This window comes from Punica granatum, chromosome 2, assembly GCF_007655135.1.
Source record: "Punica granatum isolate Tunisia-2019 chromosome 2, ASM765513v2, whole genome shotgun sequence".
NCBI lineage: Eukaryota > Viridiplantae > Streptophyta > Magnoliopsida > Myrtales > Lythraceae > Punica > Punica granatum.
The window spans coordinates 41,998,876-42,069,093 of NC_045128.1; the positions used below are offsets into that span (position 1 = coordinate 41,998,876).

At 39.3% G+C, this 70,218-nt stretch overlaps 7 protein-coding genes and 1 long non-coding RNA gene across 13 annotated transcripts; 3 read left to right on the forward strand and 5 right to left on the reverse strand.

Moving 5' to 3' along the window:
• Positions 1-833: 833 nt before the first annotated feature.
• LOC116194513 (S-type anion channel SLAH1-like) lies at positions 834-3,366 on the forward strand. The gene is made up of 2 exons (XM_031523327.1): positions 834-1,851; positions 2,717-3,366. Exons 1-2 carry the CDS (start codon positions 946-948, stop codon positions 3,065-3,067), a joined length of 1,257 nt encoding a protein of 418 aa, XP_031379187.1. The 5' UTR covers positions 834-945; the 3' UTR covers positions 3,068-3,366.
• Positions 3,367-5,581: 2,215 nt separating this feature from the next.
• On the reverse strand, positions 5,582-6,971 carry LOC116194514 (mitogen-activated protein kinase kinase kinase 18-like). Its single transcript, XM_031523328.1, has one exon. It carries the CDS (start codon positions 6,874-6,876, stop codon positions 5,734-5,736), a length of 1,143 nt encoding a protein of 380 aa, XP_031379188.1. The 5' UTR covers positions 6,877-6,971; the 3' UTR covers positions 5,582-5,733.
• A 5,041-nt stretch (positions 6,972-12,012) lies between these two features.
• Positions 12,013-16,655, reverse strand: LOC116194515 (aspartic proteinase A1-like). Of its 2 annotated transcripts, none has more exons than XM_031523329.1 (14): positions 16,506-16,655; positions 15,304-15,667; positions 15,136-15,196; positions 14,610-14,704; positions 14,406-14,518; positions 14,057-14,225; positions 13,928-13,967; positions 13,783-13,847; positions 13,302-13,415; positions 13,123-13,187; positions 12,871-13,027; positions 12,671-12,790; positions 12,489-12,577; positions 12,013-12,360 (listed from the first exon to the last, which is right to left on the reverse strand). In XM_031523329.1, exons 2-14 carry the CDS (start codon positions 15,658-15,660, stop codon positions 12,276-12,278), a joined length of 1,530 nt encoding a protein of 509 aa, XP_031379189.1. In that variant the 5' UTR covers positions 15,661-15,667; positions 16,506-16,655; the 3' UTR covers positions 12,013-12,275. The 2 variants fall into 2 exon arrangements, with proteins under 2 accessions (XP_031379189.1, XP_031379190.1); XM_031523330.1 differs by lacking the exon at positions 16,506-16,655 and adding an exon at positions 16,330-16,418.
• A 1,654-nt stretch (positions 16,656-18,309) lies between these two features.
• On the reverse strand, positions 18,310-21,525 carry LOC116194516 (probable WRKY transcription factor 31). Its single transcript, XM_031523331.1, has 5 exons — positions 20,955-21,525; positions 20,642-20,740; positions 19,858-20,403; positions 19,639-19,752; positions 18,310-19,309 (listed from the first exon to the last, which is right to left on the reverse strand). The coding sequence occupies exons 1-5, from the start codon at positions 21,441-21,443 to the stop codon at positions 18,650-18,652; spliced, it is 1,908 nt and encodes a 635-aa protein (XP_031379191.1). The 5' UTR covers positions 21,444-21,525; the 3' UTR covers positions 18,310-18,649.
• Positions 21,526-28,776: 7,251 nt separating this feature from the next.
• On the reverse strand, positions 28,777-41,773 carry LOC116194518 (protein usf). Its single transcript, XM_031523334.1, has 5 exons — positions 41,442-41,773; positions 40,728-40,870; positions 40,503-40,632; positions 29,950-30,141; positions 28,777-29,200 (listed from the first exon to the last, which is right to left on the reverse strand). The coding sequence occupies exons 1-5, from the start codon at positions 41,637-41,639 to the stop codon at positions 28,991-28,993; spliced, it is 873 nt and encodes a 290-aa protein (XP_031379194.1). The 5' UTR covers positions 41,640-41,773; the 3' UTR covers positions 28,777-28,990.
• LOC116194517 (putative pentatricopeptide repeat-containing protein At1g10330) lies at positions 41,520-43,449 on the forward strand. Its single transcript, XM_031523333.1, has 2 exons — positions 41,520-41,660; positions 41,760-43,449. Exon 2 carries the CDS (start codon positions 41,796-41,798, stop codon positions 43,197-43,199), a length of 1,404 nt encoding a protein of 467 aa, XP_031379193.1. The 5' UTR covers positions 41,520-41,660; positions 41,760-41,795; the 3' UTR covers positions 43,200-43,449.
• Positions 43,450-49,693: 6,244 nt separating this feature from the next.
• Positions 49,694-52,399, reverse strand: LOC116194382. 3 transcript variants are annotated; one of them, XR_004154420.1, is made up of 3 exons: positions 51,994-52,399; positions 50,447-50,645; positions 49,694-50,003 (listed from the first exon to the last, which is right to left on the reverse strand). It is a non-coding gene; the product is annotated as an uncharacterized LOC116194382 (long non-coding RNA). The 3 variants fall into 3 exon arrangements; XR_004154418.1 differs by lacking the exon at positions 50,447-50,645 and having other exon boundaries at positions 51,994-52,318; XR_004154419.1 differs by lacking the exon at positions 51,994-52,399 and having other exon boundaries at positions 50,447-51,986.
• Positions 52,400-53,885: 1,486 nt separating this feature from the next.
• Positions 53,886-59,314, forward strand: LOC116196167 (cellulose synthase-like protein H1). Of its 3 annotated transcripts, none has more exons than XM_031525757.1 (9): positions 53,886-54,277; positions 54,370-54,715; positions 55,559-55,687; positions 56,755-56,871; positions 56,999-57,211; positions 57,485-57,620; positions 57,714-57,877; positions 58,081-58,431; positions 58,561-59,314. In XM_031525757.1, the coding sequence occupies exons 1-9, from the start codon at positions 53,976-53,978 to the stop codon at positions 58,762-58,764; spliced, it is 1,962 nt and encodes a 653-aa protein (XP_031381617.1). In that variant the 5' UTR covers positions 53,886-53,975; the 3' UTR covers positions 58,765-59,314. The 3 variants fall into 3 exon arrangements, with proteins under 3 accessions (XP_031381617.1, XP_031381616.1, XP_031381615.1); XM_031525756.1 differs by having other exon boundaries at positions 53,890-54,277; positions 57,497-57,620; positions 58,571-59,314; XM_031525755.1 differs by having other exon boundaries at positions 53,891-54,277; positions 58,571-59,314.
• The last annotated feature ends 10,904 nt before the right edge of the window (positions 59,315-70,218 follow it).

Consider the following 70,218-nt stretch of genomic DNA (forward strand, 5'->3'; position numbering starts at 1 on the left):
TGGTGCAGCATATTCATGCATATTTGTCTCAAGATATCACATGGAAAGCACGGTTGAAATTCTCTATGGAAAAAAAAATGTCTCAGCAGGCTTGAGTCTATGCATGCACGCATTCAGATTATGTACATGCATTAATTTAAAACTCATACATGCCGAAGGTAGTTTGACGGAACACTCAGAACCTTATGACATGACTACCTTGTATGTGATTATGGAACATCCCAATTGGTCAACATATATTTGCTGGATTTGTCTTTCTTTTTTTTTTTTCTTTTTCTTTGGGCTGGACAAATTTGTATATACGTACTCATATACAACACAAATTAAATTACTAGAAAAACAGGGGCATTCACTGGGACCCCCGACGCACCGTTCCAAGTTGTAAAGAGTTGAAAACAATTCATATTACATAGCGACATTGCTATATAGTCCAAAATGGCTACTCCCTCGAAATCAGCCGCCCCCTAATCCATTTAGATCTAACCCCACACGTTCACTTTTAACTTCCACGATAAAACAAAATTCCTAATTAAATCACCAAGGTGGATTTTTTTTTTTCAAATGTGGTTCGACATATGTTCAAAGTATTGGATTTGAATATTGTGAATGAAGAAAATTTATGATTATGAGAGTTTTACTGTTTGATGGATTGACGTCACAACTTGAATTTGGATTAGTTAGAACCCATCATATGCTTTCAAATATCAAGTGAAACGCACTAAATAAAAATCCTAATTAATTCACCTACTAGAACGAGAGATGTTGACAACCTTTTTCTCGCCACATGACATCGCCCTCCTCTCTACATAAGTTCCACCCCATGCAAATCCCATTTGTGACACTTCTATATATATCCCCCTTATATTGCACATTTCCTCGACCACTCTATTGAACTAATACGAAGGGTATTAGCATCTCTATTGATCGTATTCGTTTCATTCAAAAATGATGTCTGCCAAAGAGGGCAAGTTGGGGTCTCAGCAAGCTCACATTGAGCTCGTAATCGAGGTTGTATCACCCAATATTGGTGCTACTCATGATGGGCTGCAACATTCTAATAATAATGCATTTCTACACTTCATGAAGCAGACTCTAACCCCAACCTTAACAAAGTTCCATGCGGGCTACTTCAGAATAAGCCTCTCCCTTTGCAGTCAAGCCTTGCTATGGAAAACCCTGGGGGAGCCGGCCGATGGGAACCACTTGTTCCGCCGGGTCTTCAGGCTCATGCCCTCCACTGCCTTCAAGATCCTGTGGTCCTTGGCCCTACTCACGCTCGTGGCGCTCTCCGTGGTCTACCTACTCCGCTGCCTGTTCCACTTCGACAAGGTCAAGTCCGAGTTCCTGCACCACATTGGGGTGAACTACCTCTTTGCTCCATGGATCTCGTGGCTCCTCCTGCTCCAGTCCTCGCCATTCATTGGCTCCGGGACGGATTGCTATACTGCCTTGTGGTGGATCTTCATGGTGCCAGTGATGGTCCTTGACGTAAAGATCTATGGTCAGTGGTTCACCAAGGGGAAGAGGTTCCTCTCTACCGTCGCCAATCCTAGCAGCCAGTTGTCAGTGATCGGGAACCTGGTGGGAGCCCAGGCAGCTGCCCTGATGGGGTGGAGGGAAAGCGCAATATGCATGTTCTCTCTTGGCATGACGCATTACCTCGTGATATTCGTCACGCTGTACCAGAGGATCTCGGGATGCCAGTGCCTGCCAGTGATGCTACGTCCGGTTTTCTTTCTCTTCATTGCAGCCCCAAGCATGGCAAGTCTGGCTTGGGACTCGATCTCGGGAAGCTTCGACAGCTCGTCGAAAATGCTGTTCTATCTGTCCACGTTCCTTTTCATGTCATTGGTAAGCTTTCCACTTCTCCTGTTCCGGCCAGTATAAAGGCTAGAATCTTTCCCAATATATATGCTGTATTCATTTCTTAGTGCCTCACACCTCCCCCAAACCACCCCCCCCCCCCCAAAAAAAAAAAACAACAGAGAGAAAACCACCCGACCCCGTCAAATCGTTGACGGTGCTGAGTTTATTCTCGTGGTATTCAGTCGCACAAAGTCAAAATTCATGCATGCTTCAGAATAGGGACCTGGCCGGGACCAATGCTTCGCTTTTTCTCCGAAGCAGAAAAAAATATGATATATGCATGCCTAACATTATAAAATTAAGCAATATATATATATATATATATATATAACTGTTTGTACAAAAAGTCACGCAAAGATGTGATGCATGCTTGCTTGAACTCTGTTGGACCAAAACGTCTTGGGTTGACAGACCTTCGAGACAGCCAATCTCCAATATATATCAATTAATATCTTTCATAATTATTTTTCGTCAATATTTGTGTCCGATTGCATTTGGGAGAATAAGAAAGTCGTTGTCATTTATTTTGAACCATATAAATCTCATATTGGTATGAACAATATTGACAGTAGGTACAGTTTCATTATTACCAATTCAAGTTGCACCGATTAATCTGCGCTGAAGAAATTAAAAGAGATTGGTAAGCATATATAGATTAAATGAAATGCCCCTGAATCAAACCCCACACATTTATCTTAATCTTTCTGCATTAATTAATCGATCGCCTCTCCTCGAATATAATTTATTAGTGTGCTGCCGAACCCTACCTCTATGCATATTTCTATTCTGATGTATACCAATACGTATATATGACATTCAATTTCTTCGCGTTGGAAAAAAAAAAAAGCAGGTATCGAGACCGAATTTATTCAAGAAGTCAATGAGAAAGTTTGACGTGGCATGGTGGGCTTACTCATTCCCGTTGACCGCCCTGGCTTTGGCTTCGGTGGAGTACGCCCAAGAGGTGAAGGGAGGTGTGGCCCACGTGCTCATGGTCTTCTTCTCCACCCTATCAGTCCTCGTCTCCTTCCTCCTCATGGTCTCCACAGCTCTCCACAGCAGTGCCATGTTCGCTATACCCTCAGCACAACAACAAGCTACTGATAATAATAATAATAATAATAATAATAATAATGATGATGAGGAGGAGGAGGATATTAATGGAAGAAGATCAGAACCAGCAGATGGAATCATCAGCTAGCTAGCACGCATGACCCTTTGATTGTAACTCACATGTGCAGCAGTTCCGTTACATTGATTTGATTATAGCTCGCCCGGATGTTCTCCGTATGTGCGGTCGTGCTAACACTAACCTATAAATATTGAACCTATATGCATATATTAGATATATGTATATATGGCATTGTATACAATGATGCAAATGATGGGGCTTGGCCATGGCCGGTAGCTTGTATTCTATTTCTTGCATGTCCTATGAACCCCAGTTTATATCGAAATTTTCCAGGCAGAGAGTGATCGGAATGGATCATTGTCATGTTCCAAGCCTTTTCCTGAGGGAATGGGTCCAACCAAATAATGAACATGACAAGGGAGGTCCGTGGGCTCAGTATAATGAAATAAAAATTCTAATATCTAATCAAAGGGCATGAATAGTACCACTTTATATCGAACATGAAATCTCTTGATTATCAGACGAGAGCGTGCACCACTGCCCTGCATTTTTTTTTTTAACATTATGATCTTTTAGAATCATGATTTTGATTTTAACTCTACTCACTACACAACAAAAATACACGTTTCCCAAGTCAAATTTATAATACCATCTCATTTGTCATTTTTCACAATCAAAATCAAAATCAAAATCAAAGTTACTTTAACTTTGAAACCAAACGGGCCCTTAGGTTTAGTTGATATTAGATCATGTGATTCAATTCATGGGCTTTCTTTGGGTCAATTCATGGGCTTTTAAGCCCATACAAGATTGACCCTGGACCGATCTGAGAAGCAATTAGGCTAGACTTTATGTCAAAAATATACAGTCTCGGCCATTTATCCTTCTTTCTTCAGCTTGTCTCTATCAAAATCTGAGCCCAATTCATGGTTTACCGAATTGGCCACTTGTCTCCGGGGTGGGTTGTTGGCTCCTATGGTCTTGGAGGAACGAGGATATTTTTGACCCGAGCTTTAGTCGGCCTGCTGAGGAGTAGGCCGAATTAGCAAGTTGGCCGAGAGCTTCAAGTTGGCATCGGAGTCCATTGCACGTTTTCTGCGTAAACGACCAAGGCAATGGCAATGGATCCGGTCAAACAAACCTCCTAATGGTTGGGTGAAGCTGAATATGGATGGTGCTTCCTGAGGTAATCCAGGACCGGCGGGTGCACGTAGACCATCAGAGATGAAGACGGCCGATGGTTAGGAGGTTTTGCTCATAACATCGGTCATGCATGCTTCAGCAGCTGTTCCTGAGCTTTGGGGATTCAAGTCGGGGATGGACCTTGCATGGGCTTTGGGTTCATTTCGTTCACATTTTTCGGGAGGGCATGTTCCGACTAATTTCCTCGATAATCTCTTGATCTTTAATAGGATCTTTATGTATTTCATTTTCTTCCGGAGGGTATCCAAACCCTCCTCATTGATGATATTTCCAGAGCTTACATACCCCGCCTTTGTGTAATTAACTTTTCTTTGTTTCTTCGGGCTCTTCTTTACTACCTAAAAACATAAAGAAAACATCTAAAAGGGCAAAGAAAAAAGAAAAAAGAAAAAGGAATGGGATCTTCTTTGATGCTCTTAAGATATTCTGATAGTTCAAGAAGAACATGTAGAAGGAGATTTCCACGGGAGGCGGCAGGTGGCTATCTTTTATTCTCTCAATTCGCCGAAATCTAATCAGATAGCTACAGCTCAAGGTAGCACCAGCTGTTGCGACTTCACATCCATCTAACCACACGAGCCACCACTCTCGACCTAGTTCCGAAATTCAGAACTACATATTATAAGATTTCTCGATATTTGTCGAGTGAAATCGACACGCGAGTAACTGCTTCGGAGAGTAAAGAGAAAACTTTTTAGGTTAGGCTCTTAAGAAATATACTAGTCTTGATATATTTATCGAGTGAAATGGACATGGGAGTAAATGTCTAGCATAGTAAAAAGCAAACTTTTGTGGTAGCTGCCTAAGAAGATTGACTAGTCCTTGATTGAGAAGTGCACACGCTCATTACCTGAACCTGATTGCCGAGTGGCCCGTAAACAGAAAGTCCTGGAAATTTTCGACACAATCTGCATCATCATTTCTAATTTTTCTTCTTTGATCGATCTACCCGTACCCGTCCGTCCGTCCTTTGATGGACATTCTGCCAAGTGTTGAAGTGATTTTTTTTAAAAAAAAAAGCCATAAGACCCTCGACGTGGCACTAAACCAGTCTGGTACTGATTAAAAAGTCTCACTTCAAAATTCAAACACAAAAAAAAAAAATGAGCTTCATCAGTTCTTTCCCAGCCACATGTCCATATGCCATTGATCCTTTCCCCGTCGCTGTCACCATCTGCTAACCTACAATTTTTGCTTAGTTGGCCGGCCAGCCAGGCCCCCCTTCGAGCGAGTGATTTGAGCATTTGATCCAGAGCATGTAATAAGTCAACTGACTACATATATGTCCGCTAATTTGGTCGTTACGTCTCTCCCCCTCCATTTTTACGGTTCGCGGCGCAGTTTTACGTCCAAGTTCTTATAGAGTAATCGACACAAATATAGCATATGATGGAATATCGAGTTATATTTAACGATTTACATCAAAATTGAGGGATTTACAGCAGTGACCCAACTTTCGGCGGAACCTGACCTAAGCTTAAGCTAAAGCTCCTCTCGGCTTGTTCTTGAGCTAAGGATACTCCCACCTAACATTATCTAACTTCTTGTTCTTTGCTACCGACAGGACCAATTCCCACCTCTTCGACTTCGACCGAACCCGCATTTCCATGTTTTTCATCATTATCACCCCCATCACGATCTCCTCCTCCACCGAAATTTCCCCTCACCGTGACCCAATCCACGTCATTGCCGGCCCAACCGGGCCACCGCCCCGAGGGGCCCGCCAGCTGCCCGATCCTGTTGGCAGCCGATGGTGATACTTCCTCTTCACATGACTGCGTGAACTGGCTAGAACTTTTGGTGATCTCCGATTCCGTCTCGACCGAGTTCCAAAATCCTAGATCGAGTATGCTAGTCGGAGAGCTCGAACTCGAGTCCGAGGCTCGGTTCGGGCTCGAACAAGTGGTCGGGTCCACCAGAAATGGATGATTGAGCAATTGACTAGTGGTCCACCTGTCTTCTGGGTTTCTTCTCAGGCACTTCTCCAAGAAATCCTTTGCTTCTTCGGAGAGACTTCCCGGGATCTCCGCCGACGCGTCGGAGAACCCAATTCTGTACAAAACCGAGAGCGGATCGCCGCCGTCACCGCCCCACAGCGACCTCCCAGTGGCCATCTCGATGACGGTGCACCCGAAGGCCCAGATGTCGGCGGGCTTGCCCTGCTCTTCTCCACGCGCCACCTCGGGCGCCATGAATGCCGGCGTGCCACAACATGATCCCACCTCGTCTGCCGACTTCGCGCACCCGAAGTCGGCTATCTTAGCTCCATCCTCCCCGATTAGAATGTTCCGGCCCTTGATGTCGCAATGCACTAATCCTCGGGAGTGCAAGTAATCGATGCCTCGCGCAATCTGGCGGCTGTAGCGCGTGATCCTCGGCTCGTCGAGCTTGCCTCCGCGCTTCCGGATTTCGTCGGTGAGCGTGCCCCGGGGTAGATACTCCATGAAGAGATTGTACACGCGCTTGCCGCTTTCACTAGTAATGTCATAGCCCTTATAGGTGACTATGTGAGGGCAGTCAAGGGATGATAGGATCCTCTGCTCATGTTGCAAGGGCTCGGCCCGACGAAGGTCGGCCGACTTAACGGCCAAGATATCGCAGGACTTGTGGAAGGCTGCGACCGACACGGCGGCAGAGGAGCCGTGGCCAATTCTTGGGCCTCTAGTCCACTCCATCTGTGGGGGAGAGATGAAGTGGGAGGCGTATTTTTTTTTTTTTTTTTTTTTTCTTGGTTTGGTGGGTTATTGTAATTTGGGGAAGTAAGTGAAGCTATTGCCTTTATATAAGGTGGGGAGTTTTTGAAAGCTCGAGTTATTAAAATTAATTGAGTTTGCTTGGGTGGGTTGACAAAATTCCTCTAAAGGGAAGAGACCGAGGGGGGGGGGGGGGGGGGGGGAGTCCACACGTGTCAAAGTTTTGGGTGGATTAGATGGATTCCAACACTTGGAGGAGGGCGTTGGTTCGAGAGAGCGACTCGTGCACCGGTCGAGGTCGGATTATCAGAGTATCTAGAACGAAAAGAATTATAAAATAATGTTTCAATTCTCGATATAAATTTCATAAAATTTTGTGAGACGACTGAGCTGGATAATATCAACATTATCATTATGGAGACGGATAAAATTATACTCGGGACGGAAGGCGAAGAGTGTGTGAACTGATCGAAGTTCGGGTTTGGTGTGGACGGGGGAGGTTGCCAAAGGGTGGTTTGAATGGACAATCCTTCACCAACAAGAGGGTTGGATTCTTTGGGTTGTTTGTGAGTGGACTTTGAAGGATAAAGAGGAATTGGAGTGGGTCGAACAAACCGAAAATGGTTGAGTTTTGGTATAATTTTGTTTTTGGGGGGTTGAATTCGGTTCAGAGTCGAAGTCTTTTGGGTGTATAAGGGGAAAGAAAAACCAATGTGAAACTCTTGAAGGATAGGCTTTTTGCCAAGAGTCAAAAAACAACATTTGGAACATTTTTATTTTGCATTTCTTTTCTTTTCTTCTTCTTCTTCTTTTTTTTTTTTGGGTTTTATAGTTGTTGCATTTGGAGAAATTAATATGAGCTACCCAACAAAACAAACATTGGAAAAATAATATTTTTCTCGACGTCAAATGTTCAAATTAGAGAAAAACCAGGGCACCTGATCAATGAGAAAGGAAAATGTGTTTCCTATTAGGAATTTCAAAAACACATGGCTGTTATAAAAATCTCACCACATGGCACACGCTTATATTTTAGCAAAAACCGAGGAAATTCGCCGCATGGTCATTCTTTTATCTTATTTTTATTTTTTTTAAATTTGGGTGATCGCGATAATATGAATCGTTTTAGGGTAGTAATCTGTTACCGTAAAATTGTCAGCTCTATTGGTCAAAGCACAGGCAGATTGGTTTACGTCCACACCAAACGAAAGATCTCCGTGGATTATGTTTGCAATTGGAGGAAGGTATCCAAACTCGTACCAAATTAATTCAAAAGATACCGTGAAGAAAGCAATAAATTGAAATACTCTATTATTTTCGAATACGGCGGATCAAACCCCCCCGAGTATCAAATAAAAATTATGAAGGGCAGAGGTCGGGGGAAAGAGAACCCTCCAACATCTCCGAGTAACAAAGTGGCTAGGATGAAAGGACAATGGCTGCGCCCATGAACACGACAAAACGAATGGTTCACCGCACGATAATAGACGTGTTAAACATGGACCTCTCTCGATCTCACTATATGAACTAATTATATATTAATAGATCGTTGTTCGATGACAGGCAGTTCAGTTCTTACTGTTAGCACATTTAGTAATAGTTCAGATCGTTGTACGTGTGAACGTGCTTAAAAGGTTGGGAGAGGACCCGCCTAAATGTAGGAGATTGAGCATTTTTGGTATGATGGAAAAAAAAGAGAGAGAGAGAGAGAAAAGGGGGAGCCAGGTCAGGTGCAGTGTAGCCTCTATTCTCTTACTTGCTACGTCTCAATTGCTTGATAACATTCGCTTTGGATACTGAGAGTAAAGCTAACGTTATTCCTTGCCCTTTTTTCCCCGGTATGACGGCTCTCGACGCTACTATATACTTTATCGTGTATTCATAATTAGAAATCATGATGTATTGTAAATTAACACATATGGACAGATCGATTCCACAAACATATATAAAGCTCTTATATCCCACTTATAAATGGAAAAAATCGTGATTGGATTCCCAACACTCGATTTATTAAGAGCGCGCTCAATAAGAAGGCAAAATATGATTATCCACATTCGTTTTTCATTTGCAGCCACTCTTTAATTATATTCTTACATTGGCAAATGTAATACAATATGATATTAATTAATTTGATGATGTGGAGGGGATCGAATTTGGTGGAAGAAGCTTCGAAAGAAAAGAAGAAAAGGGAACATTTGGTTTGGGGGCGAAGTTAAAGAGGGGAATCATTTGGCTAAATAGGGTTAAGGAAAGTGCTAAGTTGCGCAATTATATTTTTTGAACGACTAACTACACCTTAAAACAAGAGAGCAAAGGTAGAGGGTTTAGTTTTGATTTTGAAGTAAAGTCCCCTCCAACCGCCCCTCCTTTGATTTGATTTCCTTTTTCCTTTTTATGATCAAACAGCTAACCTAGCAATCGCCTGGAAGAACAAGTACCTAATCAACGTGGAATGATTCGAGTGCGTCTGCGCTTAATTGGCTGATCTGAATCAACCCGAATTAGTTTAGGCTTATTATATTTTTGGATATCAGAGCGCACATCGGAAAAAAAAAAGAGAGTAAAAGTATCCACATGCAAAATCGTAAAAATTTGATCCGTCATGGATATTCTTTCACGGGCTGAAGTATATTATGGAACTGAAAAATGATGACAAGCTGTAGTATGATAACATGCATGTTATTCTCCTCTCACATTCACACCAAATATGCATTAACAGTAGGATTCACGAGGCTAGGCCTGTTCATGGTGGTCGGTACGCAAAGTTCTGGGGTCTCTCTCACGTCATATGTACTAAGAAGGTGATGAGATGCTAATGATGCATTATTAGTTTTGTTTGGGGAGTTAGTTGGGCTAAGCTAACGGAGTAGACTAATGGCTGTCAATGCCCAATGAGGGATTAGATGAGAGACATTGCGATCCGATGCGTGAATTAGAAGGCGACAAATGATTAAGGCTTCTGTGAAACGCAACTCACGTGGAGCCTCCGTCGTCGTTTTCCCCCCCTTTCATTTCCCCGTTGCGTATATGAGCAAGAAAGTTCGCTGCCACGTGGAACAACCACCACCTGCCTAATTTTAAACCGTCGAAAATTGCACGTTTATGATGTGCTTTTTTTTTTTCCCCTCCACTTTCGTTTGTTGTCTTTTCTTTTTTCACTATTTGTTGTTTTTCGAGAATTTCTAGGTGGCCTGTCCAGACATTAATAGAACCATTTATGGCTCCCTTATTATTAGGCATAGATATATACTTTAGCCAAATTAATATTTAATTAGGCAGTAATTTAGAAGATTGACAAAAAATACTTTTGTAATCGTCCTTTCTTTCCTTTATATGATGCAGAGCTTATATTTCATTACACTACATGATAGCTTCGCGTCGGCGTTTCTGAACTTACCTTGCACGTGATTGGTGCAACATTTTATTGAGTTTTTCTGATAATGCAAAAGGGCGATAACTACAGCGGCCACATCGAACGCCCGTTAATCGATCGTACCCAAAGAAATGTACTTCGAGCTCAGGGCATTTGAGAAATACCAATTCTGCCATAATTTTAAGCTTTTGAATCTGGATAACACTGTACAGAATGTGATAAATTGACCTATTTTAACTAAATTATCCGTCTTGTATTGTTGTTATCCAAATATTTGAAATTGTGATCATGCTAGAAGAAAATTTGATAATCAGGCCAATTTCAACTAAGTTACCACTTCTTATACTGGTATTAATGAAAACAATCGATTTTCGATAACTCCAGTACAAAATGTGATAAGTTCACCATTTTATACTAGTGTTATTAGAAAACTTTAGAGTTTCGAAATTTCAACTCAAAAAATGATAAGTTGACCAATTTGAAGTAATTTACTTCTTCTTGTACTTTTGTTATCGAAAAACTTTCGGTTCTGCAAAAGAACGAGTATAAATTGTGATAAGTTCACCAATTTTAATAAGTTACCGTATCTTGTACTGGTGTTATCGCAAATTTTTAATGTTATAGTAACCGCTGCTCGACATGTGATAACCACTCAATTTCGATATCGCAAAATGTAAAACATATTCGTGTTTCATTTTTTTAAATGCAACATAATAATTTTTTATTTTATTTTTTGCAGTATTTATTCTTATTATTCCTTAAAAAAGCTTTTTTTTTTAAAATTTTCTATATCACTCTTTAATATTATTGTTCAAAAGCCAAAAAAAGTAAATGTAGTTCGATAGGCAATGATTTCTTTTCGATTTTGGGGTTTCATTTTAAGTGATGATAAAGTTATGAAAAGAAATTCAAAAAGTTAATAATTAGGTCTTACCATCGATCAATTGTATGCGTATGAAATGAATGGTCCCTGGATTAATGATGGGCCCCCCACCGACTCTTTTATTTATTTATTTATTTATTTATTTATAGGAAATTTTTTTTTGTATCTTTCTGAGAGGGAATGAGTGCTCACTCTCGTTGCTTTGCCGTAATTAGTTCGTCAGCCCGCAGTAAAGACTAAAGAGAGAGACAAAATAAAATAAAACAATTAAAGAAAAAGGAGAAAAGAGATATATTTCGTTAGCCGGCATTTTAATGACGTGACATTTAATTCCTTGCTTTCAATAACCGTTATTGCTAGTAACTGGTGTGACGGCTCTTCGGGTCATAAATTTCATATTTTATTATGCCGCTTGAACGGAATTATTTTCAATTGGGATGATATCATCAAAAGAATGGAGCACGATAAATATTGATTAAAAAATGAGAATGAACTATCAATAGAACGTACCATCCATGACAAACTCGAAATCAATTAGATCCAATTATGACCCTTACGTGCAGTCGAGTTATCGTAGCACTTGATGGTAATGCAGACGGGTTAGCAAAGGTTTAACCAACTCTTTCATGGTAAGATTCCAGAAGGAAATGAAGGGTACAGCGATTAAGCTATTGGTGCATATGTATTATTGAGATTATATAGTTCCATTCACACGATCGATGAATTCAACCTCGAGTTATCGATCAACTCAACCTCAGGTTCAACTGCCGTCCATGGATCTAAACAAAGCAGCCCCTCTTCGGTAACCGAAACACCGAGTGGATGCCCCATTTGAAAATGGTCAGGTCATTTTCTTTTCATAGGATGAAAGCGGAACTTCAATAGTTCTATCAAAAGGCAGTGAATAGCAAATACACGCACAGAGTAACGTTAAAGGTTGGCCCTTACATATATCCGGAAATAAAGATCGAAAGTGTGCATCCTTTTCGGAACACTTGCACTGAGTAAAGAGTAGCTCTCATGAAAGAAACATGCAGAGAGCACTTCATTCCACAATATTTACATAAACAGGTCTCTGTCTGCTTTAGGCCGTGGCCTATATGATAGGTTAAGCACCAGTCAATTCTAAGCTGCCTCAGCGAATCCGACTTGCATGTTCCCGTAGTCGAACACAGTGTGGTAGCGGCCCATGAAAATGTCTCCCAAGATCCTGCACCCAACAGATCGATTACTTACCGGCTTTTTGATACTTAACACCATTAAGCAACAATTATAACTCATTAAAAGTAACGGTAAGCTGGTTTGGGGCGAATGCCCCAAATGGAGGGGGAATATTACCAGAGAGGGCCCCGAGGAGGAGCTACATCCAAAGCAGTGAACCCGCTGATGCACTGAGATGCACCACCTTCCCCAACTTTCAGAACATACTGCACACAACGAGTCCAAACCGAATATAAATCATCAGCGGTAATTCTAAGCCGTCTCTCCTGTATGGAAAATCAATTTCCTTGCTAAGATACCTGCTCAGGCTCGAGATCAAATACTTTGCCCCCAATTGTAAAGGAAACCTTGGGCATGGTAGAGAGAGTGTTGCAATCAACAGATGATTCTCCCATTGGACTGGGAATCCGCTCACAGAGCTGTAATTACAATTGCAATAAGTATAAGCTTGGAGCAAAACCACCTTATCTATTGTTGCAAATGAGAGACAGTATTCTACCTGATTCACATAGTCGATGATCTGATCTTCTGTCTGGTTCTGTCTGAGCTTGTTCTGCATCCACACAACAGCCATCTCACAAGCTGAACACGATGCATCCCGTACACTGCCTGATGAGGTGCTTCCATTCTCATCCACCACGCTCTTAATTCCCATACTGCAAAATAAAGATCAGAGTAGCAAATGTAATCTGACTCACGATTACAAATAGAAGAGTCAGCTTATTGAGAATAGAGTCTGAAATTCACTTACTCAACACCGTGAGTCCCATCAAAAGTACATAAACCAATTTGAGAACAGATCTTCTGCGGTTGTGACTATAGGGTGAAAAAGTAACGAAAATTAATTACGCTTGAAGAGCATCAATGATCCAAAGCAGAGCTTCACCAAAGGAAATCAAAACATGAGAAGTTTTAACAATGTATACCAACCTGAGCCAAGAGCATCTCCAGGATGGTTTTTCCATATTGTGCAACAACTGACTTGCACTCTTGGCTTACGACACCAGCGGCTCCGATTGCATGGTTGATTTGGGTAATAATAGTCTGCAAGAGTTTTATTGTACAGACAAGCAAAGAAGTGTTTCAGAAGATCAGCTTCCACTAAAATTAAGAAAGAGAAATATGAGGCACAACATGCTGCAAGTATATGATTAATTACATTAGATCATCAAATATTACCAACCAAAACAAGGCTTCCCTCCCCCACCCCTTCCCCCCCAAAATATATGAAAAACAAAAATAAGGGCAGGTTTAGGTGGAGATTGGCATGGAAGCCAAAGCCATTAACTATACATCACAATTGAGCCTGAGCACAAATGCAGGTGAACCCATTCAAATTCAGTTAAAGTGTCCACGTAACAACCTAAATGGACTAAGATATTCAGATATAATGCCTCATTTTTCTACTTACTGTAGGGCCTGCTAATAATGAGGTTCCAGAATCAGCAATGGCTGCACAACCGTTGCCACAGAATCCTGGAAGAGAGAGGCATTTAATAATGATGACAAATAATAATTGAAGACAATAAGGATCTAGGATAATTTCAAATAATTACCACTTGGTTCATCTCCAATCAGAACTTCACCCATATTGAACTGCCAGAAAAGACAATAGATAGTGTAGGTTAAATAGGAGACATTGAATGCAATATGAATGGCTGAGAAATCAACTCCCAAAAGCGCACCTGCCAGTAGCCTTTCTGCGTCACAGGAACATAGGTATGCTCTCCCTTGTAATGGCTGGGATCAACTCCACCAAACACAAGTTCACCCCCTTCTTCCCCTTCGATGTTCCGGTTCAGCCAAAAAGAGAATACTGGTTCTTTGACAAGACCTTGATCGACCATATTATACCTGAGAAAGATAATAGTGTCTTAAAAATTAAGCTGTCATGAAAACGCAAATGGTTAAAAAAGGGGAGTAAAATAACAGGTGAGACCATCTCAGAGAGCTTATTTCCACTCTCAGTTTTAGTTGACTCAAAAAAGTATCATAGGTACTACAAAATCACAAGATGTTGAGATGTGCACATACCAGACAGGTACAGCATCGCCAACTGAGATTTCTTGAAATCCAAGTCCAAGTATACCATCAAACTTTGCAGCCAAGAATGTGATGCCGGGCTCTTTGGTTGCCTCGATGAAATCCTGATGGCCAATTGCGTCACTAGGGTAAATTCAAGAATGATGTACAGTAAAGACCATAAGATGGGCAAGTTCCAAGTAATGTAATACATACCTGATTCTTAACAAGAAGATCTCCGACTTTGATGTGGTCCCGGCTAAAGAATCCAGAAATCGCACCAGTTCCATAGTGAATAGCTGCAGATTTGCCTGCATCGGAAAGGTAGAAATTTGATTCAGACATCTCAATCTTCAGCGAGCAAAAATGAGTAGGATAAGAAAACTGTCCATAACATTTAAGGTTCCATTTGTAGTCCACACTATAAATTTTCTCAATGGGAAAAGGTTTGTCACATTAGCACAGAAGCAGATGATCATGCAAGTCATACAATGTATTTATACAAAAGGAAGAATTGAGAAATGGTTAAGGATCCGCATTCCAGATCTAATGCTGAAGAGAGCTAAGCCAACCACAAGTCGTCTAGACATGAAACTTATGAAATAACTCGGCAGCAATCTCTCAATAAGCATAACCAGCCTCAAAGAGAATGAGAGCGAAGAGTCCAACACAAGATGGCACGAATTGAGGGAAAAAAACCCTTTCGATAATCAGGTAGAAAACAATGTATGAGAAAACATACCATTCTTTTTGTAGGTGCTAGATTCGCTCGACTTGTATTTGGAGTGAAAGAAGCACGCAACCTGTACAAACAGACATGTGGAAACAAAATTTCGAGATTTACAAACAACAATGGAGTGGGTGAATTCAAAATAATATCACAATTACACAGGAAGAAGAAAACACTAACCGAGAAGTAACACTTTGATGAGGGCACCCACAGATTAGAACTTCCAGTGTCAAATATGACAGTGAATTTCTGGGAAGGAGTTCCAAGGCCAATCTCACCAAAATACTGTGCATCCATGTAGTTTTTCAGCGAAACGATATCAATGTCCTGAGAGTCCCCAACATTCCTACCAAGATAGTAGTTCCTGACAGGACCTCTCTGAGCTTCCCCTTGCCTACCCAGACGGTTAACTACATCTAACTTCCTTTTTCTGAGTCCAATTTTGACCATCCCATCATGGGATGCAGAAAAAACTGCAGGCGACAAAAGCAATACTAGGAAGAGTGCAGCCACGGTAGCTCCAGATCTGTTTCCCATTGTGCTACTGAAACAACCCATTTCCGGAATAAGAATCAAATTGTTTGAGGGGGAAAAAGAGGAGAAAAACAAGCCAAAAGTGAAAACTTTTTAAGACTGATCATCACCGACTATCAATTATGCAGTTGATCCCTATCTCACCAGTCATGTAATTTTCCGGTTTGCATCATTTACATGGATTGCAAGGGGAAAGGAAAAAAAAGATATGACTCGGTATGTTAATTAAAGTGGAACCCAAAATAATGGGTTTATCAACCATGCTAAAACAACCAACACTCAATGAAATTGACAGGGAAAGGAAGTCCCCAGGCAGCACAAACTACAGAATTTTCTTCTTGGAAACAACTATTAGAATTAAGTGAACATAGAAAAGCTAAACATGCAGAAAGCTATCCGTCTCATCTCCGAGATATGGAATCGAACAATCAACAAGTTCATCTTTTGATAAGGGAAAATGGCCTTCAAGATCAATTCCGCTGGATCAGAGTATAAGGAATTGAGACTAGAAACAAGAATCAGAACTGCACCCAGCTCTGACAAACATGATTGAAGGTCACAGTGAGTTGACTTAAAAAAAAAATAAAAAAAAAAATATATATATATATATATATCCAGCAAAGCTGCTCCCATCTATCCATTGAATTCTAATCTCATCTATAATTCCCTGACCTGCCAAGGAAGCCTCAGAATCCTAATACCCTTGACGGAATACAGACCAAACCAAGCCCCAAAATGGACGAAATTCAGCTGCACTGCTTCGAAGGACAGAATATATCTTTCACGAAAACTTCAGAATCTGACGATTATCTGATGGAATAAGCTATGGAGAATAGATAGTCGCAAACCTGAGAATCGATGCGAGGCTGCTCAGAGGGTGGAAGACGAAGAGGAAGATGACTCGATTAAGGAACCGCCGTTCCTTTTCAACGTAAGGACGGGGGTTCCAATCATCAACGTCATCAAAAACCAGAATAAAAGGAATGTAAGAACGGGGGTTGGAGGGATACGCTGTGCCAAATCTACGTGCTCCCGGAAGTAGCGGCCGTTGATTAGCAGAAAGGGTCGTATCATCTGACGGTCTGCGATCTAGCACGGGCACGTGGCGGAATTTGATTGGACTGAGCGTCTTGATTGCAACGCTTTCTGGTGGATCTGATTAGGTTTTGACCGCTGGTGGCCAGCTCAACTACCAGTCCCGAGTCTACTTGGAACGAGACAGATGAGAAGAGCGTGAAAGCGGGATCTCCGGGGTTTCGTGAAATCGAGCAAGTAGGCCCAATCTTTAACCCAAATTTCCGGCCCATATAAAATGGGCTTGGCTACTTGAGGTCGACTTGCCTGCCTAACCCAAAATTCCGGCCCATATAAAAACTCCGTTTCCACGCCTGCCTAAGCTTTCTTTTTGTGAGGGGATACGGAAAGTAAGCGGTGAATGAGAATCAAACTTTGGTGTTTTTTTTCCCCCCAAGTAATAATGGGGCCGGAGCCCTAAACAGAAATTAAATTACAAAAGAGTGGGGTAAAGAAATCTCGATAATAATCAAAGAAAGCGTAGAGTAATGGTGTACGCTCTCGCATAAAAATCAAGAGATTCCATCATTTGGACTACTTATGTCCCTTTATTTAGTAATGAGTACTTATAATTCATTGTTCTATATACATGGACCCTCCTTGTAAAAAAAAAAAAATCAATATCGCCTCGGATAAGATGATTAATGCCCTCCAGACGTGAACTGAAGAAATGAATGCTCCATGACAGATGCAATAACTTGCGAGTTAGACAATCAGCACATAGTTTGCCTCCCGATAAGTGTGAGTAACCTGAACTCCAAACCAGATACTCTATACCAATGTTTAGTGCCAAGCCATTAATCCTCAAACTTAGAATATTTGAGTTTCAGATTGAGATATGAGATTGAATGGCACTGTAGTGGAACCTTTTCTTAGCTTCTCGTGTTTCTTAAAGTGGGTTCTTGACGGCCCTCCCAGCTATAAGTGCTAGTAAAATTTCGCCTCTTGATGTGTCTTCTAATGATAAATCGTGACTATACTAAAATATCTTCTAGTTAATCAAGGTGGATTGGTTTAAGCGGTTCGGTATTTATTCCGCTTAAGTAAGGTCTCGGGTTCTAGTCCTTGTGAATACAGAAAATCCACGCTATGAGAGCTTTACCATTAATGGGCTGACCCGATTTAACTGGATTAGTCGAAATCCAATTAGACTTCCGAATATCATAGTTCACACCGGAAAAAAAAAAATCTTCTAGATTCCTTGTAAAGAGCGGAAAATCTTCTTCGTAGGTTCCACTTTTCGAAAATATGTAGAATGAATCAATATGATAATAAATGGATACTGAACGTGGAGGGACCATTAGTAGAGCAATATTAAATCAAATCATATAGGGTTAAATTCGAATTCAAATGAGACAAGCAATGAGTTTCCTTTCGATACGTCTCAACCAAATCCCAAACCTTTTCCTTGAACTTTTTCTTCCTTGCGATGGTTTTCTTTGACCCCTCCCTTGACTGCCAAGCAACTAATGGAATCGTTTAGGTCCAACAAAGCACGATGCCCCCATTTTGTTCTTTCTCCACTTTGGCTCCATTCAATCCATAGACACGTACAAAGAGAATTGATGAAAAGAATAATGACATGAAATTAAACCAACCCCTTGCATTAATTTTTCCGTATACATACAAAACAATGGAAACAAAAGAAACAACGAACTCAATCTCTCTCGATTTCATCTATACTTTTCGCACCCTTTCTTTTTTCTCTTTTTTTATTTGTATTCACATGCAATAATGCACGAATATTATTCTAACAAGAAATATATATATATATATATATATAATCCCATGACTTAAATTTTTAATCCCCTCTAATGGAAAAAACCGAAGAAAAGAATAATTAACTATTATTCTCTATTCTATTACTTATAATAATTAAAAAGGGAAAAAATTAGAAAATTAAAGAAGCCGTCCCTTATTAGTTGCTGGAGTTATTGCTGATCTTATTGTTGCCGCTCGGTATGCTGTTGCCGGAAGGCGCGTGGCCTGGGATGCTGTTACTAGTGCTGTTGCCGGCGTGAGACGAGCTGCCACCAATGAGGGATGAGATGGCGGCAGCTAAGGCGGCGGTGAAGTTCGGGTCGGATGTCAGGGCAGCCGTTAGGGTGTCGTTGATCCCCTGGTGGTCCGACGATTGAGCTGCTTTTACATCCTGAGACGTTTGAAGCCCGGAGAACTTTGACTGGTTGTATAAGGCCTGTCCAAAGATCTGGGGCAACAATGCAGCGGAAGAGCTGGGGAAGTTTTGAGTAGGGTTAAGGAAGGGCACTTGCAGTTGGCTTGGCGGGGATTGCAAGAGGGAGCTTGAGTTCGGATTTTGAGTTAGGTCGAGGGTGACAGTCGGGAATGGGGCTGAGGCGGAGATAGTTGCCATGCTCGAAGAGCAGGGCAGGAGTGTCCTTGTAAGGAAGTTTGTGTTCATCAAGCCGTCAGAGCTGGACATCGAACCGGATAGCAACATCCTAGCTGCTGATGAGGTCGTTGATGCCATTGCCATTGCTGCCGGTGGCAATGGATGGTTGTGGTTACCCTCATACGTAGTTATAAGTATCGTACGATCCTCTGCACATCTTTGTACCTGTTCGATAAGGGGATGTAAATAATATGTTAGTAGGACATTCGATATGTAAACACAACCTTGAAATGACGATGAGAGCAATCTAATTTATATGGAAAACAAAAGCTAAGCAACAACAATCGCAATTTTGCTCGGCAATCAAATGCCTAAGATATATCTTGGTGCATAAGGTGAACTTGATCATGATCACCAAAGCAACCATTTCAATAACTAGTCGATATTAGCTATCACTTTATCAGACTATGGTGATTGATATATAACTCAAAGGCTTATAAATTAACTAGCATGGAGGGGAAAAAAAAAAGCGAAAAAGACAAATGGAAATTTACCTGTTTCCTAACGGGGCAGCCCGCAGCCATGGTGCATCGATAGTAAGCTCGAGGACACGGGTTTCCTTTCGCCATCTTCTGTCCATACTTTCTCCATTGGCATCCATCCGTTACCTGAGAACATGCTGACTTTCATTAATAATGAAAAGAACTTAATGAAAACCGAAATGGTTATCGGTCAAGCATACTCCATGAATCTGGTTTGTCTAAAATATGTACCATTGCTGCCTCGGATCGAGCTCGGACTGAAACCCGAGCCTTCCTCATCGTAGCCTCCGTCTGGTCAACATTACTATTCTTTGGTGGACTGAACCTTTGAACTTTGTTTGGGCTCCACCCTCGGGTTGATACGTGCTGATTGGGACTAACCTCTCTTCTACTTCTCTTACCGTACTCCTTATTGCTCCTATCTTGATCCATTGAAACACCCCTTGATGCCACCTCAGAGTTATTCACCGGAGATCCAGATCGGTCGGCGCTCCGCTCTTCTGATGAGGTCGGGGAATGATCATCCGTGTTAGGATCCTCCGTGGATGCAAGACCAAGATCCATGAACTGCCTTGGCACCACAGGCCGGCCGTTGAGGGTGTCATGTCTCTTCTCATTCGGGTCTGGCTCGGAACCGTTCTTGGCCTTCTGCTCTTTCATAAGCGTGGATAGATGCACCTGGAGAGAATTGTAATTGCTCGTCACCTGGCTTAGCATGTTCCTCAACCTTTGGTTCTCTGCGCTCATCCTCTCAACCTCAGCTTGAAGCACTGCCAACTGACAACAAAAAATGAAAATAAATAAAAGTTTAGAAGAAGAATTAAAGCAACCAATGACACAGTAAAACCTTAAATCGATCAGCTGTGTCTGCAGTGAAAAATTTAAAGGAAAAGAACAAAGGTACTATAAGTACCTAGTGAAATTAATTTGGACGACCGACTTTAAACTATTAATTACCAGCTAGCTAGTAAAAAGAGCAATTGTAACTATTTTTCTATAAAGTTATGACTTGTACCTCGCTCCGAGCTCTTTTATCTTCGGCGTTAGGAGAAATCCCGTCATCAACCGTAGACTGATCGCTGCTCGAATTTACTGTCAGGAGATTCAGACCAGTCTGCACAACAAGGAATTAATCAATCGGATATCAGTAACAAAGTTGAATGTATTCGCTAAACTTTGTACATATTTTTTGGAGTTGATCAATGCGAGGTTCCACCACGGTTCCGAAAAAACAAACAAAGTCGTTGAATATAACCGATCCCCCATCCATTGCCAAGTGTAGTACGTAAAATTCGAGCTCAAGAAAATGGAGTCATCATAGGGCTTACATTCACGTTGAGCTCTATCCGGGCTGGTGATCGGATGTCCGATGTCCTTTCACGGTCATCGTCCCCGCCGTGTGAGATGCCGTGGTGATCGGGCTGGTGATGATGACCGTCGTGGCTGGCTCTGGTGGTGTTACTGATAGCAAAGAAGTCCATCTCGTCGATGACCTTGTTGCCGATGACACCTTTCTGATCGGACGGGGCAGGAGAGTCGTCGTCCTCATGGGCGCAGGAGGAGCTGAGGCTCATGGGGAACTGGTGGTGGCGGTGGTCCATCGAGGAGAGGCTGCGGGACGTTATTGGTTTAACGGAGTAATTAAGGCGGTTGTTGGTGGCAGTGGCGAGGTCCGAGGGAGAAGACGACGACGATGGTGTCGAATCCGGGAAGGAGTTGAAGACAGTGGGGTGGTGATGGCGAAGGAAAGACACCGGAAATGGATCTGAATCAAAGGAGAGTCCACCTCCTCCTCCTCCTCCTGCTGCTTTCGCCATTAGAGAGAGATCAAGAAAAGATATAGTCGTCTCAGAGAGAGAGAGAGAGCAAATGACTCGGCAATAAAAGGGGTTAGACTGTGGAACACTATAAGCACAAGCTACAGTTTTTTTTTTTGGGTGTTTTATTGGGGTTTTGCCTTTCTTTCTTCTTCTATTTTCTTTTCTTTTCTTTTTCAAAATTTTTAAAAAAATAATAATAATAATTCTTTTTTTGTTTGGTCAATGGATCGAGCTGTCTAGATCCCTCTCACACGGTCATGCTCCTTAGCTAAGACTCGAGGTATAAGGTTTGGAAGATGCGTACAAAACCATATTGAATTTCGTTCGTCTGATTTTGAAAATTTTCTACATCACGTAAATTGACTATCGATTGATTATCTACCCATCTATCATACCAAAATGAGATAGTGACTCCTATCTTTACACTAATCTCTTGAAATGAATTTACCAATTTCAATTACGACGACCACTGTATTATTTAAACAACTGTGTTACCAGTTAAAATAGTGATAAAACGTTTCATAATTTAACTTGTCTGAAATATATCGTCTATGCGTGTTAAACCTCCACAACTATATAGAGTCAAACGGTAGAAATACCATAGAACACTTGCGTATAATGTATGCCTAAATTTATTTATACATATATGTATCGACCTGAATTAAAACAATTATTGATTGTCATGGTAAATGGGAGTTAAAAGAATCACAAATTGTTATTAACGATTTCTAAGAATTCTGAGTCAATAAAAGTTTCGTCTATTTATAGATTTGGATGTGCTTAGATGACTGATTCGCTGGAATTTCTTGTTTGAGTTTGTTAGTCCATGTTTTCTTTTTTTAATTTACTATTTCCTTCCGGTATGTCAGTTTATATTCTATGTGCTTGTGTCATTGAATTTGACTTGAAAGAGTAAGAACATGTAATGATCAAGGGGAATGAACACCGCCAAGTGGCAAAATCACAGCATAGTATGCTAAATCGTGATTTGTTAGATAATGTTAATATTCTTTTTTTTTTCCTTTTGAAATCATCATTTATTGAGCACCACATGCCAACGTTAATTGCTTAGATCTATATTTCTTCACCAGATCAATTTCTATAAAAAAGAAAAAAAAAAAGAACAGAGAAAGATTTGTTAATTGAGATCTGAAAACAGATGAGACCTATAAGGTCGGCCACAAAATAATATAGCGTGGAAAAAGATTCATCATTGAATATTAGATTGAAAACTCAATTCTCATTTTTAATCATTTCCCGTGTTATTTTCATTTTAATTTTTCTTTGGAATTGCAGTCTTATGACTAATAGAAGAATGGAAAAGTCATTTACCACGTGTAAAGAACATATCAAGAAAGAACTAAGAACTAAATTTCAGTTTGTTTTCAACACATTTAAGTCACTATGAAATTTTCACATATATAACCTGATAAATGAAGCTAAATTGATTGTAAATCATATTGTAATCCATTTGGACGTCCGCACATTTGATTCGTTGTAAGAGATAAAATTATTCTTTTGTATTTTGAGCAGTCAAATCATATATATAAGTGCGATACGCGTCCAAGGATTATTAAACGATCGATAAGTATTAGAAGAGAATTTGTTGCGCGATTTACGTTCAAAATGACGGTTTATTTAGCGATATTTGTGCAGATTTACTAATTCGATGATAAAGATCACTCTTCTCTCTCTCTCTCTCTCTCTAACTGGTCAGGAAATAGTCAAAGTATCACCGAAAATTTTGTATTTCATATCGGACAGTAACGAGAAAGAATTTAAGGTAAAATCCAAAAAAAAAAAATTTGTCTTGTAATGTGCAATAATTAATTAATTAATTAATTATTTTGTACCAAATATTTTAACTACAAAAAAAAAGGCAAATGAAATGAAGACGAAAAGAGTGTCAAGGCTGGGACGAACGGGATGGGGAGGTCCCCCTTCGAAAAGTGACAGTGGGCCCTACTGATAAAACCAGCGGGCCCCACACAAGGCACTATTTTACATTTTTGTCGTTTTATTATTATTATTATTTTAATAATAGACTCCCCCGGGATGAAGCGTGGGGTTTGTGATGGGGTGCGGATTTAATATTGACGCGTTTCAAGAAATCCACCGTCCCGATTGGTCAGCCAAAAGGGCAGTCCAAGTCAACGGTTTTGATGGGTTTGGGTAGGATTGGGCCCTACTATGTGACTGACTAGGCCGAAGCTTGGCCCCAGATCTGGAGGATTTGACCTAGGCACGTAACAGAGGATGATGGCCTGGTTCGGACCGAGAGTAACGGGTTGACTGCGTCCTTTCACCCTGTGTGGACCGAATCCCTCGCCTCCCTTTAGTAAACTGTCTTTGAAGTTGACACATTTTTTGAATTGTTTATTTATTTATTTTTTAATCATAGTTATTATTATTATTATCGCTCTCTTCTCCCTTCTATTCCCTTCATCTCACTTATTTTCTTTTTCTTAATCACAAAAAACATAGTTATTATTGCCTTAATATCTCCGGATATGTACGTGTGGAAAAACTCATCCAACACATTCCCTCACTGGAGTATGAACACTATGTCTGGCAATAAAATGTTGAAATATAATTACTGACAAATAAATATTAATTTCAGAACAAGTTAAAGTGTCTAGAAAGTAACGATCTGACGCTACTGAAATTAAAATTAAAACTTAAATTAGAGAATTAACATAAACAGTTTTCGTAAACACCTATTAACATACTAAAAAAATCAATCTCTAAAATGCACAAAATCATTTTCTTTTTTCAACAAACAAAACCATGTATTTGAAATAGTTCACTACACACGACTTCTACTTAACAATCAGCAAAAAAAAAAACACACTTATGCACCCACCATTGCACTCCCAAACGAAAGCATAATGTCTCCTATTTAACCTATATATAACACATTCTCTTTATAAGTGTTTTGTCAATTACATTTTTATTTAGAAAACGGAGGTGTAGCAGTAATAAAAGTTCTCATCCATTAACTATAAGGTTAAAATTCTCGTAATGAATCTCCTTTGTAACTAAAAAAAAATTCTTACTTTTTGTTTCTCTATTGTCGATTTCGTGGTGTACGCAACCGGCAACTTGGCACTCACCATATGGCTTGTTAAGCAAGAAATCCGGTTTTCTTTCGTGAATATTAACATATATAGCATCAGGAAATACTTTAATTGGTGTAAAAAGTCTCATATTGATCAGAAATTTCTTACATGTCGCAATGGTTATATTTGATATAAACCCAAAAAAATTAATAAAATAATAAACATATATATATATATATATATAATTATTCAGTGACAAAAATATTGCTCTTGAATGAACATGAAACTTTGCATCAATGGCAGGTCAGAACCGAGTGAAAGGGTGTGAGCCGCTTTCTTTGAAGGGTCAGTCAACAAGAAGGGAAGCGAAGTAGGTGTCTTTTTGGTCATCTTTTTCCCTTTTCTTTTTGGGTCATCTTTTCCCCTTACTTTGCTTTTCTAGACCGTTGATGTTATTAATTAATAAATCAGTCCTAATTAACCGAAAACGATCGAGTTCATAGCATGTGTAAAGTACTTTGCTATTGCCCACATCTCAACTCAGGATGGCAACGTGCCTTACCCGCAAGAAGAATATTTGTCGCTTTGGGTACTTTAGATCGATCATTCATCGGGTTCAAAAGAGAATTCAAAATTGTCTCTTAACAAAACTTATGTCACTCCTAATTAATTTATCGTAAATTAATCGGATACATAGAGACATAAACATTTTCAACTGAAGTTGCATTCATTGGATTCAAATGAGAATAATTTTCTTTCTCCTTCTAGACTTTCGGAGTCTATTTATACGACTATTCGGTGGCTTACCAATTTCAAACATGTATTTAATTTTCCTCCAAAGATGATTTTTGTTCAAGGGGCGCGTTGGAATGATGGACAACACCCTAGCTATTGACACATTAAACATAATCAAGCATACAAGGTTAATGTGCGATATATAAACCTAATTATTTAACTTAAATAATTAGGTTTATATATCGCACATTAACTAATAAGAAAATTCGATGAAATTAATTTAATTAGTTTGTATATATGAGCATACGATATTTTGCACGAGGAGGACATGATTAAAACGTGGCAGAATTAACGGGGGGGGGGGGGGGGGGGGGGGGGGGGGGGGGGGCTTCCCTTTTCTTGTCCCCCTGCAAGATCTAATAAAGAAACTAGAAGCTTTTCCTTTTGTAGTACTTTAGATTAGAACCAGCTTTCGTGCTTTAGACATATATCAAAGGAGAAAGCCACTTTATAATTTAAGAAATATATATTTTTCCTTGAGACACGATAGATGAATTCATGCTTTTTTGTCACGTTCTTTTTTTTTTTCTCTCCTTTCTATTGTTACAAGATAAAGAAGGAAACCTAATCATACACGAAGAGTTTTACTGGTCAGGGACATTTCTTCTATGGAAATGATTGATCATCAAATTTGGGACGCTGTTATATGAGGGCCATAGTCCTTCTTATAGAGCTTAATTAAAATGATGGAACTAAAATACATATATGACACAGCGCAGAGACTGACAGACCCCAACTTGTGTCGAAGATTGGATTAAATACTGGGAAATAATCTAGTCTTGATGGAGATACATATGTGCCGGTATATATTATTTGCTAAAAATTACCCGAAATCTGCAATATTCTAAAATATAATAGTGACTTATATTATCGTGGTAGTTACTGAAGCATACCACGGATAATTTTGATCTTTGGTAAATAGTAAATGAAGGGATCCCATTCCTATAGATAAGTTCACTGGATTTGGTCATAGAGGTCTTTGCAAAAGATAATGATAGGTGTGGATGTGGAGAGATCATCATTTATTGATTCTAATCTTGACAAATGTTTTCAAAAAAAAAAATTATTATCTTGACAAACGCATTGAAATAATTATTTCCAAAATGTAGCATTATTTATCTATCCATTTGCGGCACATGAAGATATTTTTTACGCTTAAAAACATTATAGTAATCTGAGCCATAAAAGAAAAAAATGAGGCGAACACCATAAAGATATTAAAATTATTAGGGTTTAAAAGGGAAGTGAGATTATGATGACATATGCTTGCACGATCGAATCAAGTCCAACAAATATTAAACACCTTAGGGAAAGGTTGAAATTAGAAGACATTATTAAATGGACCGACAAAATGAGACGTGACCAGATTTTATTAAAGACAAAGGGCAGAAATATAATGACTTTGATTAATAATTTTAGTCCTCCTGAAACTTTTTCTTCCAAAAAAAAAAAATTCAACAGCATTGAGTTGTTGGTCGCCTCTGATTTTAATTCTTCAAGTCTATTTGCAGATATGTTTGACCTGATAATTTTTCAAGACATGACAAAGTAAAGATTATTGAATTACGATCGACCCAACTTATCAATTATACGTTTAATAAAGAAAATATAAATTTAGAGTTCGGGAATATATATATATATATATATCATTACACGAAAGAGCGATCGAGATTCTTTTCAGACTGATCTGAATTCCATTTCATAAACAATGTGTCGACCGACCTGTATGCTTTTTTATGATCAAGCATGGTTTTCAACACAAATAATAAAACTATGGCTCATTATTATTATTATTATTTTGGTGAAAGCAAGATGGTCAACAACAGTAGAATACGAGATTTTTTTGTCCGACTTTTCTGGTGAGGATTATATATGCCTGCCGCTTGGATGAATGTACAGAAAATCAAAAGTACAGCTAGAAAGAAAAATATTAATGTGAAATCTGTAGTTTCCCAGAAAAATTAAAACACGCTTTATGGAGTTAGATTAGATATGATCTCTTGCTCTTTTCTTTTAGGATATATATATATATATATTATCTTGGCATTAAGAAGACAGGAAATTGAGACCCCATTATTCATTGCCGACCAAACTGTGAACCTGTCCTTCCTTCCTCTTCCCGTCTCCCACAATGTCAGCCTTGTCGTCAGGAAATCGAACCAATTTTAGCACAGTTGTATTTTGTCCCGGAATCTAACTTTCCAATTTTAGCAATCTTTTCGGTAAGCAATTTTAGCAATCTTTTCGGTAAGCAATTTTAGCAATCTTTACTAATATAGCCCCTCTAATCCAGCCATGGTCGTAGTTGTGGGACGTTCATCACATATGGGTGCGTATAATATATCTACATACATTGTATGACATGGTCCGACATCTCTCTTTTTAGGACCAGTGAGACCGATGATATTCGGTGATACTTCGTTTTGAGCGAGAGCGGACCGGATTTGAATGAGATTGGGGGGAACATTGACTTGGAAGTGATGGAAGGGTTAAGAGGTTGGACCCTACTCAAAGCGTAGGAAGAGGCTAGTGAATGAAGTGAGAAGTCCGCAAGATTAGTTGAGAAGATTTGACTCTCTACGCTGCACACCTCAATGAGTTCTCCTCACCCTCATGTAAAATTATTTCATGAGATCTTTTGCTTTCGCACCAGTTCACAACAACTACTCGATATCTGCCGTTGTAAGGATGATAGCTCTTGACGCCGGGTGTGGCCTCGTTGATCCTTAGACATCGAGTACTTGACGGATCAGGGCTTCTAAAAAGAGGTCATAATCCGATATCATGTAAAAGTACGAGCGACGGGAGAGCTAGCTACAAACAACAATAAATTTTGCGGACGAATTCAGGGAAATAAGAAACGGTGGTTACAAGATATTAAAGCGCTTCGTAGAATTTCTTGGCAGCACCACCTGCTGTGGAGATGTTTCCTCTTATTTCCTCTTCCCTAAAACTCTATACACTAATATACGCTCCCAATCAAGACAACGAGCTCCACGACAGTTTCCCGAGTTTCTTATCCAGATAATGAAATTCCCCGAGACAGAGCGATGTCCATCCATGTCAAACTCAGCATAATGAAGTTTCTGTCCAAATCAACGGTTTTTGTGTTCAGACTTCCGGTCAGCGCACGAGAAAGGAAAATTTTCTGAATGCCATTACTCAAACGGGAAGATATGTCGGTCCCCACTGGCCAAAAGCAGCACAATAAGTTCCAAACGTACCGAAATGGCCCATCCAATAAATCCTATAGCGTGCAGCAGTGATCAACTACCTCAAACCTGCTACCCAACCCGGGATATAGAGCCGGGATTCCAATCAAGCAGGTCCAATTCTCGGGGATTTGGAACGGATAAAGTTATGGTGCTAATAGCAAATCAGATCAAAACCAAAGAGGAAAAGATTATCGCGGATAACCACATAGCGGAGGGTGCTGCATGCCCTACTCCCAGCAAACTAGAACTCAAATTCGACAATAGCAGACGGGCAATGACCAAAGTAGGCATTTCCACTCGGTGAAGCATTACCACACGATGTCAAAAGGCACAGCAGAAAGATACTACTAGTAAAGCATCGCCACAATTCCTACTATATTAACGGATCACACCGAGGCCCAACTTGCCAACTTGTAAGATGGGACAGTGGGCTGTTATTTAGTGCACATAGACTTCAAGAGAAGCGGCTAAATTTTTAAGGAGAAAGGTAACGGGTCATCCATGAAGTGAAGCGGGACCATGCCAGCTGTACAGCGGCTTCATCTTCATCCTCCATCCCCATGCTCTTCCTTCTCTTCACTCCCTCTGGAGATCTGTTCATGAAAGCATGTCCAATTCCAGGGTAAATGTGCACCTCATAAGGGACTCCTGATGCCTTCAGTTTCTCCTCCAAAGCCTTTGCAGCCTGATAAAGTAAAAAAGGATATCAAATATTGTTATCTACAAGCAGGGACGGACCCAGGATTTCAATTGCTGGGGGGGTGGGGGGGTGCGAACTCTTTGAGTGGGGGCATAGAATAATAATGCTTCCGATTTAGGGGAGGCGAACATAAGGATTTTCATAAAAAAATGGACCATATATAATATATAAATTTCCTTATAACGTCAAAATTTTAGGGGAGCAACTACCGCCCTTAGTCCCCTCCTCAGTCCATCCCTGTCTACCAGCATGTAAGGGAATTAATATTAAAGTCACATCCTCATTCGACATCTTTGTGATGAATGCTATCTACTATATCAACGATATGATACTGCTAGTTCTAAGCAAATGTTGAAGCACTCCCAGAAGGTTCTTTTGATGATAAGCAACTCACTACGGAGCCAACCTTCTCCTATGCCATGAACAGCCCATAACCCCAAATTACAGTTTCTAATAAATTTGGGCCAACTTCATGCAGCTGATGAAGAGATGCCAAAAGCGTAAAACAATGGCACAAAGAGCCACCTTAAAATCCGTCTAAGTCCACGTCTTTCACCAATCAACAAAGTCACGCGATTAATGAAAGTATAATCTCAGTTAAGCAGAGTTCCATATTTAATCAACTTAAATCAAGTTCATTCAATAAGTTGGTCAGTGTAATATATAGAAAGAGAAAGAATAGGCTCCCATCGGTACCCAAAATGCAGCTTGAACGAAGACTGAAGTGATCATACCGTAACATCTGAAAAGCCAACAAAGTTATCACGCTCCCCAAAATGAGCCTGCACTGGTGCCTTAGCCTTGGCAGGATCAGCGAGCTCTGATGATGGCACTCCATAGAAAGCAACAACAGCATCAACCTCAGGGACTAAAACTGAGCTTGCGATAGAAAGAGCACCTCCCATGCAAAAGCCAGTGACACCAACCTGTTGGACAGATGAGAGATTACTTCTCTAGAGACAAAAGGGGATAAAAGCTTCTTGGGTCAGAAAATTCAAAATGACGAGAACATATACATTGAGCCAAAAGGATTTGGTTGTTTTTGTACGCGGATTATAAACAAGATAAACAGGATTAAAAATCAAACAAGAATACCTCAAGGGTACTCAGATAGACTTCTTATTATGCATATCCAAACGAAAATACACAGAATGATAGTTTGCAAAAGTGCAAAAGGAATACTGGAAACAGCAATCAGAAAGGCGATTAACAGAATCATACTACGAACCAACCCAAATGGTCGTTCCAGACTATACAAGGTTTGCATTCATCACAGACTTTCGCAGTTTTGACTCCTAATTTCTTTCTTTCTTCGATTCCTCTAAGAATATAAAGCTTCTCATTATCAGAATGCTTCTTCAGATGAATGGTTCCTTCAAAGAGTACTTCTATGAGCTCTATCCTTCTCATATGGGGAATAGTTTGAATGATTCTTTGATAGCTCTGAAACTGGGCTTCAGTCCTAATATCCAGATTATTTTCTTCAAGGGCTCTCTTCCTAGATTCCACTGGGTTCATTCTAGCTTTTTTCCTAGATCCTTCTGGATTCATCTATAATCAAACCAAAAGAATTTTCAGAATGCTTTCCCTGGATTATCGCACCAAGATATGTGAGTATGCTTCACTGGATTTAGAGGGCCGAGGGCACGCTACCAGCATCGAGAGGCCTTGCAGGATCAATTGGAATATTGGTTCCAGAACTCGGGTAGTTAACCTGAGCTTGTCAAGCTTTCTTAGATTCTTCTAGAGAGATCCTTAGTGAGAATACTAAATTCGTTAACCTGCTTCTTGATTTCATTAATATCTTCCTTATGGGGTAAGACTATTACTTCGGGAGCTTTCTCCAGAATTTCTTCCTGAATACTAGATGTACTTCCTACAGAGATTATATTTTTACGACTGGGTAACAGACTCATGAGACCTTTTCTAGATTTCTTTTTGATAGTGATGACTCCATTCTTTTCTACCTCAGAGATTCTAGCATCTTCTATCAGAATATCAGTAGAATAATTACCAAGTTCATCACGCAAAGACACAACAGAGTATAGATCATCCATGAGTACTAACCTGTGCTTTTCTCTTCAGGGTTGCTTGCCTGAGTCTTCTTCTGATTATATCAAGAGTGCTTCAAGAATTATATCAGAGACTAAGCGTATAAAGTAACACATGATTTCATAAACAAACATATATGATTGAACATGGAACATACTCAGAATATGAATAATTTGATCTTTATTCTCAGTCAAATGCTTGAGTTTCTAAAGATAAGGATAGACACTAGTTTTCGCTCTCCGGCTACAGAGAGGACCTGACGCATACAAAAACCATAAGCTCCAGAGGCTACCGTACCTGTGGCTCTGCCTGCGGCCTCCTGCCTGTGGCTCTGCCGGTGGTCGAGCACTCAACTTAGAGGGTAATTGCGCTATTCAAGGTGCCTTACAATGAAGAAGGCAACTCCCTTATATAGAGGGGGTCGACGCATCCAGACCATCGATAAGCGACGGTCTAGATTCAGATCTAGAAAAAGGTAGCAAGTGGCCTGACAAAAGGCGCACTAACCAAAAAGTAATGGATGACAGCTAACAAAGTGCCAGAGTCATAAAGTAAAAGACAACGGACACATGGCCAAGTGGCCGACACAAACAGCTAAGACATAGCTGTAAGATTCCTTGGTGACGTCATGGGGGACGTCAGTCTTCAATCAGCTCCAACTCGGGATCCGAGGCGACTTCTGGGCTGGACTCCTTCTGTTGGGCTTCTTCGGGCTTAGGACTGCAATGTTGGCATTTGTGGTTGCCAATCCATTCTCCTTTGAGGCCGGAGAGTTCTGCACAGAGCTCTTGCTGAGACCTGGGCTTGCATACTTCAAGATCCATGATGGGTCTTTCGAATGCTCTTAAAACCCTTTCTTGAGCAGGGTTCATCTTGAATTTTGGGTTAGGCGGATGAGACACAAGCAGAGTGGTGGCTGACTTGTATCTGACTGCTGTCTGTTCTTGCATATTTTGAAGGCGCTTGCATAAACCAACATAATTGACTATGTAGAATCCATCACGCTGGTCTTGCCTGAGAGCCTCCATGGGACATGAATCAATCGGGGGATAGTTGAGATTGCTCTTGCCAACGACCATAAGAATACGGGCGTCGATTGCTTTCTCTTCAATATCCTCCCCCTTGGGAAAAAATCCTGGGTAGGTAGAATAACACTTGAGGAACATTGGGTTTCCCTCAAGAACTCGAATACAGAAAGTCCCGATTGCTTCCTGTAGCCTGCTTGGAAATAGCTTGAACTGCGACACCAAAGATTTGCCATCGCAGTAGATTGTATCAACCAGTCCACTCATGAAAAATTCGTAGACTGTATCGGCAGTAGCTTCTGGAAGAATAATGGCCTTAGGACCATAGGCGTTCCTCCAGATGGGGTAGAATCCTTGCATTTTGTAGGACTCCTTATATTCCACCAAAGACGTGAATCTCTGACGGAACTGCTCAACTGTGAAGCTTTTAGATTCCTCGAATTCCTTTCTGGTAGGAATGGTTGAGATTGTTAGTGGTGCGTTGCTAGAACTGGGAGCTCCAGGGAAACGACCTAGACTTCTTAGGCGGTTGATTCCATCTTGCTGCGGGGGCGGCGATGCAGCTTTAGCAGCGAATGTCTCGCTACTCTTCTTGAATGCTTCTTTAGCCTGGTCCAAAGTCTTGAAACTTTGGTGAGTAATTCCAGGCTTGCCTTGGACGTGACAAGCGAAATTATGCCACTCATCGTAGATTCCTTTCATCGGACCATTGAAGATTACATAGAACTTCTTTGAAGACCTCCATTGTGGCTCCAAAGAGACTGCTGGAAGGACGGCGATTGAGGATTTGGCCTCAACCACTGCTGTGCTGGCTTCTGGGAGCTTGGACCCAGGAGCTGACTCTTCAATGCGGACAGAGGAGAGCTCGGACTCCTCTGCTTCTGAATCTTCATCTACTCTATCAGCCCATAATTTCTTAACAGGCTGCTCAGATTGCTCAATTCTCCTTCTTTCAGCGGAGAGACGAATATACTCAGGCTCTTTAGTCTCAGCTGGGAGAGACTCCTTCTTGTCTTCGAGACCAAGAATCTTCTTTAGCTGCTCTTTTTGCAGCTGAATACTTTCGATTTCTTTCATGATGGCTTCAACAGTAGCCATCTTAGAATCCACAATGTCGTCGAGAGCTTTCAGGGCTTACATTCTCGCGTAAGAGTGTCCGGGAGGTAGTTCTGACTTCCCTTGATGTGCTGTTCCTTGAATGAATACGGCTCCAACTCGAGTTGCCAACGGATTAATCTTCCTTGACTGTAGCCTTGTTTGAATCCTTTCAAATGCCTAAAACGAGTGACGTAACTGCTGTCAGTTCTCAGAATAAACCTGCGAGGAAGTAGTTCTACGCGCCACTTCTTTAAGGTTTTTATGACTGCAAGCAATTCACGTTCATGAGTAGTATAATTCTGTTCAGCTTTAGAGAATGAACCACAGACATATTTACACAGACGTTCCTGCAAAAGAGTAGATACATTAGCATAAAAGGGCACCGAAGTGTCCAGATTTTTAAGGCTTCTTTTATGGCCCTCGGCTTTTGCCGGGATAAGGCGGGTACAAGACCGGGCCCTATCGCTACCACAGGGATTAGTGGTAGCACGAGTGCTAGTTGTACATTTAACGCAATGTACGTGCGGAGTACTATCGTCGCGTTGAACACGCGGACTATGACTTAGCCTAGACGGAAATAAGCCATAGAATTTCTCATCCGAAGATGGGGTGTACGCCGAAGCGAAGAATAATTCATCATCCTCAAAAGAGGGACCATGCCTCATAAGAGACAGGAATTCTTTACCGTCAATTTCACTGGCTTTACCAATGACCGCAGTCATGGTACCAGACCAAGTGTCACCACTTGCATCTGTAGAAATAATAATCAAATCTTCATCAGAAGGATTATAAAGTGATGGGAGATTTTTACAAATAGATTTCAAATATCTCACATTTTCTGAATCCTTTTCATTCCAAGACCAGACTCTTTTTTCTGAAAGTTTTTCTTGAAGACTCTTTCGAGCCTTTGAAAGATCCTTTAACCATCCCTGGTCAGAAATATAATTAAGACTACCAAGAAAACGTTGAAGTTGTTTCTTGTCTTCCATTTGATCTGGAAAAAAAATTAAATTTTTCAAGAATATGAGGTTGCAAACAAAAGTCTCCATTTTGCTTGATTGTAAGACCAAGAAAATCTATTTCTTTCTTACAGAGGATTGCTTTCTTTTTTGAAATAATGATTCCTTTATCAAAACATCTTTTCAAGACTATTTTCAAATGCTTCTTATGGTTTTCCAAATATCCCTTTGAAAATATGATTATATCATCTATATAAGCAAGACAGAAAGAATCCAAACCTGAAAAATTTTCATCCATGAATCTCTGATAGATTGATGGAGCTTGTTTTAACCCGAATGGTAAAACATTGAATTCATACTGCTTCTGAGGAGGGCATGTGAATGCAGTTAACTCCTTAGTAGATTCCTCCAAACGAATCTGCCAATAACCAGACTTGGCATCCAGAGTGCTAAACCATTGACATCCTTTGAGCTTAGCAAGAATATAATCCTTTCTAGGAAGACTATAAGCATCACCAAAAGTGGCTTCATTCATTTTCTTATAGTTTATAACCATACGCCTCTTTCCTCTCTTCAGCTCATTGTGATTCTCTACATAGAATGCTGGGGCAGAATGACGACTCTTGCTGGCTCTAATGACTCCTAGTTCTAGAAGGGTTTTACACTCTTCCTTGAATTCTTCTACATCCTTGATGGTATAAGGAATATTATTGGGAACCTTGACTTCTTTAAGGGGATCCTTAACCTTAATCTCGACTAGCATCTTGTTTCTATTCTTAGCTTGATCTAAGGGATTGTCGCTAGTGATAAAATCCAAAAGTCTTTCTATTTCAGCAGTATCTATTTCAGCTTCTATATCTTGGATGGACCTAGATATGTAGGCAAGGAGCCTAAGCTGTTTGACTCTATTGCTGTGATGGATTGGGATATGGACTATTTTCTTTTTCTGATTATCTAACTCAGGGCAAGTGAGTTCTATGAATCTAGTTCTCTGAACAAAAGGTTCGTAGAGTCTAAGGAAGTTATTTCCTATAATCATATCCATTCCAGAATCATGCTTATAAATGCTAGGTATGGGAAACCTGATTCCTTCTATGACTAAGGTCATGAATTCTGCTCTATGATGAATCCTAAGGACAGACTTATCAGCAATGGCTATCTCTAAAGGATACTCCATAGTTTTCCAATACTTACTTGGTAGAAGACTAGGCTTTCCAAAGCATACACTGGCACCTGTATCAATATAAGCCATGATTGTTTTGTTAAGAATCTTAACCTGAATAAAAGTGGCATTAGGGTTTTCCCTAGGCATCACTAGAATAATCTGAATCCGAATACTCCGAATCTGTAACCAACTCATAATAAGACTCATCACTATCATAGTCAGAATCCTCTATAGGCTCGTAATTCTTAGACATGATTCCTAAGAACATTTGGGCTCTATTGTTGCTACTATAAGAAAATGAATGAAGCCACTTTTGGTGATGCTTATAGTCTTTCTAGAAAGGATTATATTCTTGCTAAGCTCAAAGGATGTCAATGGTTTAGCACTCTGGATGCCAAGTCTGGTTATTGGCAGATTCGTTTGGAGGAATCTACTAAGGAGTTAACTGCATTCACATGCCCTCCTCAGAAGCAGTATGAATTCAATGTTTTACCATTCGGGTTAAAACAAGCTCCATCAATCTATCAGAGATTCATGGATGAAAATCTTTCAGGTTTGGATTCTTTCTGTCTTGCTTATATAGATGATATAATCATATTTTCAAAGGGATATTTGGAAAACCATAAGAAGCATTTGAAAATAGTCTTGAAAAGATGTTTTGATAAAGGAATCATTATTTCAAAAAAGAAAGCAATCCTCTGTAAGAAAGAAATAGATTTTCTTGGTCTTACAATCAAACAAAATGGAGACTTTGTTTGCAACCTCATATTCTTGAAAAATTTAATTTTTTTTCCAGATCAAATGGAAGACAAGAAACAACTTCAACGTTTTCTTGGTAGTCTTAATTATATTTCTGACCAGGGATGGTTAAAGGATCTTTCAAAGGCTCGAAAGAGTCTTCAAGAAAAACTTTCAGAAAAAAGAGTCTGGTCTTGGAATGAAAAGGATTCAGAAAATGTGAGATATTTGAAATCTATTTGTAAAAATCTCCCATCACTTTATAATCCTTCTGATGAAGATTTGATTATTATTTCTACAGATGCAAGTGGTGACACTTGGTCTGGTACCATGACTGCGGTCATTGGTAAAGCCAGTGAAATTGACGGTAAAGAATTCCTGTCTCTTATGAGGCATGGTCCCTCTTTTGAGGATGATGAATTATTCTTCGCTTCGGCGTACACCCCATCTTCGGATGAGAAATTCTATGGCTTATTTCCGTCTAGGCTAAGTCATAGTCCGCGTGTTCAACGCGACGATAGTATCCGCACGTACATTGCGTTAAATGTACAACTAGCACTCGTGCTACCACTAATCCCTGTGGTAGCGATAGGGCCCGGTCTTGTACCCGCCTTATCCCGGCAAAAGCCGAGGGCCATAAAAGAAGCCTTAAAAATCTGGACACTTCGGTGCCCTTTTATGCTAATGTATCTACTCTTTTGCAGGAACGTCTGTGTAAATATGTCTGTAGTTCATTCTCTAAAGCTGAACAGAATTATACTACTCATGAACGTGAATTGCTTGCAGTCATAAAAACCTTAAAGAAGTGGCGCGTAGAACTACTTCCTCGCAGGTTTATTCTGAGAACTGACAGCAGTTACGTCACTCGTTTTAGGCATTTGAAAGGATTCAAACAAGGCTACAGTCAAGGAAGATTAATCCGTTGGCAACTCGAGTTAGAGCCGTATTCATTCAAGGAACAGCACATCAAGGGAAGTCAGAACTATCTCCCCGACACTCTTACGCGAGAATGGAAGCCCTGAAAGCTCTCGACAACATTGTGGATTCTAAGATGGCTACTGTTGAGGCCATCATGAAGGAAATCGAAAGCATTCAGCTGCAAAAAGAGCAGTTAAAAAAGATTCTAGGTCTTGAAGACAAGAAGGAGTCTCTCCCAGCTGAGACTAAGGTTCCTGATTACATTCGGGAATCTGCTGAGAGAAGAACTATTGAGCAGTCTGTGCAGCCTATTAAGAAATCATGGGCTGACAAAGCTGAAGAAGAGTCAGAAGCAGAAGAGTCCGAGCTCTCTCCTGCCCGCATTGAAGAGTCAGCTGTTGGGTCCAAGCTCCCAATAGCCAGCACAGCAGTGGTTGAGGCCAAATCCTCAATTGCCGTCCTTCCAGCAGTCCCTTTGGAGCCACAATGGAGGTCTTAAAAGAAGTTCTATGTAATCTTCAATGGTCCGATGAAAGGAATCTACGATGAGTGGCATAAGGTCGCTTGTCACGTCCAAGGCAAGCCTGGAATCACTCACCAAAGTTTCAAGACTTTGGACCAGGCTAAAGAAGCATTCAAAAAGAGTAGCGAAACATTCGCTGCTAAAGCTGCATCGCCACCGCCGCAGCATGATGGAATCAACCGCTTAAGAAGTCTGGGTCGTTTCCCTGGAGCTCCCAGCTCTAGCAACGCCCCACCAACAATCTCAACCATTCCTACCAGAAAGGAATTCGAGGAGTCTAAAAGCTTTACAGTTGAGCAGTTCCGTCAGAGATTCACATCTTTGGTGGAATATAAGGAGTCTTACAAAATGCAAGGATTCTACCCCATCTGGAGGAACGCCTATGGTCCTAAAGCCATTATTCTTCCAGAAGCTACTGCCGATACAGTCTACGAATTTTTCATGAGTGGACTGGTTGATACAATCTACTGCGATGGCAAATCTTTGGTGTCGCAGTTCAAGCTATTTCCAAGCAGGCTACAGGAAGCAATCAGGACTTTCTGTATTCGAGTTCTTGAGGGAAACCCAATGTTCCTCAAGTGTTATTCTACCTACCCAGGATTTTTTCCGAAGGGGGAGGATATTGAAGAGAAAGCAATCGACGCCCGTATTCTTATGGTCGTTGGCAAAAGCAATCTCAACTATCCCCCGATTGATTCATGTCCCATGGAGGCTCTCAGGCAAGACCAGCGTGATGGATTCTACATAGTCAATTATGTTGGTTTATGCAAGCGCCTTCAAAATATGCAAGAACAGACAGCAGTCAGATACAAGTCAGCCACCACTCTGCTTGTGTCTCATCCGCCTAATCCAAGATTCAAGATGAACCCTGCTCAAGAAAGGGTTTTAAGAGCATTCGAAAGACCCGTCATGGATCTTGAAGTATGCAAGCCCAGGTCTCAACAAGAGCTCTGTGCAGAACTCTCCGGCCTCAAAGGAAAATGGATTGGCAACCACAAATGCCAACATTGCAGTCCTAAGCCCGAAGAAGCCCAACAGAAGGAGTCCAGCCCAGAAGTCGCCTCGGATCCCGAGTTGGAGCTGATTGAAGACTGACGTCCCCCATGACGTCACCAAGGAATCTTACAGCTATGTCTTAGCTGTTTGTGTTGGCCACTTGGCCATGTGTCCGTTGTCTTTTACTTTATGGCTCTGGCACTTTGTTAGCTGTCATCCATTACTTTTTGGTTAGTGCGCCTTTTGTCAGGCCACTTGCTACCTTTTTCTAGATCTGAATCTAGACCGTCGCTTATCGATGGTCTGGATGCGTCGACCCCCTCTATATAAGGGAGTTGCCTTCTTCATTGTAAGGCACCTTAAATAGCGCAATTACCCTCTAAGTTGAGTGCTCGACCACCGGCAGAGCCACAGGCAGGAGGCCGCAGGCAGAGCCACAGGTACGGTAGCCTCTGGAGCTTATGGTTTTTGTATGCGTCAGGTCCTCTCTGTAGCCGGAGAGCGAAAACTAGTGTCTATCCTTATCTTTAGAAACTCAAGCATTTGACTGAGAATAAAGATCAAATTATTCATATTCTGAGTATGTTCCATGTTCAATCATATATGTTTGTTTATGAAATCATGTGTTACTTTATACGCTTAATCTCTGATATAATTCTTGAAGCACTCTTGATATAATCAGAAGAAGACTCAGGCAAGCAACCCTGAAGAGAAAAGTACAGGTTAGTACTCATGGATGATCTATACTCTGTTGTGTCTTTGCGTGATGAACTTGGTAATTATTCTACTGATATTCTGATAGAAGATGCTAGAATCTCTGAGGTAGAAAAGAATGGAGTCATCACTATCAAAAAGAAATCTAGAAAAGGTCTCATGAGTCTGTTACCCAGTCGTAAAAATATAATCTCTGTAGGAAGTACATCTAGTATTCAGGAAGAAATTCTGGAGAAAGCTCCCGAAGTAATAGTCTTACCCCATAAGGAAGATATTAATGAAATCAAGAAGCAGGTTAACGAACTTAGTATTCTCACTAAGGATCTCTCTAGAAGAATCTAAGAAAGCTTGACAAGCTCAGGTTAACTACCCGAGTTCTGGAACCAATATTCCAATTGATCCTGCAAGGCCTCTCGATGCTGGTAGCGTGCCCTCGGCCCTCTAAATCCAGTGAAGCATACTCACATATCTTGGTGCGATAATCCAGGGAAAGCATTCTGAAAATTCTTTTGGTTTGATTATAGATGAATCCAGAAGGATCTAGGAAAAAAGCTAGGATGAACCCAGTGGAATCTAGGAAGAGAGCCCTTGAAGAAAATAATCTGGATATTAGGACTGAAGCCCAGTTTCAGAGCTATCAAAGAATCATTCAAACTATTCCCCATATGAGAAGGATAGAGCTCATAGAAGTACTCTTTGAAGGAACCATTCATCTGAAGAAGCATTCTGATAATGAGAAGCTTTATATTCTTAGAGGAATCGAAGAAAGAAAGAAATTAGGAGTCAAAACTGCGAAAGTCTGTGATGAATGCAAACCTTGTATAGTCTGGAACGACCATTTGGGTTGGTTCGTAGTATGATTCTGTTAATCGCCTTTCTGATTGCTGTTTCCAGTATTCCTTTTGCACTTTTGCAAACTATCATTCTGTGTATTTTCGTTTGGATATGCATAATAAGAAGTCTATCTGAGTACCCTTGAGGTATTCTTGTTTGATTTTTAATCCTGTTTATCTTGTTTATAATCCGCGTATAAACCTAGTTACATATTATAAAAGTTAGATGCAGAAAAGACATTTAAGACTTGTAGAGGAAAAAGGACCTTCTTGGAGCCATTTGCCTTGAGCCAGTTCACCGAAGCATGGATGTCCTTCACGGCACCTTGCCAATCCAGACCATCCATCAAGTGTTGTGCTTCTGCAACATCCAAACCTACCTTTCCTCGATACAAGCTACAAGGAGTAGAAAAAAAAAAAGAGTCAAAAGGTGATTGTGTGACTGAGCATTTCATTAAGTATATCTCGGTTTGAGGGCAGAATATACATACTCTGGAATCAGTGCCTTGAAACCAGGTTCCAGCTGTGAGATTTTCTGGGCGTGGTTCTTGATCTCGAAATCCACACCCCACCACTCCTGAAGAACGACAATCCCTGGAGCATCTTCTTTGCCGATCACATAGGCGTCAAACGCCTAAACAGGGGTTGTGAAAAAATGAATCATATACATTTTCTGTGGCAGCTTTACTAGTGATCAGCAGGAGTGTGTGTAGAGCATGATTGATAAATCGAACATGTGATCAGCGACATAGCCGTTCAACAATCAAAGAAAATCAGAAACACTGATAAATAGAACTTGTTATCACTAATGTTAGCCGGTCAATAATCAGACAACGAAAATAAACCAATCAACAGGAATAGTTGGGTCTGTACATTTTTTAAGGAAGTTCACGAATTTATTTTGGCCACTGGCAGTTCACCATTTCTACTGCAAATTTCAGTCACAACATTCTCACGCACTGACCAAACGAAACCCCCAATCATGTGCTAGGGACGTGTATTTTGATTGTGCTAGGAAAAATTGGTTCTTGAAATGGCTAATTTTGACAGAGCATTGAGCTCCAAGCAAAGACAATATGCACAGTGCCAGAAAAGAAACAAAGGAGCAAAAGCAAAACAAAACCCATAAACTAAATCCGACTCAAAAAAAATAAATATATATATATATATATATATCCATCAACGATTGAAGAGAAGGATCTCACGGTGTTCTCTCTCTGGATTTGGATTTTCTTGAAAGGGGCGGAGTCGGCCATTGAGCGGATCGGAGAACGGCGGAAGGCTGGGGAGAGTGGCCGTGCGAGGGAAGAGGGTACTAAGCTCCCGCTGAGTGCTCTGCCGATGATTCTCGAAGACAGTGATGCTGCTGCTGCTGATGACTGTGATACCAGAGCTGCCACCATCGCGATGTTCCTTCCCGACCGGTCTTACTTTATTCTCCTGACAGCATAAAGCCTCTCGACGGGCTCGATAATAATTTTTGCAGCTACGACGTCGTCTTGCTTTACTGTTTTATCTTGTAGATGGGCTGAGGCTGGGCCAGGCCAGAGTGAGAGCACATGCAAACCTCCGCCGAGGGCCACCTCCGACTCCTCCAGCGCTTCGTTGACCAACCGGCCCAAGTCAAACAGATACACTCCCGCCTCGTCATCACCGGCCACCTCCTCCTCAATTCCGCCGCCGCCCCCCCACCGTCGCCGGCGACCTCGACATGGCTCCCCACTCTCTTATACAACGCCCTCGTGAGGTCCTACTCCCGCTCCGGCCAACCCCACGAGGCCCTCGTCCTCTTCACCCACATGCTCGCCCACCGGGCACCGCCCAACTCCCTCACATTCCCTCCCCTCGTAAAATCCTCTGTCCTTCTCCCCAGTTGGGGCCGACCCCTCCATGCCCAGGCTATCCGGCGCGGTGTTTCGTGGGACCCGTTCATCAAGACCTCGTTCATCAACTTCTACGCCCGTATAGGTCGACTAGCTGATGCCCTCCAAGTGTTCGATGAAATTCCTAACCCGTGCCTCGTTGCATGGAACGCGAAACTCGATGCGCTGTGCAGGAATGAGGCGATGGGATCTGCTCTCTCGGTGTTCAATTCCATGCCGGAGCTTGACGTGGTGTCGTGGACGAGTCTGATTAGTGGGCTTAGTAGCAACGGGAACTTCCATGAGGCCATTGACATCTTCAGGAAGATGAATTTGAGACCGAACGAGGCCACTTATGTGAGTGTGCTCTCTTCTTGTGCCCATTTGCAGGGAGGAGGTGGACTGCGTAAAGGAAAGCAAATTCATGGGCATTTAATCCGGTGCGAATCCGAATTATCCGTCTTCGTCGGGACAGCCATTGTAGACCTCTACGGTAAAACAGGTTGCTTGAGAAATGCGGAGAAAGTTTTCGACCGAATGGGTGTGAGAAAGGTCTTTACGTGGAATGCGATGATATCTTCACTTGCTTGTAACGGTGAAGAGAGGCAGGGCCTCGGCATGTTTGGCGAGATGTTATCAAATGGTCTGAAGCCGAATGCTCTCACTTTCATTTCAGTTCTTACGGCCTGTGCTCGTGGGCAGTTCGTGGAGTCAGGTCTCGAACTGTATCGGTCTATGACAAAAGACTTTGGATTGGAGCCGTTAATGGAGCATTACGGGTGTATAGTTGATCTGTTGGGCAGGGCAGGGCTACTGAGCGAGGCATCAGAGTTCATAGAGAGCATGCCGTTTGAGCCTGATGCATCGGTTCTTGGGGCTCTACTGGGTGCTTGTAAGATTCATGGCGCGATTGATCTTGGGAACAGAGTGGGAAGGAAGTTGCTTGAGATTCAGCACGGTCAACGTTGTGGACGAACCATAGCGTTATGGAACATTCTTGCTGAGTCAAACGAGTGGAACAGTGCTGCTAATTTGAGGAAGGCAATTGTGGAGTCGGGCATCGAGAAAATCCCAGGATTCAGTTTTCTCGACTCTCTCTAGAGATTTGGGCTAGCCGAATCGCTTCATTGCTAAGTGTCAATTAGGGATCAACAACTTATGATTAGGTCAGGAGTATGTCCTGATCTCGATAGGACATGTCCTCTGCTGCCTCTTTTAAGGTTCCCATAGATATTATATATTTATTATTCAATAATTCGATGCGGAGTGTAAAACCATAATTGCTGGAATTGTCTCAATTGATATTGGCCCTAAACACAGCCACCTTATTTCACAATTTTGAGATATCCTATATCAATATTTCACGATCTATTTCTGCTGTAATATGTTGGAAGTGTCTAGCATAATCAGTGAATGAGTTGATCTGCAATTAGGAGAGAAATCTTGAATGAATGATTGATCCTACTCCAAGTTCGCACAGTTGACAAAGTGATGCGATGTGACCCGTACCTCCAATGCTTATTTACTTATTTATGTAGTCACGTTGGTACTATTTGATGCGTATGTGCAGTTTGGTGAAATGCGTGTGCTTTTGTTGTCAATTTAGTTGGTGGAAGGAGACTACCGCTTTGGTCCAAATAGGAAATGGCGGGCGGAGTAAGGAACCGAGAATATTCCGCTGTTCGATTCGATTTAACTCCGTCCAGAAATTTGGAGGAAGCATCGGAGAACCTCTCTTGCTATGCTAATAGTCAGCTAGCCGCTCAAGAAACCTCTTCTTCCGATCAGACTACAGGGGTCAAAATTATTTATTTCATTCACGTCTTATTCTTATTTATATCTATATTTTGAAATTTAGCCATCTTCCATAAAGGAGCCGAATGAAACCAAAGTTTCATGTTCGGTTTTGAATTAGAGACGTTAAAAATGATGAATCAATATCGACTATAACCCTTAGCCTTCCAAGCAAACGATGCGGGTTCAATTCCTACTACCCACTATATTAGAATCTATTTAATAGAAATATTCTATTATATATTATTAATCATTGAATTGAATAAGCAATTCCCCTTTTGACACAATAATGCGGTTTTAATCAGTATTGAAATGAAGTATTGAAGAATTTCTTTATTCTTTTCTTGTTGCTTGTTGATGTAGAATCATGCATGTACCATTCAATATTAATTTATCAAATTTCTCTAGTATAAGATTTCTTTCTCTCCGTTATTGGCATCGGACTAGAAAACTTAAGATATGATAAAATGTGAATTGAATCCAACGAGTTGCTTTCTAATAATTCATAAAGGAGATTTTTACATTTCGATAATTTAATTAGATGCGAAATTAAAAAATTTACTTTTTTTTTGCGTAGAAGTTTTTGTTGCGTTGGATCCACAGTTCATCCTATGGATCTTTAGCATTTGTCTATTCTTTTCTATTCTTTAGTTTTGGATCATGGGCACGTATCCCAACTTCTTTCTACCCATAATGTATATTGTCCTTTTCGTTCCTTTGTTGGAATAGTAATTTATTCCATTAGTAATCGACGAGATTTTACGAAAAAATTATTCATACCGTAAGAGAGAATAGGTCACGGGGTCCAACTGTTAAGTAGGAATCATAGTTACTATTTTTTTGTGATCTATTTCATATATTCCGTGCTCCGAATACTAGAATGAATATCCGACGAGGAAAAACCATCTCTAGCAGAAGAAGAATTAGTAGCGGGTTATCTAACCGAATATTCAAGTATCAAATTCGGCTTATTTTAACGTTGCTTCCTATCTAAATCTATTAGTTTCTTCATTATTTGTAACAGTTCTTTACTTGGACGGTTGGAATATCTCTATTCCGTACATATTCGTCCTGAGCTACTTGAAATAAATAAAGTAGGTAGAGTTTTTGGAAGGACAATTGGTAATTTTATTACATTAGCTAAAACTATTTGTTTTTGTTCATTTCTATCACAACAAGATGGACTTTACCTAGGCTAAGAATGGACCAATGACTAATCTTGCATGGAAATTCCTTTTACCCGTTTCCCTACTCCCATCAAGAAATAGAATTGACTAATCCGAAGACAAAGGGTCGAGAAACTCAACACCACTATTCCCCTATTCTTGAACAAATTGGAGATGAGCCTTTGTTTCACACTATTATGAATAGGAAAATAATGGAAAAAATTAGATTCAATTGTCAACTGCTCCTAGCGAAAATAGAATAATTCGAGCCATAGCATATGGTTTCATAAAACTGTATGATTTTCTCAATCTAAATCAAGTAGATTTTACATGAAGAAGATTTGGCTCAGCATGTTCTATTTGATACAAGTAGGAAAAGAACCTATATCGGTATTCTTAAAAAAATAAAGAAATCAGAACCAAGTCATGATGATACAGATCAACGTCGCGCCAAAGATCTTACCATTTTCAAAGGAACTGGGGTTACATTTCTTTTCCATTTCCATTCAAGAGTTCTTATGTGTTTCCAAGCCTTTGAGACCTCGAAAAATGAATAAATTCCTTTTAAGGGTCAACCAAGTCGATATTATTTATCTTGATATGGTTGTAGTATAAATATATATAATATAATAAAGTCAAAACCTATTGGAAGATCCCGAATTAAACCAATGGAAATTTGTTTGCTATATGTTATAGCATTTTTGAATTGATCACGTCCTTTAATAATTTTTATTTTTCTTTCTTGTGAGTAATAACTTAATCCTTCATAAAATACTCCTTCTAGAAATATCAATAGATAGTTCAAACCATCCTTTTTTATTACGAAAAAAAAATACATTATATCGTTTCATGAATCATGACACGCTATCTCTATGAATGTGTGAAACAATAAAAAGATCTTATTTTTCGTTCCTTTTTCTCCTTAAAAGGGGATTAAAAAAGGATTATTTCATTCCTAATAGTCATCTTTTTTAATATGTGGATAAGAGCATGCTCTGGATTGGAATCGTGAGGAGTACTGCTTGATCATTTCTACCAACCTAAAGCCCCAGTTAGTATTCTTTTATGCTATGAGAAATACCCTTTTTTATAATTTACATAAAAAATCTCCACTACTAATCTTTTATGTATTTTGGTGTTCCAAAACTCAATAGAATTTGATTAATCCTTTTTTCTGTCGTCAAAGTGAAAAACTGAACCAAGAATTCTCGTTCTTTATCATCAATAGAATAACTATTTGCGACCCAGGATTCTGTTTTATCATCAATCCAATTCCCATTCACATTTTTTTTAATTTTCTTTAATTAATTCCATTTTGATTTGGAGGACTTATATTGAATTTTAATATGTCTCACAATCCGAAAGAATTTGTGGGAGGGGTCATTTCATTTTTTAATTTGATACGAATAGGTTTAAGAAATGAGAGAATTAAGGATCCCAACAGAAAGACTAATCCAATCCATAATAATATACCAGAAAATACAACATTTTTGTTACTTGACCAACGGTTTGGCGAAGCAAATACAGTAGGTGCACTAATTAGTAAGATTGATGAAGTAGCAATTAATGCAAAAACCGCCAATTGGAAAGCAATAGTCATCTTTCTAATCCTCCAAGTTACCAACAAAACAAAAGAATTATACCATTCGATCCCCAAATTAGCCAAAAAATTCTAATAAACATGCATTATATCATAGACGGATTTTACCATGAATCCATGGATTTGGCCACGGAAACGTTCCGATGTAATGATTTTTCATAAGGATATTGAATAGTTACAGGTAAACGGTTTGCATGGGATGGGGTAATCATGAACCCATGACCAAAGATAAGAATATTGACTCTCTTTTTTCTTAATAATCATTCCTATCAAAGATATGAAATTCATTATGTAAGGTATGATTATAAAAGGAGGATGAAGTCGAGCTACAAGAAAAATTCCCGCGGCTACCATAGTAGCAGCATGGATAAGAGCCGAAATAGGAGTAGGGCCTTCCATGGCATCAGGTAACCATACATGAAGGAGGGATTGTGTAGATCTGGCAACTGCACTTGTAAATAAAAGAAAGTAACACAAAGTAACAAATAGAAAATTAACTTCATTATTATAAATCATGTTATTGAATATTTCAAACAAATCCGGAAATTCAAGACTACTCATTATCCAATAAAGTCCTAAAATTCCTAATAATAAACCAAAATTTCCTACACGACAGTTACAAATGCTTTTTGACAAGCAGTTGCCGCAACAGGTCGGGTGAACCAAAAACCTATTAAAGTAAGAACACATTCCGACTAATTCCCAAAATATAATTTGTATCAAATTAGAACTAGTAACTAATCCCAAAATTAAAGTATGAAAAAACTCAGATAAGCAAAAAAATTCAAATATCCTTGATCATGAGACATATAATTATCACTATAAAAAAGAACCAAATTCCAACTGCAGTAATTAATATTAACATAATAGAAGTAAGTGGATCGATTAAGTAAACGAATTCTAAAGAAAAATCATTATTAATGGTCCAAGACCGTACATATAAATAAATAGAACTTCTACTTATTTGTTGAACATATAGACTGAAAGAATCATAACTATACTTAACAATAAAATACTAGGAAAAGCCCACACACGAAGAAGATTTTTTGTTGTCGTTTAAAAAAAGTAAAAGTCCCACTCCTATTAACATAGTAACTGGTAGTGGAATGCAAGGTATAATCCATGAATATCGATATGGATATTCATATTAAAAACCTTTTTATTCTTGTTTCATTCTTAATTAGTTGTTTATGATTCACCGGCTTTAATCCAAATTACCAAGGAGCTGGTCAATGATACTCGAACATGTACTTGTTTTGAGTGCCTATTTGTTTTCTATCGATATCTATGGATTGATCACAAGTCGAAATATGGTTAGGGCCCTCATGTGTCTTGAACTTATACTGAATGCAGTTAATATAAATTTCGTAAAATTTTTGGAATTTTTTTATAGTAGACAATTAAAAGAAGATATTTTTTCAATTTTTGTTATAGCTCTTGTAGACACCAAAGCCGCTATTGGGTTAGCTATTATTTTGTCAATTTATTGTAACAGAAAATCAACCCGTATCAATCAATCGAATTTATTGAATAAATAAAATGAATAAATTAAGTAATATCCATTATAGAAATTAGACTATTCATCAATTTAAATTATCATCAACTTCAATTAGTATGAATTGAAATCAGCATAGCATGTATGGTACGTAGAATTGAGAAAAAAAAGTACAAAATCAAAGTATCTTGGCCCAATCTCATGAGTCGACCCAGAATTAGATTGATTGGAAAAATTATAGTAAAATCATTGATTCATCTGGTGTCTAAATATACTATTCATTTATAAGTTTTCTAGATCTAAATATATGGCATTCAAAAAGTTATAGATCCAATGTCACATTCAGTGAAGATTTATGATACATGTATAGAATGTACTCAATGTGTCCGAACCTGCCCAACATATGTGTTAAAAATGATACCTTGGGATGGATGTAATTTGCTTAAGTATCATTTAACCGCCGTACATTTCCATTGGTTACAAATAAAATAAAAAAAAAAGAATAGAAGCCAAATAGAGAAGGAGTTAAGTACTTTTTTTGATGATCTAATTTTTGTGGGGGGAAAAAAACAAATAAGTATGATAAACATAAGTACAAGGGATAAAAACAGATCAAATACTCTATTAAAATCACTATTTTAGAATTTTTCTTTTTGCGGAAGTACCCTTTTTTTATTAAAAAAAAGATTATTCATCCCCCTCTCTAAGAGAGGTTGTGATCTTTATTTCATTAATATACTCTTTATTTGGATTCATAATGGGACGCTTATATCAAAAGATGAGTGTTCAATTTGAAGGAGATAAACTGTTTCCAATTGAAACTAGTAATTGAAGTTACACAAACTCGGAACCAGAAAAGGAAAAAATTTGAATTGTACTTCCTTTTAGTCGAGCCTCTTGGTCTGTCATTATACCTCGAGAAGTAGAAAGAACTACAATTCCCATCCCGCCTAGAATTCTAGGAATTCGTTGATAGTTAGAATAAATTCGTAGACCAGGTCTATTACTCCGTTTTAAATTTAAAATAATTCTAGACTGTCCTTTCCTATTCCTTCTATGTCGTAGGGTTAAAACCAAAAGGTCTCTATTGTTTTCCCGATGTTTTCTCACGTTTTCGATAAAACCTTCTCGTAAAAGTATTTTAACAATGTTTTTAGTGATGTTAGTAGATGCTAGTCGAACCATCTGTTTTCTATTCATGTCGGAATTTCATATAGAAGTTATTGTGTTAGCAATAGTGTTTGATAGTCTCTTACACTCAGGCGGCTCAGATCCGTTGTAAAACTGAGACAATATATTTGTCTTGAATATTCATCAACACTTACCCATAATACTGCCGATATTGTATGCCTCTGGTTTCTTTGACTTGTTTGGTAGGCGGTAGCGGACAGTACTGTGTTACTTCATGGATGTTTATATGCATGCAACCGCTGCAATTCAATGGATGGGATATATGTTGAAGAGTAGTCTTTGCCGTCCGGTTGACGGCTGCGTTGGAATACCTAGAGGGTAATGTCACGACCCGAAATCTCGACAGAACTTTCCCTAAGATTCCTCGATATTCATTATCACATGAACTATTAACATAAAAACCTACTTTCCATAATTTCCAAAAACATATAACCAATCCAGCAAGCTCTCTCACACACGCGCGTGCGCGCGCACACACATATATTCCAGCAGAACTACATCACTAAACCAACTAAATAAAGATTCAGATCGTAACATTTTCAATATATTCTATACAAAAAGAATATTTAACTAATAACTAAGGTTCCTACCTAGTCCTCCAAGCTGATCCCCGATGTCCAAAAAGTTCTCTTGTGTTGCTAGTATAGCTCCTAACCCATCTGGAAAAATATATGCAGGGTGTGAGCTGCATCTCAGTGAATATTAAATTTCAGAGTAAAATGAAACTATATGAAGTAATAAATATATTTTTAAACGACCAAGTGTTCATATAGATAATACTAGCATTCCCAAGTCAGTCATTTAATTTGCCAACAAAGCGTATTATAAAATACATACAAATAACTACTAAATACATTCTTAAATAATCAATTATCTTTATAACCATATAACAATATTATAATTAACCATTAACTCATCACCACTCAACACTCATACACTGACTCAATCAAGCTCTAACAATAACACGGCTTTCATCGAATACCTTCAGACAATCTCAACAATCATCACATTTATAGCAATCAGATCATGCAAACAACATACAGCACAATCAATCAATATAATCATAGGGTTGCATTTCTTCGCAACAGAGTTATGACGGTACCGTGACCTCGTACTCATATCCATAAATTTCTCATTTCATGTCTCATAAGCGGGGGCTGCCCATTATCCTCCGGCAGTAAGAGTCTAGGCATCCATTTTATATCCCGCCGGATCAGCGGTCTAGGCGTCCCTTTTTGTATCCCGCTAGATCAGCAGTCTATGCGTCTTATTTATATACCGCCGGATCAGCGGTCCCATAGCTATAAATGATCAAACAATATCAGTATACACAAGCACAATCCTTACAGATTACTTCATATTATCATCACATATGTTATACATGATCAGCATGCACAATCACATCACATATCTCAAGCCAAAATGAAACATAAGAGGGCAAATCCTTTCACACAACATAGCAAAACCGATTTCTTAATCTATATCTATCACAATATTCTTCTTAAATAATACTCCATATAATTTGTATTCATATAATATATATATATATATGTATATCATTTCACAAAAAAATAGAGCATTTACCAAACTTCCAATATACTATTTAAGAAAGACGAGCTTTCAGAATGCAAAGTTCCAGTCTCTTCAACTCCTATAAATCATAGGCATAAAAAGAAAAACAATTTATAAAACATACTAATTTCATCAATAGGTATCACATTGCCAAATCACACCCCTACCAAAAATATTTCCTCCTTCACAAGACCCTTGCACAAGATTATATCATAGATCATATCTACAGATCAATTTTCAGAAACCCAAGATGTCGCAAGCAAGATAATTACGCTTCTTAATTCTACAAGAAATATAGTACATATATTTTGAAATGTGATTAACCACCTTAGCAGACAAAATACGTAGCTCATGGACTTCAATTGCTAAATTACTCAATGACAAGTAACCTCGACAATCCAATATGAACAGGATTATACTATTACAAAAAGAGAAACAAAAAAAAAACCTAAATTACTCACACGAACCCTCAATCATACTTAGAGAAACTCAACGAAGATAATGAATGTATAATACACGAATCTAATGCTCATTACACCTTACCAATGTTAACGAACCTTGCAATCTAAACGAGCCTCCAATTGCAGTACCTCTATACAACTTCCAAGAAGCTCTCCCATATTTGTTCTTGCATATCATAGCGCTTTTAAATCATATTAATTAAACAATCCAATTAATTGTTAATTCTAGATTCACAACATAACAACCCAATTGGATGATAGAATGTGGAAGAAAAGAATCAAGTACCAACCTAAACATGCCTATACTTGGCTCCAACTTGAACTCTAGCATAATTCCCTAGTTCTTCACTCCCAATTCATAATCCCACTAACCAAATACTCTTACTTTCACTAGAACGCAATCAGATAAATTAAGCTTAAGCAAGGAAAATCAACAATATCAATTCTTCTCAACTTAATTTGCCAACGATTAAGAAAGTTCGTGGCCTCAAGTCGTATTACTAAGTTATCTAATTCAATAAATTAACCCCATGCCACCAAGGTAACAAGAACACAATCAACTGAAAGCTTCAATAATCAAAATCACCACATAGAAACTAATCGAGAGCAACCAAACCTCATCCGTGAGCTCCATCTCAAGCTCTCCAACTCTCAGTCTCTCTCTCTCTTTCTCTCAACCTCTGTTTCTTCTTCAACTTCCCGCAGCAGATTAGAAGATTGGAAGAAAAAGAAAGCAGCAAAACAGAACAAGAAAGATAAAGAAAAAGTAAATTGCGGGCCCACGTTTTTGCTCTTTTCTTCCCCCATCTCTCTCTCTCTGTCTCCCTCTCTATCTCCCCCTCTGTTCTTCCTCCACAAAACAGAACGAAAAAGAAAAAAAAAAAGAAAAGAAAACAATGGAAGAAGATAGAGGAAAGGCTAAGGCGGTGGAAGGTTGCTCAGAGGAAAATTTGAGCCCAAGTGGAGCCATGCTCCCTTTTCATTTTTATTTTTTATTTTTAATTGCTCCAGCACATGCATATAATATATGCATACATATAAGTATGTAAGTGTACGTATATATATAGGCTATTTGAAATAAAAGAAATATTAGGTCTCACAGGTAGTCGCCAAGGCACTTATATATTACAAACTATACGAACTTCCGCAACATTGAGTAGCGACCACAATCGAGAGTATGAATTATGATAAATAGTTATATGCTTATTATAGTACAGATTGAAAAAGAGGTATAGTGTATGGTGACACAGATTGAGATTTTAAATTCGATTCTCGTGGACTTTCCAATTATAAGCCGTAGGTCTCTTGCTTGCCAAATCACTTTCCTAGACCGGTCCATGGAGCATGTTTCCCTCTCAATGATCTGGGGGGACCCTCACGCAGCTTTCACGATCCAACCTTTGTATCATTCCTGTAACTTGCAAATCGATCACGACTTCTTTCCAGTAGTCCAAAATGGACCTCACGGGTCATTATCAAAATTATTCGGAATATGAAATTACTAGTCGATCGAAAATGTATCTTTTAGTCAAATTATGGTTACTTGAGTTTAAAAGCTCTCTTCGAGTTTACCTTGATATTACTTATCGACAACTGTTGTTCATCACAAAGAATGTTGTCCATCCAGTTGCTTTACAAAGCCATGTTCAATATCACCTTAGACCTGCAAAAAAGTAGTGAATCTGACTGTACGACGTGGTCGAATCTATGAAGTAGAGAAGTCTCGATGATCCTCATAGGTCCACCGGCTACCGATCGAGCTTGACAGGTGGACCCTCTTTCCTATATACGACTGGTTGTTGTGTATGCAAACAATGGAAATTAGCTTAAACTGTCAAAATCAGGCCTGAAATTTTCTGAAAGGGACAATATATATGCTTTCATACGGGACGGTAGAGGAGTCTCGATAATACGTCCTTCATACTTTGGATATTAAACTTCTTCTGAAATTCTGAACATCCCACGACATCGATCAGTGACCAAAGACAATTTGTATGCCACACAACAGAAACAACATATCATGAGCCTCTGATTGTTAGTGGACAAAAATTGCCAACCAATTCATGTACGCAGTGAGCCCCCCAGCTGGCTTTCAGCGCATGCACATCTGCTGAAGTTAAAAAAGAAGAAGAAGGGGTTACGTTGCCTTTTTCTGCTGGAGGAGTTGCCTCGAAAGGAAGGATTATCAGCTCTAGTTGTCAATTAATACTGTATTAACTGAATTCCACTGTTCCAATTGAACTAACCAAATGAAGATCTTTTTGTACTAATTTTAATTGAATTCCACTGTGCCATGAACCTTTTTCTGTGTATGTTCGTATACATTGGGAAGACCATTTTGCCCTCATTACTTCAACTAACCAAATGATTTCATTGCATGTGTCATCTCCCTTGGTTTTTGAACATTTTACTTTTCTTATTTTTTTGAGTAAGTGATTTTCAACAAAGGTTAATTTGAATATAATAGTACTCAGACAATATACACCTTGTTCTCCATGTATCTATATAAAGGGCCATATGCACCTTGTTTCTGCATACTCACAGGAAGCTAACTAAAATTAGAAGAAGAGCTAGCTAGGTTTGCTGCAGTGCTTCCAAATGGGAGACTTCAATTCATCATCAATGGAGGATGATGATATGGCTGCTCCTCTGTTTGAGAGACAGCTTCGCAAGAACTATGTTCAGAGGGCTGTGGATATAACCATCCTCTTGCTAATGATCTCCTTGCTGTCGTACCGGCTGGTCAGCATCAGGAGCCACGGCGGCGATGGATGGGAGGTGAAGACGTGGCAGGTGGCGATGGGGTGCGAGGCGTGGTTCACCTTCGTATGGGTCCTCGTCGTCAGCACCAAGTGGAACCTCCTCCGTTACCTCACCTTCCCTCAACGTCTCCTCCAACGGTAAGTGATTAATTAACTAACAATAAACTGTATTTACAATATCAATGAGGACATGTCACGTGTATCAGTAGCTTCATTGGTTATGTACGTAGGAAGAGGGAGCTGCCAGCGCTGGACATGTTTGTGACGACGGCAGACCCGGAGCTGGAGCCGCCTATAATAATGGTGAATACGGTGCTCTCTCTTATGGCAGTGGACTACCCGGGTACGGCACACAAGCTGGCTGTCTACGTCTCGGACGACGCCTGCTCCCCTCTGACCTTCTTCGCCCTCTCGGAAGCAGCCAAGTTTGCTCAGCTCTGGGTCCCCTTCTGCCGAAAGCACAACATCCAAGTCAGAGCCCCGTTCCGGTACTTCTCACCCACCGCCGAGCGGCCCCCTTCGGCCAGTGGTGGCTCTAAGTCACCGGAGTTCCAACAAGAGTGGAAACATATAAAGGTAAATGATAAATAGCCTCCACTTACCCAGGGTTGATGAACGTTGAGCAATCGGCGCATTCTAATCCTATCTGTCCCTTTCAAGTATATAATGGGCGAAACATGGACTTGGACGCAATAGTAAATATGCATACAAAAGGAAAATAGAGTCAGGCTTATTAAAAGAGGATGTAGCGGTAATGGTGTATGCTCTCACCTATTAATTAAGGGGTTTTAAGTTCAATATTAATGAGATTATTCATATCAATTTAGTAGCTATTAAAAATCTTTTTATTGGATTAAGTTTATAAACGTTTTTTTGTAATTAAAAAAAAAGGGCGTTAGCCTTGACCGCCATTAGCATCCAATCACACATTAAAGATGGGCAGAAAAAACAAATGGAGGAGCCGAAAAAAAATTGATCCTGTCAGTTTGTCTGCATATAAATAAATAATATATATATATATATATACACACACATATTCGTGATTGTGTAAAGTTAATTGCTGTTTGGAGTTATTAGTAGACTAGTAATAACGTTAATTATTAAGCTCTGGGTGGCGTGTCTGCTTTAATTGGTCTCCTACATGCACATATATGAACAATAAATTATAAGAATTAGTTAATATAGAAAGTCAGACTCCAATATTTAACATATGATACGCGGCAAGCAAATTGTAATTAAAAAAGAAGAAGAAAGCTAAATTCTTCTAACACGCTTATTAATTATCATTACACGCATATATTAAATAGCTCTTAAATGTTATGTAAATTATATTTCATGTCATTGCGAATAAAATTTTCAAATTAGGAGATACTTTTGTGATAGATATGGATTTGGAATTTTCCTTTCCCCTTTTCGCAGAATGAGTACGAGAGTTTAAACTGGAAGATAGAGGATGCACGTAAGAAGCCCGTTTCGAGTATCCTTTCTGCTGGAGAGTTTGCAGCTTTCGCAAATATGGACCGTGGTAATCATCCTCCTATAGTTAAGGTAAATTCTACATTGCAGTGGGCTCCAATTTAGCAAATGCTTCGGCATGATGTCAATAGTGCATTCGTCCCATCCCTTATTCGGGAAGATATAATTTAAATTTAATGTTTTCACCTACAAATCCCCGTCGCGTAAATTCAACCCAGTCAGTACACAAAACAGTCAATAGCAGATATCCCGTGTCGTGGGTTTGACGTAGAAAAAGAACATATGGGGATTTTTAGTATAGAGACAAGAATTAATTAATTATTTAATAATTTGAAGATCATAGATTCGGTTTAGTTCATGGGACCAGGCGGCCAGCGATAGATTACATATATGGGACGACAAACACAATAAGACAAATTTACAAGATTTTCTGGATGAGGGAATAATTCAATAAATCAAAATTTTAAAATTAAGCCGAGAAAGAGATAGTACTATAAATATATAGAGATTTTAAATTCGATTCTCATCACTTTACTTATTAAAAAAAAATTCCCTTTAAGAGAACTTTACAAGTTATATATGCCGGTTGCCTCAATCCAATTGTATGATCTTTCTTTTCACCGTGAATTGTATATCTTCATAGAATAAAGACTTCAATTTAATCAGGACTTGGAAAACTGTTGTGTTTGGTTTTTGAATTAAATTAATAAAATTTTAACTCTAATTTTAATTCTACTCACTACACAATAAAAATTAACAACACAATTATTACATTTCTTATTTCCTTCAATTTTTTAACCATTCAATTCAATTTTTAATACTAAATTCTTCAACTATTCATTACTTTTTATACTTTTTCTCATAATTAAACAACATAATCATTACAAACCAATTAAAATCAAAACTCAACTCTACTTTTAATTGAAAATGTTTAGTACTTCAATTCAATTATTTAGTACTTTTACCGCTTTACCATTCATGAAGAACAATACAAGATACTAAATACTTGAACTTAAATACTAAATATTTGAACTGAAGTATCAAATGCATTACCGCATGACACAGTTGATATATCGCATCTTAAGCACCAATTCTTACATTTTTTTTCTTTTATATTCTTTTCACTTGTTGGATTGAAGATAATATGGGAGAATAAGGAAACAGAACCGGATGGACTTCCCCATCTAATATACATATCGAGAGAGAAACGACCCAAACATCACCATCACTACAAGGCCGGTGCGATGAACGCTCTAGTAAGTCACAGTAATGATTTTGGGTTATAAATTCCTGTTTTTCGGTCCTGCTTTTCCAAATGAAAATCATATCTCACGTACCATATGGATCAATTTTTGTTCTTCCTATCTTGAATACGTGCTGCAGATAAGAGTGTCAGGTGTGATGACCAATGCCCCGTTCATGCTGAATGTCGACTGTGACATGTACACGCATAATCCTCAGATCGTGCTACATGCATTGTGCCTTTTGCTTGATCCAAGATCCCAAAATGACACCGGTTATGTGCAGTGCCCTCAGCAATTTTACGACGGTTTAAAGGATGATCCTTTCGGGAACCAGCTCGTCGTTTTACAAGAAGTAAATAGTTGCTCAATTACAGAATTATGCTGCGTTTGGTTTCAAAATAGGATTTTAAAATCAGATTTTGATTTTGAAAAAGAGTGGTATAAATGGTTATGTATGGGGTCCACTCTTTGACTTTGTATGAGTTATTTTGTTTCATTGTGGGTACAATTAAGTTAAAGTGTGATTTTAAAATCACATTTTGAAACCAAACAAGCTAACCATTTCGACTTTTTAGTTGAATTTTGTGTCAAAATTAACTTGCGGCTTATTCTCTGTTTTGATTAGATCATTGGGCAGGGAATAGTGTCCATTCAAGGGCCTTTCTATGGTGGCACCGGATGCTTTCATCGTCGAAGAGTAATCTATGGGGCTTTGCCGAAGAATGTTGACTCTAAGAAGAAAAATGCCAGATCAATGGATGGTAATTGTCAAAATTCCCGATCGAATCTGTACAATTGATTCAAAAACATAGCTAACTCGGTTTCCTACCCCTCTCCTCCTACTCAATTGTTAGAGATATCATTAAGCGAATTTGGAAGCTCGGAGCAGTTCCTAAAATTGGTTACCCGGGCTTTAAAGGACGAATCGGGTACAGAAAAAGATTTGCCAAGCTCACTTGAGGCGGCACTACATGTTGCAAGCTCTGGCTATGAGTATGGCACTTCTTGGGGTAAAAAGGTACCTAAGCACGAGAATCTGAACTATCTGAATAATGTCTTGCATTGTACATTACGTATCATCATCGACACTGCATTCGAACAAGGGCAGATTAAGTTATTCCTTGTGGAGATGGCTTCAGACTATACGAACATGAATATGTTGTTGATCCCTTTACATAAAGTAGTGTGGTCCTGTTTGCTGACGTATTCAAGCTTTGTTAGATTGGATTGACATATGGATCCACGACAGAAGATATCTTCACAGGGATGAAAATTCAATCGAAGGGGTGGAGATCGGCTTACTGTTCACTGGACCCACCAGCCTTCCTCGGTTGTGCACCAACAGGAGGGCCAGCATCGTTGAACCAGATGAAGAGGTGGTCCACCGGACTTCTCGAAATCCTTGTGAGCAAGTCCAACCCTATAAGGGCCACCCTGTTGGGTAGGCTTCAATTTAGGCAGTGTTTGACATACATATGGGTCCTCATCTGGAACATCAGATCGATACCCGAACTCATCTATGCCCTTCTCCCGGCTTATTGCATCATCACCAACTCCCACTTCTTGCCCAAGGTAAAATCACAATTTGTAAATCCAGTCATTAATTTTTCCCAAAGGTGTCATGGTGAGGAATGCCATTTGCTCCGCCCCCCCCCCCCCCCCCCCCCCCCCCCCCCCCCCCCCCTCTTTTTGATTTTATAGAACTTTGCAGGTCCACGAACGGGCTATAATGATACCAGCATCCGTATTTGCCATATACAACATCTACACGCTATTGGAGCACTTCAGGTGCAGCTTATCAGCTCGAGCATGGTGGAACTACCAGCAGATGGCCAGAATCAACTCGGCTTGTGCCTGGTTGTTTGGTGTCCTAACCGTCCTGCTCAAGGTGCTGGGGATCTCTGATACCGTGTTTGAGATCACAAAGAAGGAGCAGTCCACTTCCAATGACCAGCCTGATGCTGACTTGGGAAGGTTCACCTTCGATGAGAGCCCGATATTCGTGCCGGGGACCACCCTCTTGCTAGTCCAACTTGCTGCCTTGGCCATGCTAATGTTGGGGATACAACCAGCCCCGGGTGGCGCCAATGGTTCAGGACTGGCGGAGGTGGCGTGCTCTTTGTTGGTGGTACTCTACTTCTGGCCTTTCCTAAGAGGCCTCCTGGGAAAGGGCAAATATGGGATTCCACTAAAAACTATCTATAAGTCAGCAGCCTTGTCTACTGTGTTTGTGTTGTTCTGCAGATTCCCCTCTGTAGGGCTTCATCGATGATAAGGAAACCGCCTATGTATATTATATTGTGTTTTTGTTGTTCCGTATAATAAGTTGATTGCTTGTATTTTAAAAATTTTATTGAGTAAACCATCTAGGCACTTAGTTTCTTCCCAGCTGCTGTCACTTATCTTAGTATGTCACAATCCAAAACCAACCTCAAGTGGAAGTTAGTTTACAGCATCCGATGATCTGTATTTCGGTCTGTGAAACAATAAGTTTTCGAAAGCAACACAATCTTTACATTGTAGGAGTGGTTTGTAGATGAGTAGAAGTAAGCAGAAGTTGAGAATCTCCAAGGATACCATATGTTGTGTCCAGCCTGACTTCATGGACCGGAATGCATGGGCTGTCCGAATCTGATCCTCTACTCACATCGCTACAGTCTGCATGGGCTGTCCGAATCTGACCCTCTACTCAACCCAATAACAAATGCCAAAATGAGCCTAAATTGATTTACATTAATGGACAAAATTTACCTACCAGTCACCAGAGGATTTTAGCAAAAATACATATGCTTTTAAGATTGTATAAATCTTCGTAGAGTCTAGAAGTTATATTTAGAGGTTCACGTCCAGTCTCGTGGAACCTCAATTCTTATATTCACAGCAAAACTGAAGTGCAGATAGCTATTCGGTTTTACCCAGATGGCATTAGCCAGCCAGGCAACCATATGCTTCGACCAGCGTTAAATGCTGGGCTAGGGGACCTTCAGTTCGTCGATGATGGAGGCCGGTGAGGAGGACGTTGCAGCTCCTCTGTTTGAAAGACAGCTATAGTGGAACTCTGCCCAGAGGGCTGCAGACATAGCCATACTCTTGCTAACGGTCTCCCTGCTGTCGTACCTGCTGGTCTGCCTCACTTCGAGCCATGGTGGTGGGAGAGAGATGACAACATGGCAGGTGGAGATGGGGTGCGAGGCGTGGTTCACCTTTGTATGGGTCCTCGTCATCAGCACCAAGTGGAACCTCCTCCATTACCTCATCTTCCCTCAACGTCTCCTCCAACGGTAAATACCTAACGGACTGTCTGTGTTACAGCCATGAGTCATATGTATTAGTAGCTTCACTGACATGTTCGTGACAACAGCAGACCTGGAGCTGGAGCCACCAATAATAACGGTGAACACGGTGCTCTCGCTGATGGTGGTTGACTACCCGGGTGCAGCACACAAGCTGGCTGTCTATGTGTCGGACGATGCCTGCTCCCCTCTCACCTTCTTCGCCCTCTCGGAAGCCGCCAAGTTTGCTCAGCTCTGGGTCCCTTTCTGCCGGATATACAACATCCAAGTCAGAGTCCCCTTCCGGTACTTCTCACCCGCGGCCGAGCAGGCCGTTTCCACTGGCAGGTCCGACTCATTGGAGCTCCAACAGGACTGGAAACATATTAAGATAAAACACTCGGGCCCCTTGTGAAAGAACATAACCGGTCCCTTTTGTTGTACTGGACGTGTTACAACAGCCTGCATATATTCACAGCCGCCCTTTGTTTTAGAATGACTACGAGAAGCTGAGCAAGACGATAGAAGACGCCAGCAAGAAGCTGGTTCCATGTGAACTTTCTGGGGATTTTGCCGCTTTTGCAAATGTAAAGTGCTGGGATCATCCTTCTATAATCAAGGTAAATTATCCCGTTCGAGCACCAAACCTTAGCCGTGATTAACCCAACATTATTTACAGGACATATAATACATACATGCTAGGCTCCATCCAATTATTGCTGCCAAGTTTATATTTGCATCATCTGCATCTTCTTAAGATCAAGTTTACTGAAATCACTCAGAATGTTTTCTTTGGTTTCCTGTTGAAGATCATCTGGGGAAATAAGGACGGCAAACCCAATGGATTGCCTCATCTGATATACATATCGAGGGAGAAACGACCCAAACATCATCTTCACTACAAAGGCCAAATGCTCTAGTAAGTTACACGTTTTTACCGCTTCCCCTAGATATTGTTCTGGCTGGCTTCTACATTTTGAACTCGATCTATGAAAATTATTTAAAGCGCCATAAATGATTTAACTGTCCTCATTTGTTGTTTTGCTTCACTAAGCAGATAAGAGCATCGGCTGTAATGACACACGCACCTTTCATGCTGAATGTTGACTGCAACATGTGTTGTGCCTTATACTCGACCCAACATCCCAAAATGACACTGCATTTGTCCAATGCCCTCAGAGATTCTATGATGGTTTGAAGGACGACCTGTTCGCGAACCAGTTTGTCGTCAATTATGAAGTAAACACCAGCATTTACTGATTATTTTCTTTTTTCAACTCTAGGATTCATATGGAAATGTTTTTCTTGCGGTGTTCTCTGTATGGTTAGTTCATTGGGCACGGACTTGTGTCAATTCAAGGGCCCTCCTTATGGGGAAGAGGATGCTTTCATCGTCCGGGAGTAATCTATGGGTCTTGGCCAAAGGGCATTGGCATGAGAGAGAGATCTCCTATCATCGAATGGTAAGAGATTTAAGAAAGTATCCTATCGATTCTTCCAGTATGACTCTGATTCTTATTTACTTTTCCTTGAACTATCAAAGTACGACTGGCGGAGCATTGTTGACTGAATTTGGCAACTCGAAACAGTTGATAAAATCAGTTGCCCACGCTTTTAAGGGAGAATCTGGCATGGGAAAAGATATATCGAGCTCCCTCGAGGCAGTACATCAAGTTGTGAGCTGTAGCTATCAGTATGGCACCACGTGGGGTGAAAAGGTAACCAAGAACACTGCTGTCAAACTCTATTCAAACTCGACGGTCAACTGGTTGCACACTGCATTGATCGCATTATCGACTTCCCCCCGCATTAGAATCCTTATATTCTAGCTTATGCTACATGGAGATGATGCCCTTTGCCATTTCATATAGGTTGGATTGATTTACGGGTCTACCACAGAAGACGTCGTCGCAGGCTTGACAATGCATTCAAGGGGTGGAGATCGGCATTCTGTTCACCGGACCCCCTTGGGTTTCTTGGGTTGTGTGCCGACTGGAGGCCCGGCATCATTGGCCCAACTGAAGAGGTGGTCCCTGGGCTACTTGACATCGCACTGAGCAAGTCTAGCCCAATAATGGCCAAACTTTTCGCAAGCTGCGATTTAGGCAGTGTTTGACATACTTGTTTTTTCCTCCAATGGAACGTCAGATCTGTACCTGAACTCGTCTATGCCCTTCTCCCGGCATATTGCATCATCACCAACTCTCACTTCTTGCCCAAGGTAAAAATCGAAGACTTTGAATGATGTTGAGACGAGCGTAGCTTGCTAAGCATGAATGCTGAACCATCAGGTAGGACCAGTCCACCTCCCGTGACGAGCCTTACAATGACCTGGGGAGGTTCACCTTTGATGAGAGCCCAATTTTCGTGCAAGGAACCACTCTCTTGCTAGTCCAACTGCCAGCCTTGGCATGGCTGGGGCTGCAGCCGCCACCGAGAAATGGTGGCGGCTCAGGATTTGCTGAAGCGTTTTGCGCTCTTTGGGTGGTGCTGTATTTCTGGCCCTTCTTGCGAGGGCTCCTAGGAAAGGGAAAGGATGGGATTCCTCCGAAAATTATCTATAAGTCAGCTGCCTTGGCAAGCATATTCGTTGTCTGCAGATTCACCTCTAGGATGTGATAACAAGGCCATGAGATTTGTTCTGCAGATTCACACCTGTATTTTTCGATCTAAATCCATATGCAGACCAGGATTAGCCTTTCTTTATTGGGATGATTGCAGGGCAACTCGAATATTTGGAAACTCTTGATCAGAATGCCCATAAAACTTTCATGCAAGTTGAGAATTACAGGAAAATGCTTCAAGAAGGAGTTATGTTCTCCAAGATCCTAACTTTCGATTTCATATACTCTCTAACAAAAGTCCCTCTAAAGAAGAAAGAATCGGATGCAAAAGAAACACAACAATGCGCACAAGGCCATCTAAGCAAGGTTGTCAGAATCGCGATTCTACCTAGAATCGGTCGAGGGTCGGAGAATCGTGAATCGTAGAATCGAATAGTGAATTGTAAGATTCTACTTGTAATTAAAAAAACAGTGTATATATATATATATAATCATACTTTCCCGAGCAATCTATATTTGAGGTATAACTATTAATTGTTCAATATTAAGTCGCAGATAAAGCGAGAAATAAAGACAGGACTGCGTCGAAAGGCTTGTATGGCCCCGAATGCCTCTAAGAACTGATTTGATATAGGGAATAAAAGAAGTGAGGAGCAAGTCGGCTGAGAGTTCTTAACCAATAGCGCGAATGGGTCGGAAAATGTTTGTCTATATTACGCCCAACATAAACAATTAAAATTCTGAAAAAAAAAGGGTTGTGCTTCGGCTCGAAGAAAGAAGGAAGGTGGTGTGGGGAAGGCGGGGAAGGGGGGGAAAAAAGGCCGGGTTTTGGCCCGACTGGGCTGGGCTTCAGCTCAAAAGGGGGAAGGGAAAAAGAAAAGACTGGGTTTTGGCCCGACGAAGCTAGGCTTCGGCACGATTGGGCTAGACCCGGAATCGATTCTGCAATTTTAGGCCCGATTCTAGCTCCCTGACTCAAGACATGGAATCGAAATCGGTGCCCACCTTTCGAATTGTAGAATCATACGATTTTACTATTTAAATCATGATTCTGACAACCATACATCTAAGTAGGGAAAATGAAAGAAAGAAAGAAAGAAAGAATATAATACAGAAAACTAAAATATAGCCAATGCGAAAGATCGATTCGTTCCATGTATATTTTCCCTTTCGTTCCGTGATGGAATAGTAATTTATTCCATTAGTAATCAACGAGATTTCACGAAAAAATTATTCATACCATGAGAGAGAATAGGTCAAGGGTCTTAACTATTAACTAGGAATCATAGTTACTATTTTTTGTGATCTATTTCATATATTTCATGTTCTGGATACTAGAAAGAATATCCGACGAATTAAAACCATCTCTAGCAGAAGAAGAATTAGTAGCGGGTTATCAAACTGAATATTCACGTATCAAATTTGGTTTATTTTACATTGCTTCCTATCTAAATCTATTTAATCTAGTTTCTTCATTATTTGTAACAGTTCTTTACTTGGGCGGTTGGAATATCTCTATTCCGTACAGCTATTTGAAATAAATAAAGAAGGTAGAGTTTTTGGAAGGACAATTGGTATTTTTATTACATCAGCTAAAACTTATTTGTTTTTGTTCATTTCTATCACAACAAGATGGACTTTACCTAGGCTAAGAATGGACCAAATATTAAATCTTTGTATGGAAATTTCTTTTACCCGTTTCCCTGCTCCCATCAAGAAATAGAACTGACTAATCCTAAGACAAGGGGTTGAGAAACTCAACGCCAATATTCCACTGTTCTTGAACAACTTGGAGACAAGCCCTTGTTTCTCACTATAATGGATATGAAAATAATGGATAAAATTTAGATTCAATTGTCAACTGCTCCTATCAAAAATAGACGGATTCGAGCCATAGCACATGGTTTCATAAAACTATACGATTTTCTCGATCTAAATCAAGCAGGTTTTACATGAAGAAAATTTGGCTAAGCATGATCTATTCGATACGGGTAGGAAAAGAACCCGTATCGGTATGCTTAAAAAAAATTATAGAGAAATCAAAACCAAGTCACGATGATATGGATCAACGCCTTCTTCTTGCGCCAAAGATCTTACCATTTCCGAAGGAACTACAGTTACATTTCTTTTCCATTTCCATTCAAGAGTTCTTATGTGTTTCCGCGCGCCTTTGAAACCTCGAAAAATGGAAAAAAAAAATTCCTTTTAAGAACCAACTAAGTCGATATTATTTATCTTGATATGGTTGTAGTATAAATATATATAATATAATAAATTCAAAACCTATTGGAAGATCCCAAATTAAACCAATGAAATTATGTCTGCTTATAGCACTTCTGAAATGATCTCGTCCTTTAATAATTTTTATTTTTCTTTCTTGTGAGTAGTAACTTAATCCTTCATAAAGTACTCATTGTAGAAATATCAATAGATAGTTCAACCCATTTTTTTCAATTGCAAAAAAAAATACATTACATTGTTTCATGAATCATGACACGCTATCTTTATAAATGTATGAAAGAATAAAAAGATCTTATTTTTCTTTCCTTTTCTTCTTTCTTAAAAGGGATTAAAAAAAGGATTATTTCATTCCTGGCAGTCATCTTTTTTAATCTATGGATAGGAGCACACTCTAAATTGGAATCGTGAGAAGTACTGCTTGATCATTTCTGCCAATTTAAAGCTCCAATTAGTATTCTTTTTATGTTATGAAAAATACCCCTTTCTATAATTTACATAAAAAAAATCTCCATTACTGAGAATTTTTGTATTCTAAAACTCAATAGAAGTTGATCAATCCTTTTTTCTGTTGTTAAGGTGGAAAACTGAACCAAGAATTCTCTTTCTTTATCATCAATAGAATAAATATTCACGACCCAAAATTCTATTTTATCATCAACTGTTCGCACTTTTCCTTTTTCTGTTGAAGTTTGTTTGTTATTCAACAAAGCAAGTTCGACACCACCCCAAAAAACAAATTTGTTTTTCCATTTTCTTTAATTCCATTTTGATTTTAAGGAGTTATATTGAATTTTATTATGTCTCACAACCCGAAAGAATTTGCGGGAGGGGTCATTTCATTTTTGGATTTGAAACGAATGGGTTCAAGAAATGAGAGAATTAAGGATACCCACCAGATAGACTAATCCAATTCATAATAATGTACCAGGAAATACAAATAGTTACTTGATCAACCGTCAGGAGAGCAAATACAACAGGTACGGTAAAATAGTCATCTTTCCAATCCTCCAAGTTACCAACATAATAAAAGAATTATACCATTTGATCCCCCTATCAGCCAAAAATTTCTAATAAAAATGCATCATATCATAGAAGAATTTTACCATAAATCCATGGATTCGGCCATGGAAACGTTCCGATGTAATTAATTTTTCATAAGGATATTGAATAGTTACAGGTAAACGGTTTGCATGGGATAGGGTAATCATGAACCCTTGACCAAAGATAAGAATATTGATTTTTTTTTATATAATACCTATCAAAGATATGAAATTCATTATGTAAGATATGATTATAAAAGGAGGAAGAAGTCGAGCTACAAGAAAAATTCTCGCTGCTGCAGCAGCATGGATAAGAGCCAAAATAGGAGTAGGGCCTTCCATGGCATCAGGTAACCATACATGAAGGGGGAATTGTGTAGATTTAGCAACTACAGCAGTAAATAAAAGAAAGGAACACAAAATAACAAATATAAAATTAACTTCATTATTATAAATCAAGTTATTGAATATTTTGAACAAATCCCGAAATTCAAAACTACCCGTTATCCAATAATGACCTAAAATTCATAATAATAAATCAAAATAACCCACACGATTAGTTACAAATGCTTTTTGACAAGCAATTGCCGCAATAGGTCGCGTGAACCAAAAACCTATTAATAGGTAAGAACACCTTCTGACTTATTCCCAAAAAATATAACTTTGTATCAAATTAGAACTAGTAACTAATCCCTGCATTGAAGTATTGAAAAAACTAAATAAGCAAAAAATCTCAAATATCCTTGATCATGAGACATATAATTATCACAATAAAAAAGAACCAAAATTCCAACGGTAGTAATTAATATTAACATAATAGAAGTAAGTGGATCAATTAAGTAACCGAATTTTAAAGAAAAATCATTATTAATGGTCCAAGACCATACATATTGATAGATAGAACTTCTATTTATTTGCTGAATACCTACATAGACTAAAAGAATCTTAACTATACTTAACAATAAAATACTAGGAAAAGCCCACACACAACGAAGATTTTTTGTTGTCGTTGAAAAAAAGTAGAAGTTCCACTCCTATTAACATAGGAACTGTAGTGGAATGAGAGGTATGATCCATCAATATTGATATGCATATTTCATAATAAAAACCTTTTTATTCTTGTTTTATTCTTAATTAATTGTTTCTGATTCACCAGCTTTAATCCAAATTAGTAAGGAGCCGGTCAATGATACTCGAACATGTACTTGTTTTGAGTGCCTATTTATTTTCTATCGGTACCTATGGATTGATCACAAGTTGAAATATGGTTAGGGCCCTTATGTATCTTGAACTTATACTTAATGCAGTTAATATAAATTTCATAACGTTTTCTGATTTTTTTAATAGTCGACAATTAAAAGAAGATTTTTTTTTCAATTTTTGTTATAGCTATTGCAGCTGTTGAAACCCCCATTGGGTTAGCTATTGTTTCGTCAATTTATCGTAACAGAAAATCAACTCGTATCAATCAATCGAATTTAATAAAATGAATAAATTAAGTAATATTAATTATAGAAATTAGACTATTTATCAATTTAAATTATCATCAACTTCAATTAGTATGAATTGAAATCAGCATAGCATGTATAGTATGTAGATTTGAGAAAAAAGTACAAAATCAAAGTATCTTGGCCCAATCTCATGAGTCGACCCAGAATTAGATTGATTGGAAAAATTCTAGTAAAATCATTGATTCATCTGGTGTCTAATTATACTATTCATTTATAAGTTTACTAGATCGAAATTTATGGCATTCAAAAAGTTATAGATTGAAGGTCACATTCAACAAAGATTTATGATACCTGTATAGAATGTACTCAGTGTGTCCGAACCTGCCCAACATATGTGTTAGAAATGATACCTTGGGATGGATGTAATTTGCTTAAATATCATTTAACCGCCCTTACATTTCCATTGGTTACAAATAAAATCAAACAAAGAATAGAAGCGAAATAGAGGAGTTAAGTACTTTTTTTTATGATCTAATTTTTGTGGGGAAAAAAAACAAATAAGTATGATAAACATAAGTACAAGGGATAAAAAAAAAGATATAATACTCTATTCAAAACACTATTTTAGAATTTTTCCGCAAAAAACTATTTTAGAATTTTTCTTTTTGCGGAAGTGCCCCTCTTTTTTTATTAAAAAAAAAGATTATTCATCCCTCTCTAAGAGAGGTTGTTACCTTTATTTCATTAATATACTCATTATTTGGATTCATTATGGGATGCATATATCAAAAGATCAATGAATGAGATAGATTGTTTCAAACTCAAACTAGTAATTGAAGTTACATAAACTCGGAACTAGAAAAGGGAAAATTTTGAATCTTAAAAGTCAAAGTATTCTAATTATGTTAAATTCATTTTGGATCGTACTTCCCTGTAGTCGAGCCTCCCGGTCTGTCATTATACCTCGAGAAGTAGAAAGAATTACAATTCCCATCCCGCCTAGAATTCTAGGAATTCGTTGATAGTTAGAATAGATTCGTAGACCAGGTTTACTAATCCATTTTAAATTCAAAATAGTTCTAGACGGTCCTTTCTTGTTCCTTCTATGTCGTAGGGTAAAAACCAAAAAATCTTTGTTGTTTTCCCGATGTTTTCTCACGTTTTCGATAAAACCTTCTCGTAAAAGTATTTTAACAATGTTTTTGGTGATGTTAGTAGATGCTATTCGAACCGTCCCTTTTCTATTCATGTCGGCATTTCGTGTAGAAGTTATTAGGTTGGCAATAGTGTTTGATAGTCTCTTACACTCAGGCGGCTCAGATCCGTTGTAAAACTGAGACAATATATTTGTCTTGAATATTCATCAACTCTTACCCATAATACTGCCGATATTGTATGCCTCTGGTTTCTTTGACTTGTTTGGTAGGTGGTAGCGGACAGTACTGTGTTACTTCATGGATGTTTATATGCATGCAACCGCTGCAATTCAATGGATGGGATATATGTTGAAGAGTAGTCTTTGCCGTCCGGTTGACGGCTGCGTTGGAGTACCCAGGGGTAGTCGTCAAGGCACTTATATATGACAAAGTATACGGACTTACGCAACATTGAATAGCGACCACAATCGAGAGTATGAATTATGATAAATAGTTATATATTTATTATAGGTTTAACTTCGATTCTCGTGGACTTTCAGTTATAAGTTATCGGTCTCTTGCTTGCCAAATCACTTTCCTAGGTCGGTCCATGGAGCATATTTCCCTCCCAATGCTCAGGGGGAACTCTCACACAGCTTTCACGATCCAACCTTTGTATTATTTCTATAACTTGGAAGTCGATCACGACTTCTTTCCAATAGTCCAAAATGGACCTCACGGGTCATTATCAAAATTATTCGGAATATGAAATTACTAGTCGATCGAAAATGTATTTTTTAGTCAAATTATGGTTACTTGAGTTTAAAAGCTCTCTTCGAGTTTACCTTGATATTACTTATCAACAACTGTTGTTCATCACAACGAATGTTGTCCATCCAGTTGCTTTACAAAGCCATGTTCAATATCACCTTAGACCTGCAAATAAGTAGTGAATCTGACTGTACGACGTGGTCGAATCTATGAAGTAGAGAAGTCTCGATGATCCTCATAGGTCCACCGGCTGCCGATCGAGCTTGACAGGTGGACCCTCTTTCCTATATACGACTGGTTGTTGTGTATGCAAACAATGGAAATTAGCTTAAACCGTCAAAATCAGGCCTGAAATTTTCTGAAAGGGACAATATATATACTTTCATACGGGACGGTAGAGGAGTCTCGATAATACGTCCAGCATACTTTGGATATTACACTTCTTCTGAAATTCTGAACATCCCACGACATCGATCAGTGACCAAAGACAATTTGTATGCCACACAACAGAAACAACATATTATGAGCCTCTGATTGTCAGTGGACAAAAATTGCCAACCAATTCAAGTACGCAGTGAGCCCCCCAGCTGGCTTTCAGCGCATGCACATCTGCTGAAGTAACAAAAAAAAAAAAAAAGAGGTTACGTTGCCTCTTTCCTGCTGGAGGAGTTGCCCAAAAAGTAAGGATTATCATCCGTTTAAGGCTACGTTTGGTTAGTTGGAATGAAATTGATACATAATATAATAGATAATAATTAAAATAAACGGAAAATAAAATAAAAATTCTGATAAAATTCATTTTGTTTGGTTGGATAAAATAAAAAAAAGGGCGAAAATCGAGAATATATCATAAACAAATTAAAAAGACATATATACTCCTAAAA

What these genes read in the sequence shown, in the direction of transcription:
- LOC116194517 (XM_031523333.1), top strand. Translation starts at nt 41,796, where the DNA reads ATGCAAACCTCCGCCGAGGGCCACCTCCGACTCCTCCAGCGCTTCGTT.
- LOC116194514 (XM_031523328.1), bottom strand. Translation starts at nt 6,876, where the DNA reads ATGGAGTGGACTAGAGGCCCAAGAATTGGCCACGGCTCCTCTGCCGCC.
- LOC116194515 (XM_031523329.1), bottom strand. Translation starts at nt 15,660, where the DNA reads ATGGGAAACAGATCTGGAGCTACCGTGGCTGCACTCTTCCTAGTATTG. An exon ending in CGCAGAAAGGCTACTGGCAG is followed by an intron (nt 13,968 to 14,056) that starts GTGCGCTTTTGG and finishes CTTTTCTGGCAG; the next exon opens with TTCAATATGGGTGAAGTTCT. An exon ending in GATTGGAGATGAACCAAGTG is followed by an intron (nt 13,848 to 13,927) that starts GTAATTATTTGA and finishes TCTCTCTTCCAG; the next exon opens with GATTCTGTGGCAACGGTTGT.
- LOC116194513 (XM_031523327.1), top strand. Translation starts at nt 946, where the DNA reads ATGATGTCTGCCAAAGAGGGCAAGTTGGGGTCTCAGCAAGCTCACATT. An exon ending in CGTTCCTTTTCATGTCATTG is followed by an intron (nt 1,852 to 2,716) that starts GTAAGCTTTCCA and finishes AAAAAAAAGCAG; the next exon opens with GTATCGAGACCGAATTTATT.
- LOC116194518 (XM_031523334.1), bottom strand. Translation starts at nt 41,639, where the DNA reads ATGGTGGCAGCTCTGGTATCACAGTCATCAGCAGCAGCAGCATCACTG. An exon ending in TTCAAGGCACTGATTCCAGA is followed by an intron (nt 40,633 to 40,727) that starts GTATGTATATTC and finishes TACTCCTTGTAG; the next exon opens with CTTGTATCGAGGAAAGGTAG. An exon ending in AGGCAAATGGCTCCAAGAAG is followed by an intron (nt 30,142 to 40,502) that starts GTCCTTTTTCCT and finishes TCTGTCCAACAG; the next exon opens with GTTGGTGTCACTGGCTTTTG.
- LOC116196167 (XM_031525755.1), top strand. Translation starts at nt 53,976, where the DNA reads ATGGGAGACTTCAATTCATCATCAATGGAGGATGATGATATGGCTGCT. An exon ending in CCGGTGCGATGAACGCTCTA is followed by an intron (nt 56,872 to 56,998) that starts GTAAGTCACAGT and finishes TACGTGCTGCAG; the next exon opens with ATAAGAGTGTCAGGTGTGAT. An exon ending in AAATGCCAGATCAATGGATG is followed by an intron (nt 57,621 to 57,713) that starts GTAATTGTCAAA and finishes CTCAATTGTTAG; the next exon opens with AGATATCATTAAGCGAATTT.
- LOC116194516 (XM_031523331.1), bottom strand. Translation starts at nt 21,443, where the DNA reads ATGGCGAAAGCAGCAGGAGGAGGAGGAGGAGGTGGACTCTCCTTTGAT. An exon ending in ATAAAAGAGCTCGGAGCGAG is followed by an intron (nt 20,404 to 20,641) that starts GTACAAGTCATA and finishes TTTTGTTGTCAG; the next exon opens with TTGGCAGTGCTTCAAGCTGA. An exon ending in CTCGATCCGAGGCAGCAATG is followed by an intron (nt 19,753 to 19,857) that starts GTACATATTTTA and finishes GCATGTTCTCAG; the next exon opens with GTAACGGATGGATGCCAATG.